The following is a 60,948-nucleotide window of genomic DNA, read 5'->3' on the forward strand; positions in this document are numbered from 1 at the left end:
TCTTGTAATGTTCTGTATGTCTGTGTCATGTCTATAGTTTTATGTCCTAATCTGACATTATGAGATTACATAATGCATTCGATCTTTAAGCAAGTACTCAAATGTTTGGCAGACTTATGGCACTTCAGGTATTATTTCTTTTTATGGACAGATAGGTCAAATCTGCAAACAATTTAATGGCCATACATCACTACCCTTGTCAAATCAATCCTCCTAGCAAATGTGCTATAGGCAGTAGGAATGTTTAGAAGCCTAATCCTTCAAGGTGCTAAACATACCAGTCCTCTTAAATTCAAGTGGAGGTGAAGGCTCTCAGCACCTCACCGGACTAGGGCACCAATTAGTCTACTTTTATAGTAATCCTGAATGCATGGACTTCCTGCACGTATATTAGGGTTCAAACTACCCTTTAGATTTACCTCACTGAAACCTGAGAAGAAGCTATGCAAGTGTGGGCTAAAATGGCTCCATATGCTTCTTGGCTCCAGCATACACTTAGGACTTCTTTTTTTCTTTCTCTCAGCTGAGAATTCTGCTCTCAGTTCTGCTGAGCTTAAGAAAAATGTGGTGTTCTCATTAACACTTTAACCCTGTTCCCAAATAAATTACCTCATGCCACCATTTAGTTTAGCAGCAGCAGGCAAATTGAAAGGATTTGAGGTGTCAAAAGGGGGCCAAACTTGACCCCAGAATCCTAGGAAAGAAGTATTTCCTTGTTTAAAGAGTGGGAGGAAAGAACAGTGCACGAAATACACACAGCCCTCGTGGAGCAAACACTTACATGATTAAATCCTCAAATAGGTTGTCTGAGGAAGGCTTGACAGGTCTGCTAGTTCCCTTTGTTAAAGCACTGATCTTTTGCATGTGTAGGTTGGCTGAAGAGCTATCAGTACAGGCAGGACATTGGTTTCTCATTTTATCTGGCTTGCCATGTAACTTAAGGAGACTTACACTTCCTTTCTGACTCATCCAAAGATTGAGCCAAGAGCCAGGTGCTGGACCTGTAAAATTTCCTAGTCATTTCTTTTATTTTGTAAAGTATCTTAGAAAGAGCAGCTTTCATTTCAGGGAATTGTAATGACTGTTATATTCCTGCTTCTCCCCAAAACTACCACTTCTATACCTCCTCCCTGAAGGTGTATCACAAGCAAGCTTTTTATTTCTGATAGAAGAATGGGCAAACAACTCCCTGCTAAAGTGACAGCCATAAATCAGTGAGACAGGATGTGCTGTAAAAGTCATAAGGCACTTTCACCCCCGTCTGTGCAGTGCACAGCCACAGGAAAGCACAGATTTCCCCAGACCCAGGAAGCACGTCCTGGGTCTGGCCCCATCTTCCCAGTGCTTAACCAACACCCTTTGGATGTGTTTCTCAGCTGAACATTTCAGGTATCTAATGCAGGGCTGAGGGGGAAGGAGCCAGGGTCATGACCACGAAGCCTGAGAGGGAATGTGTGTGCCCGGAAGGCTATGGGCGGTGCAGTATGTTCCCTCCAGCCTCATGCAGGTGCACTGAATAAATCAGCCCCAGATTGCTTGAAAGTATGCACGAAAATTTTTGTAGCCACAGGAGCATGTAGTAAGGGTGTCTGGGAATGAAAGGAGGATCAGCAGTGGCTCTGTATCATTATGAAAACTAAACAATCTCAATCAGGGAGTATATGTCAATTATAGGGAGTCTCAGATGGTCTTGGAGCACCAGCTGAAAGAGTAAGGTGATCAAAATGCAGCTCCAGAATTGGGTCTTGTTCTTCAGCCGGCATTAACAGGGATAAGATCTCTGGATACGCTGACTGCAAATGATGATTTGCTTCTGAAACTGCAGAGCCCTGCTGTGAAGAGCCCTAGAGCCATGACATAAAAAGAAAAGACTTCTTAATTGGCACAGGGAAACTAAATTCGTGTCCTAAGGCTGACAGATTAAATATGTAATTTTTTTCCAGAAGCCACTAAAATAAATGCTGTAAATAGATGATTTTAAAGATTTCTTCACTGTAACATTGTGTCCCTGCTTGCTAGGAAGGTGTTTTGTGTCCACAGAAGAGCCAAATCAATATGCACCTATTCTAGTAGTTAAGTTCATTCTATAATAACAGATTACTGGTGAAGTAGCACTTAGCTGTAGTAGCACATTGGTGCTGAGTAGTGATTTCAAAGCTTATTTTACCATTTAATGAGAATGTATTAGCACTAGCTGAATAATGAGAAAATACCTTTTGTAGCACATTCATTAAATTATATTTCAGTATCTAATTCCTCCCTGTTTATCACTTTCTTTTGAAGCTTTGTTCATTGTATTTTCTCCTTGCCATTCCAGTTTATCCCAACAGTATGAACTCCTCATATATTGATGGAGTTTATGTACAAATATGCACGCATATACACATACTATTCTTAAGCTTATTTGAATAACTTTGGCTCTTGAATAGTATCTCTTCTCGGAAGCACTGAACTCTCCGAAAGTGCACACTATAAAAACAAAGGAAGTTTCTCATTAAATGTTTCCTTATGTGTTAAATAATTCTGGGTTCTTTTAGGAAGTTCACAAGAAGGGACATTTCAAAAATGAATGTAGTGAAATTGTAGTATTTTGGTAGTGTTTCTAATACACAGATTATATATAATCTTATTTCTGTTTTTCTCATATAGATGATGGCATGGTTAAAATCACCTCACATTTGCTGCTATGGGACCATTGTTTGAATTGTTTATTGCTCTGTGAAACTTTAATCAGAACAGCTAACATTTGCTGTGACCTCGAATGATTTTTTAATCAATTAAAAATGTTTAACCATTTCTGATAATGAGTTGAGAGAAAAATACATTGGTTTGTTCCTGTTAAAAAAAAAAAGATGTTGAGAAACTTTTCCATGCACTGGTGCAGGAACGTTGTCAGGATACTTGTTCTGCCACTCAAGGCCTGTCTGTTCCTATTCTTATGAAAAATCCACCGCACTCAACAAGGCTCCCAGTGTAAGTACAATAAAATAAAAAAAAACAAAATGACACATTAAAGAAATTCAGTTTGCATAAGCTTAGAGATTCAGTAGTGTTTAGTAATGCAGTCTCTGCAGATGCCGCTAGCACTCACGGTGCCTGTGCCTTGGCAAAAGCATCATCTCCGCTAAGCGAACGAGCTTCTCCCTCACAGTGGCCGCGAGGCCTGGGCTGGCCCTGCAGGACAGCTGCTGCTTTTGCCTGTGTATAACACTGTATTGTTAAATCGATTAATAATGTGAGGTTTTCACCCTTTTCTAAATCAGTGTATGTTAGGAATTCATAAGGAAAGATATTAAATCTGAATCTTTAAACTCACTGTATAGTATTTATGATTTCATAAATATATATACCATTCTCTGATCAAACTATTGCTATTAGTTTGACCACATTGTATACATGAAATACATTGATCCACTCTTTGCCTAATGTTTTTAGACTGTTTTTAATATGTAACTCTTAACATCTGCATTATATACAAGGTATAAATGATTTGAAAGGGCTATTATTTAGTTAAGAGACTTATTTGTTACAATCATTCAGGTTTTTGTAATTTTTATTCTTAAAACTCAGGAACATGAAATCATACTGCTTATGGTTAAATCATATATAAATAGTATTCAAAATTATATCCTCAATCAGCGGATCACAGTGGTATGTGCGTAATTTTAAGTGTTTAAGTAAATACCATGGAAGTTAAATGGAATAAAAAAGTGTACTTTGAATGTTTTGCCAAATATGAATGACATACAAAGAGTCCTTCAGTCAAGTCTACTTGCAAAACCGTAAATATAAATAAAAATTACTTTAAAATTGTATATAGAGGTACTATTTCTGCAATTGTAATGATCCATAACAGCAAGACATACCCTATGGACTTGAGACAATGTTTAGAGGTTCAGATTCTCTGCACTTGTTACATGATCAGATCAGGTTATCATAACATTTTTTGGCCTTAGATGTTGCTGAGTCCTAATCTTATGATGACTGTAACTGAGAAACAATTTAGTAGATAAATGCTTTTCCACTCACAAATAACCAGAAATAACCACTTTAGATATGTATTCAGTAAAGCTGAGCCACGTGTTTAAACTTTATCTTTCCCTTTTCTTTGTATGATCTACTGGTTTAAACGTTTAAATGACTGCTAAGGGTTTAATGTAGGTTATCTTGATCACACAGAAATATGATATGATTAAGTACCCCAGTGTACTTGTCTGTATCAGCTCTAATATATCCACTTACAAAGGCTATTATCTGAACTCTAAAAGGGCAGTTTCATCTCCTGAAAACAGGATATCAATAAGGAGTTTCTTTTGTTGGATAAGTAGCCATGTTTCTTCTTGGGAAAGTGTGGAAGTGCATGTAATGCCCTAGGGAGAATTTCTAAAGAGATGCATAATGAAGAAGTTTCCCTTCTAAATTTCCAGGTAGCTGAAGCAGAGAAGGACCAACCCAGAATCACAGCCACACAGACCTGCTGGCCGGAGGGGACCATTGCCCGTCTCTAATCCAGCCTCTCATTCAGAGCTGGGCTGTTGCCATCTCCAGGTCAGGTCAGCTGTGGCTTTGTCTAGCCAAGTCTTGAAAGCCTCGAAGAATGGAGATTCAGCAGCCTCTCTGGGTAACCTGCTCTGGTGCTGCACCACCTCCAGAGAAAAAAGTTTTTCCTAATGTCCAGGCTGAATATCCCAAGCTGCCCTTTGTGGCTGTTGCCCTTTTTAAATTGTCCACTGTTACCAAGAACGGTTTGACTCCGCCATCCTTGTAACTCCCCTTCAAGTAGTTGCAGATCACTTTGTCAGATGAAACAGCCCAGCTCCATCAGCGTCTCCTTAAAGGTCTTGTGCTGCAGTCTCCTGACTGTCTGGTAGCCCTCCACTGGACCTTCTCCAGTTTCTCAGTATCTCTTGAACCCTGAGACCCAAAACAGCACAGTATTCCAGATGCCACCTCACCGCTGCCAGGTAGAGGGGGATAAAAACTTCCCTCAACTGCTGGCCCCACTCCTTTTGTAGCCCAGTACACAGTTTGCCTTATTTGTGATGAGAGCACATTGCTGGCTCATGTTAACTTTGTGTCCACCAAAACCTTGTGGTCTTTTTCAGCAGGTCTGTTAGTCATACAGTCACTTCCCAGCCTAAACTGATGCATGAAATATTGCTGTGGGATTTATGCTAGAAGTTTAGTGGGCACACCCAAAGCATTGCTGTAGAGAAATATCAGCAATGCTGGTATTACTCTAGGGTAATGTGATCAGATAGAGTGGAAGCCCCAAGGAGGTAAATGTGAGGTGGTAAAATGGTTAAGCAGTTATTTATATTAGAATTTTCTACCAACTCCCAGAGAGAAGTAACAAATCAGAAACCAAGCACCAGGCTGGCTTGTCATTTTTGTTACCTTCAGTTTGTCTTATCCAAGACTTTCACTTACTAGTGGAGGTCTCCCAAAATTGGAAAAGTTTGTCACAGCAGCAAACTTTGACACTCCACTTCAAGTGAGGTGGGACTGATGACATGTTAGAGGGTCACACTGAAGAACCTCTAAGGCTTGATCCAGCCTTATCTCTTGCCGTGCCTGGCAAGAGATTGTGTGAGCCCTGTAGTGTTGATTCTAGTTTGGAGTTAATTCAGTTTAGCTAGAAATCAGTTGTGATCCTGAAGAGCTTAGAAATGTAATATATGTTGGAAGCAGGTTTTTGCTTGCAAGTTTGTTTGAGCCTGTAAGCTTGCTACAGCTTGTGAATTTAATTTTAGCTCTGGAACTTACTCCAGTTTTGAAAGGTTACTGAAATCCTGAGAGAAGCCAGGTTTCTTACATGCACCAACAATATCATGACAATGTTTTCTTAAGAATTAAGTCAGAAAAAAGTGCCCCCCAACACTAAGGACTTGAACCAGGTTTTTCCACCTGTCAAACACATGCTGGGCCACCTGGCTGTTGTTATTTGATAGCAATTACTCCCCACCCCTTTCCTATCAGCAGCTCCAGCTTGGCTACAAGGATTTAATTAGCAAACTTTTCCCAGCCCCAGGAAGAAGGAGACACAAAGAAGTCCAGGAGCCAAAGCTGCTTGCTGCCGTGTTTTATACTGCACCACGCTTTGCTTTGTCTCTGCTACCCGCATTGTCAATAAAACAATAAGACTGTTTTAAAAGTTAGAGCAGCATTTGTTTGACTAACAGCCTGCTCCTTGCAAAGCATTTGTATTTCAGCTTATTGAACATTCATTATGTATTAGACACTCAGCCTTGTACCATTGATCCAGGCAAGGCATACCGTATCAAGCTGGCTCCTGCCTTGCCTGCATATAGCAGCTTGGGCTGTCATTTCTGAAAGTAGAGATCACAGGCCAAATCCCCCCATTTGGCCACAGAAGCAGGGCAAAATAGCAAAGCAGCTGGCTTTCCCAGGTGTTGAAATCAAGGAGATGACTCTGAGACTGAACCTACAGCCTGTTTCCTCCTCCCATTGCCTCTGGGGCTGGTGGTGGTGGGAGTGCAGCGGGTGGATGGGGCTGAGGCCAGGCCAGCCTTGCATGGACGCCGCCAGGGAGCAACGACTCACTTTGCCTTCCAGGGCAGCTCAGCGGTCACCCTTGCCTTGTCTCAGAGTGTCAGTCTGAGGTACGACTTTTCATCTTTCCTAAAAGCTTTCAGTTTTTAGGGTTTGAAATAACCTGGCAGCCCTTAAAAAGGTGTTGACCAAGGCAAAAAGTGGGCTATGCGCAGAGCTCATTTGGGTTCAGAAAATGCTTAGCTTTCCATGCAAGCAATGCAGTCCTTTCATACAAACACAGAAATATGCAAACATACAAAATTCACAAATACACAAAACAGAATCTGTAGTATGGTCGTGTATTGAGGAATGTACTGCTTTTGCTTCCACATTCAAGTAGGTAGCACAGCAAAAGCTTTCTGAAGCAGCCTACCAGTAAGAGCACAATAACAGCTCTTTTCCTGATCATTAATTCAGACATCATGCAATCAGTCAAATGAATCTGTCCTCCTTTGCAGCTCTTCTGGAGATTGCTGTCCTCTCAGCTCCAATGAAAGGGCCCCAACTCAGTAGCCTGTGTCTTTCTTTAATTAGAACCAGTGATAACCCATGGACAGGATCATTTTGCCCATGGCCATATATCATACAGGCGTAGCTCCCTGGCACCAATAGATTACTGTCTATAAGCAGAACATCTTTGATATGAAGACAGTGAGCATAGGAACACCCTTTGAGACCACAGATAAAGCTCTTTTAGATGAATTTTGCCTCCTCTCTGAGGCTGTCCCACACAGTCTGGCTGGGTTTTCGCATGATCCCCAGCTTTAATTCTGATCCCGTGTCAGATCTGAGAGTGGCATGTGGGCCTTGGAAGAACCCTTTGAAAATGCCTGTGTAGGCAGACTTATCTCAGCACTGAGTGCTCCCTCAGTAACTGCTCCAGAGCAACCTGCATTTTGAGGAGAAACAGCTTTGGCAGTCTGTCAGCTTTCCTCTGTTTGTTGCTGTTGCGTATTTTATTTCACTACCATATTACAAAATTAATATTTCCTGTGCTTTTTATGGACTTTATTTGTGCTTTGTTTTCATGTGCTTGTTTCACTTTCCTCTCTATAGAATTAATAGTATTATTATCAAGGGCTAACAAGCTTGGAATTAATCTGTTAATGTTTAATTATTACTTACAATGATTTTTTAGAGTTCATACCAGCATTATTGAATGCTATTTTACAAGCCAGAACAGAGAGGCACACCATTTGCTGGGGCACTGGGATTACTCTAAAACTGCATCAGTGAGGTTTTTCAGCAGTAGCATCAGATAGTGCTTGGTGTGAGGTTTAGTTTAAATTGCTGCTGCCCTAATCAAGGGGGCAGGTGCAACACTTGGACAGGAAGGTGAGAAAAATAATAAAAATTTTAAAGCTGAACTGAGAGCACCCACCTGGATAATTTAGTATTAAATACAGCTCAGCTCCCAACCTTTTTATTTGGCAGAAGTTGTTGGCTAGAAGGCTATACCTAGCAACTGCTATGAAAAGGAACAGAAAAAGAGCTGAAAGAAGATTACATGTTTAATATCATCTAAGCTAAATGGGAAGGAATATTTCTGCTGATTCTTTTGAAAGCTGATAGGACTTTTCCTTTGTGTGTACCCGGATCTGTCTTGTGTGCAGGAATCCTAAGCAATGCAGGTGAAATTTTAGCCTCTCTGAGGTTCATGGAAAAACTCCCATTGGCTTCAGTGATGGGGAGAGTCCGATTTTCACCTCCTCTTTACTCTCTGGTGAGGCAGACTTCAGGCAGGATAGGTGTTTCAGGTACTGAGTACCATTAGGAAGAGTTTCATCTTCCAAGCGGTGGTTTCATCTCTCTGGAGAGTGGGTGATAAGGGAGAGCTGCTGTGAAGCGCTGGCTCGCGCGCCTCGGGAAGGTTGCTCCGAGGAGCCAGGGGTGCCGAGCGCTGCGCCAGGGCACTGGCGCGGCTGCGCTGTCACGAGCAGGGCTGGCAGACAGCCCTCAGCACTGCAGGCGCTGAGCCCCGAGGGGAGAGGCTACCGCCGGCGCTGGCCGCAATGCGTACCCAGCCCCGGGGGGAGAGGGCCAGGGTCTGCCTATATTAATTTTTCGGGATATTTCCAGTCCTCCTAATTTGTGTAAGCCCTGAGGCCCTGATCCTCAGCAATGTGTAGACATCAAAATCAATAGCAGGGAAGCACCAACATGCCTTTAAAGATAGAGTTCGGGCACTGGTGTAGCCCTGGCTTCAGCAGGTTAGTAGTCTGCATTATTCCAGAGTGTGGAGAGAGCTGGAACTCTATCCTCAGGTTCAGCAGGGCTGGAAATCTCACTTTCTACCCCCTTTACCCAGAAGGAAGAATTACTTTTGTATATCCCTTTTTCCTTCTTGGCTTTTTTTTTTTTTTTTTTAATTTGAAAAGAGATGGTAGCAGCAGAGCTAAAGGGTGACTAAACATTGCATGCAAATTGTTTAATTCAAAATAGGACTTAATAACTTCCTGGCAAGTTCCAGGCAAATTGTACCTAAGAACTCCTAGAGCATTGTTTATTGTTGTCTACCTTTGAAGTTTAGTTTACACAAAGTTTTAGGGGTAGTGCCAAATAATTACATGGCAGGATACTCTGTTCTTCTTATGTGTGGTTATAATCATTACAAAAAGTCTGCCATGGGCTTGTTCAGGAACAGCTATTCTTCAATAGCTATTTTGGGTCAACTCAATGCATACTCTATTAGAGGTATTACTTCTACTGCAGAGTAATGAATCATATTTGCAGTCAGGAAGTCACTCATGTAATTGTCACTAAATATAATGAATATAGTGCTATTTAAAGGGTTTCAGGATTGTCTGATGTTATGAAGGACACATTATTTCTCTGGAGCTGAAGGGTATTCCAGCTTCTTTCAGTGGTTTGACATGGAAGAAAGTGGATCTGTAAGGATTTGTGCAATGAGACATTGTCATACTCTTAGAATTCCTGTATAAAGTACAAAAGGGTTTTCTTTGGAAAATTTACTTGTAAGTTGCCTATAAAGATCTAACAGAATTCCTCCACTTATTACAGCCTAGCTTATTAGTTTTAAAATCATTGCCTTTGATTATGTATTCTGAGTCCTGTGTTAACAGCTCTAAAACCCATATTGTATATCAGAGACTGAAAATACTCTGATTGTTGCAGGCAAATTCCCTGGTGCTTCGTTTGACAAAAAGATGGATTAGAACAAACTCCAGAGCATTATTATTACCACCTACATGAAAGATTGTTTATTTGTATTAATTACTGATTAGTGCTTTATATATCTTCAGCTCTTTCAGATGTTTTGAATGAGATGTATTGCCTTCTCTAGTTTCTGATCTGGAGGGAACCCTGACAGAAAATGAGCAACTCGACCGTAGTGCCCAAGGAAGTCATTCATGTGTTCAAACGCTGTGGTTCAGGGAACACCCTGAGTGAGAATCTTGGGGAGGTAAAAAATAAATTCACAGATAATGCTGCAGACAGATAATTATCGTCCAGTGAACAATAATGTAATGAGTAAATATATTAATTTACTTTAAATTAGAGCATAGAGGAAAAAGAAATCACTCAGATAAGATTCCTTGGATGTGCAATTGTTATGGAGCAGTCCAGAGCTTCTAGCAGTCATATCCACGAGAGGCAGGACACCATCTCGCTGGACAGCTGTCTAACGAGGGGAGGAGGTTTAGCTGAACAACTTACCCAAGCCAGGTAGTATTATTGGCACTGTCTACATATGCTAATACTCGAGGGCTTATATTAGCCTGCTGCGTGTTTAGAAATGAATGCAACAAAGTAGCTCCTGCCCCAGTGAATTTGCACACTAAATAGGACTCTCAGTGGTAGGAAGTGGCACTGAAATGTAAGTACTTTCGAATGTGCTCTGCGAAGACATATATGTAACTCATATAGTATGCCAGGGAAAAAGAGAGAAGTTATTTAAGGGACTCTCTGCTTTGGACTAGTATGCAAGTGGAGAATCTCTGAGTAATGATAGAAGATGCAGCCAAAGTCCTCCACGAGGAGGTGATGGGAAGGCGGTCGTGACCTATAGCAGGGGCCTGCAACCCAGAGCACGGGGTTAGTCCCTCCAGCATTAGACTGGCATGTAACGGGGTTGCGGGAGATGCTGGAGCTGAAGGCTTCGTGGGCAGCGTTGCCTCTCGTTGTCCAGGCAGACATTACAGGTCAGACGACAGCCCTTGGACTTGTAGCTCTTAATGCGACTGTCAGTTGTGGGAGCCTGGGACAACGATCCAGTCAGGAAATTCTTTTGGTACAAACCCTCTTGGTTTCAGTTTCACTGTCTAGTATGATCAAAGGCCTTTTTCCTGTCTGGGAAAAGGTACTTGAAGAAGGAGTAGTTGCATGAGCAGTCAGAGGAGGCTGTGTTTAAGAACCTTAAAATGTTTCTCAGCCCACGTTTAGCCTGTATAAATCTCAAAATGGAGAAATCCAAGGCAGGTTGCTAAGAATGAAAGCTGTTCTTCAGCATCTTATCTGAGACAAAGAAAGAGGCTCCCTGAGGTCCAGTAGTCTAGTTTTCATACCTTTTGTGCATAAAAATGATCACACCAGCTTGGGTGTGAAAGAGAAAGAGAGGCAGTTGTTTAAGGTATCAATTAGCATGAGACCAATATTTCATCAGGTGACTGTATAAAATTCAGTGGCGAGCCTTTCATGGCCCAGGGTTTTGTTAAAAGGGTAATTTTTAAATAGCCTGTTGTCATCAGCTGATCTGTCATTTTCCATAATTCATGAGCAATGGGGCAAGATTAGACAATAGAGTCTTGGGTGAGAATTCATTAATTTCCTCCATGTTTTTAGAAATGTCAGAGGTGTAAAGCTGAGAATAATAAAAGTCAAACTCCTTAGATATATCTACTGTGTTAGGAAGAATATTACTCTGAGCATCTCTGATAGTATACAGTGTCTTAGTGTGCATGTGTCTTTAATTGGTATGCAAGGAGTTTATCTGCTTTACTGCCTGCACTTATCAGAAAAGATATAAAATGGGATGGTGATAATGGCTGCCTTCAAAGAAAAAGATATGTTCTTTCAAGGGTGTAAGTGCAATAAATCTTTCTAGTTTAAGGGCTCACTGGAAGCAGAAAGATTCTGTTCTGCTGACAACTGAATGTAGGGAACTTTCCCAAGGGAAAACAAATCATGTTTCTCTATTCAAAATATAGTAAAAAATCACTGAAATGTGGTACTCCAGAATGCCTATTACAATATTTCCTACTGACTCCTTTACCAATTAAGACACACTTAAATACTAACATGTTTCTCAAATGGTTAATATAAACTATATGGCACTGAATACACTTAGAACACATTTTTGAATGACTCTCACAGTAATCTGTAATTCAAATTAAAAAAAAAATTTTTAAGAAAGCAGTCAACTTAAAAAAAAAAACAGGGGGGAGTGTACAAAACATATCATAGGAATTAATTTGTACCAAATAAAAGAGACAATGTTGAGTTAATTGCTATTCCAGAAACATTCTGTGTGTCTATGAAAAGCATAGTTAATACTACTGCCCACCTACAGGGTCTTGAAGCGATCTTTTGTGAGTTGAAAGAAATCAGTGTATTTACTTAAAAAAACAAAATCAAACAGAAAAACCCACCGTATTTGTCAGAATCAGATGTTGTGCTTGACTGTTATGGAGAAACAAAAAAGACAAGGGTGTTTTAAATTGATCTGTAAGTATGGTGCTTTCCAGTGCTCACTTTGTTCATGCAGTCAGCAACTGATGTTAGCATGAATTTACATAATTCCTCTTGCTTTGAATAATGACCACAAAAGTTGAGTAATGGCATCTAACAAATTTCCTAACTTTCGAGAAGCTGCCTCCTATCTAGAATTGTTTGTTTGTTCCTCATCTCTCCCTCCCCCCGCACAATCGCAGCAAGGTGCTCCACACAGCATATGACTAAACATAATACAATTTGATTTGTGTTGCACTGTTCTCCAAAGAACAAATCTGTAAAATTACAACATGTGAAGGCTTAACACAATGATATAAAATGGCAGTGGCACGGTTCATATCTTAAACTGACAGACTGATGGTGATTATTGCAAGGACAATGCCCTGCATATGTCAAACGATTTGCAAATAATTTATGTCACCTTATCCTCCATTATTGTTTTTGCAGAGGACATAAGCTGTGTCACTAATATTAAACTGTCGGTAAAAAAGCCTACCTCAGCTTTTTCCAAGCTGAGAATGCAAAGACATCTGCACCGAGACAAACATGCATATGGCCATCATTTGTCCAACATCTTACACATTGTGAAGGTTTTTTACTTGAAATGCCAACCTATGTGGCAGATGATGTATGTGTTTCTTCAGTCCTGTGATTACCAGCACAGAGCTGCTCGGCAGTGCTCTTCACCTCATCAGTTCCACAAGCTGCACTCCAAGGTGTGTGAAACATTTGCAGGAAGATGGCATCTGACATGCAGCAAGGCAAAAGCATTCTGGTGTGAATATTTGACTCCAGATTTTGTTCAAATCAGGGTCAGATTCTGACCTGGAGAAATTAGTGGGGGTAGAGATTTAGCACTGCAAAATGGCAATTTGAAAATGGGAATGAATATATTTTAAAGATGGGAAAGCAAAGGAAAGTGGTGCTGTCTCCTGGGTGACTCCCAAGGGGTTGTAGAGGAGTGAGGAAGGGGGAAGCTTTTATAAATGACCTAGGTTTTATTCTTTTGGAAATAAACACGTGACAAGGCAATCTTAGTTATTTCTATTTGTTAGATTGCATCATCTCAGTTACTGTGTTGTTTATTTTTTGATGGTTCATTTGTTACTACCACAAAATGCCTTTGAAGCATTCTTTTCAGAGGCTGTTGTGGTTAAAATAGAAGGAAAGACTGTTGTGTAGTGGATGGAGCATGGAGCTGGGAAACCAGCCTCTAGCCTCCTGGTCTACATTTTGCCCTGCTCACATTTTGGACAAATTACTTGCAACTGCTGCGGCTTGACTTATTCTTCCGTCAGACAGGTTTTTCTGTCTGACTCATCCACTTGCACAAGTTTGCCAAGCATTTTGTAATCTTTAGCTAGAAATCACTCTTTTGATAGCACATCAGTGACGTTTCAAATTGTTGTGTAGTGATGCACCAAACAACTTCTGTTGGCTTCAGTGCAAGAGATGGCTCCAATTCGTTGCGGTGAGGAGGATGATATACTAAGAAACGCACTGATCTGATCTAAGGATTGAAAGGGAACTCCACTTCTTAGTGCTACCAGTTTTTCCTCTCTTTTGAAAGCCTCATTTTTGAAAGCGTTTTGCATTTTTAACCCTCTCGGAAGTGAGGAGTCTGCTTCTTGCCCTTCCAAGCTTTTCTCAGTCTGCTCCTCTGTAAATCCCAGTTTATGACTACATTGATCATTTTTATTATTATAATACAAGAATGCCAAAGAAATTTGAGAGAACTGCTTTATCCAAGTAAGTTTTAATCTTGCTTTCCAATCTTTCCAGTGTTTAATTTTGTCAAATTTAACAGGGCAATTTGTGTGGGAGGTTTATTATTATTGCAATTGTTTGTGATTAGTGAGTTAAATCACTTAAGAGCAGATCTGGAGCATCATAGTAGGTTATAGAAACACATCTTGTTGCTGACTGGACTAATTATAGCCATAGGGAGCAGAAGGTGATAGGGTTGCAGGATGCTTCTCTCAGTCTGAACACATCCTAGACAGCATGCTGGTTTCTCTTTTAACTGGCCACAGATACTAAGGTGATTTTACCAGTGCTAGGAATCTCTCCAGGCAGAGAGGGCAGTGGGCCAAAAGGGGTGAAATCCTTTCCCAAACGTGTGTCCGCTCTATGAGCTCCCTCCTTTTCCCAGCGCAGGAAGAACCTGGTGCAGTAGCAGAGACAAGGGGGTCTCTAAATGGAGTCAGGAGGAGGGGACAGCCGGACTGGCCCCAGGAACACACGCTGACCCAAACAAAAGTGCCTCTGTGGAAAGAGCGCGCAGGAGCTCTCCAGTCTATGTCCAACGATTTCCATCAGATGACTGGTAGCAGTTTTCACAAACAGCAAAGCAGTGTTTTTAGGCTTTTGCTACAAGTATGTTTTGGCATAGAAAAAAGACCTTTGCACTCCTGCTCAAATGTAATATAAAAGTAACAGTCAAGACTAGCCTAATACTGGTGATCATTACACACACATGCATAGACCTACCTGCCTTTTCCAAAACATTATAACCTAAGAAAAAATATGTTGGAGAGAAGTTTATTTAAGTAGATAACAATGCACCCTTCCCATAATACCCCCAAACTAGTGATCTTAATTAACTGGTTCCTTAAACATGCCACAACACAGACTTAAAGCTGCAGATGAAAGAGATTTTGAAGATAGTAATATTACCTATATACTTCTTGGCTAGGAGGCATCATTGATCAAGATACTACACACTTGCGAGGGAAGGAGCCAACAGAAACTGCAAAGGAATTTTAGAGAGGAATTTACAGGAATTAAGGTGGGAACAGAAATGGACCTAAAGGGAAGTTTTTATTGACTTAACAAAAAAGGAAAGTGAACAACTCTTAATCTTCTAAAAGCCCAAGTGATAACATCTGAGACATGAAGAAACACAAGATAATCTCAGGCGACGATCCTGGGTATTGGTGACAACACTGTCGATCTCAACAGTGACAGAATGGTGTGACCAGCAAAAGATAGTTTCAGAGTTGAAAAATCTGGCCAAAATTTTATTTTGTGGGTAAAGGCAAGAGAAGAGACGTTACCATCCATGAGAGGATGACAGAGTCAACCTGAGATGTATTGCTAAGGAGACAGACTTGCTGGTGGCCAGTCTTTGGCAGGAAATGGTAGTAAAAAAGCTTAAGTCCCTGCTGAAGGAAGACAAACTCAGAAGAGGAAAATGCTCTAGAAACTTGGTTATGCCAGAATTTGACTGGACTACCCGGGGTCTAGCTAGTGGTCTTTTCAGCTCCACAGATTTTTTCAAGGCTAAGCTGCACTAGTTCCTCCCTATAGCGCCTGCAACAAAGCTAATGCAGAGACACCCTGGCTGCAGAGCTAGCTTAGGAAGATGCTCTTCCATTTGCAACAAGACCTGTTGCTCTTATTTTCTGTGAATGATTATACTTTCCATTCTTGTTTCAAATCTTACTGAAGTCATAAACCCCATAAGGCTAATGGTTTGAGCAGTGCTTGCAGGAAGAGTGACCATCACATCCCACATCCTTGAGATGTTTAGGTTTCCTTTTAAACTTATATTAAACTTCTAGATAAAAAGTCTGGACCAGAGAGCATATATGTGAGGTAAAGCTTACTAACAAAAACATCTTTATTGAGAAACTGGAAGACTTCCAGCATTAAGGCAAATAAGAGAGGCATGATTTCATGTCAGCCTCTCCTGTCAGCTCCTGATTTCAAGTCAACCTCTACCATCAACCAAGCCAGTATGCATAGTTATTTTGGCTATCACAGAGGTTAGCGGGGTAGCCAGTTTGTGTGAACAGTGGGAAGTTCTTTACCTTACCTAGTACTAAATTTAAAGTCTGCAGCAATAGATGAGAACCCTTGATGCTCTCTATGTAAAAAGCCTGTGTCTTCTTTTCAGCAAATTAATTGATTGGCACCAAAAGAGGCCTCTAAAACACTCTCTCTCTATATATATATATATTTTTTTTTCTCCTCATAAGCAAAATTGAAGACAAAGTTAATATTTGCTTTCAGTGGTGGTGCTTCTCTCCTGAGCCAATTTCCTCAACCATACTTAAGGCTGAGAGTAATTTTTTACATCTCACTTATGAACCCAGAAAACATAGTTCCTTTGGGAAGCGCTACAGTCAGGTTCTCAGCTCCCTGCAATGGTCTTGCAGAGCAGGGGAGAGCTGTGGTATGTCACCATGACATGGCAGTTTAGAGCTATAATGGCATATACAGACCTCCTTTTAATGTAATCACTTGAGTGTGGCCAATGCTGTCTGTATTTACATGGGTAAGAATTTTGGTTAGGTGGCTACAATTTTTTTTTTATCTAGTATGTGAGTTACGGCCCCAGTATGGATACAGTTGTGTGGGTATAAACATACTTCTGTTGGTGTCACTTATTTTGTTTCCTGAAGCCCTATTATTGCCTTCACACAATGGTGTTTTGCCGGACTGGTAACTGTTCCTATGGCAAAAGTTTCTAGCCTAGACAAGCCCTTGAAGGTTAAAGTAGTTTGAACGTTTCTTTGAGGCAATTACACAATGGATATTGAGTTCCCTGCCAAATGCTGCTTTTAAAAAATGATGATGATGGGGGCATGAGCCAAGCATTACAAACCTCTGAGGCAGATGACTGCACGTTAACAGTTAGTGAATGACAGAAGAGAAATCAGCCAGGAAAGTTTCAAACTACATCACAGCACAGCCTGACTTTGCTAATGCTTTTTACTTCCAACTCCCACTTTTATCTTAAGATCAGATAACGAGTAGCACTTTTTCTTTGTAACAATTCATTAATCAGAGAAATGATCCTTGCTAGTGTTTAGATGTTTTACTTAATTTGGTACTTCTGGCCTGCTGCCCCAGTAGTGCCAAAATTATTATTTCTCACCCAGCAGGTGATAAATAACAACTTCAGTCATGATTAATACCATGAATTTCTCAACCTGACTAATGCAAAAAACTTCAGACCTGCAGAACAAGTGGGTGATAATTGTTGTGAGAGCCATTGGAGCTGCACTCGGCTTGTAAAGAAAGCAAGCCACAGGAAATGAAGCGTTTGCTAGCAGCACAGCTGATCCTAAGAGGCATCATTAAGTGTGGCTCAGCAGCATTCTCCATGTGCAGGGCTGTGCTAGGCTCTTTTTTCCACAACACTGAGCTTTAAGTATGTCTGAGAAGCAGGAGATTGCCATGTTGTTGGTTTTTTTCCTCAGGGGGGTGGGTGGGAGGGAAATAAAATAAAAGGCAGAGAAACTAGCAGGTGAATATCTCATTAATGCCACTCCATACTGTAATTTTTACTATCTGATAAATGAACAGTGTTAGATCCTAGAAAAAGCCTTGCTACCACTAAAGCTCCTGTACACAATGTCCCTTTTGAAATCTCATCACAATATCATAAAATGTAGCTTCAGAGACTCCCCAGTCAAGGAGAGCCCTCTTCATAGGGGGACAGTAAAACCAGGGCCTCAGGAAAGGCTCTCAGCTGGAAACAGAAATCCAATACTGTAACACTGGTGGCTGAAATCCTGGTCCCTTTGCAATCAACAGCTGTCTTGCCATTGACAGCAGTGGTGCAGAACTGTTGCTCCATTTTCCCTGCTCTGGGTGCTGTGAAACAGGATATGCAGTACCCTCGCTTCCATGGGCAGTGCTAAATTAAGCAGGCTGAACACTAGTTCACCTCCTTGGGAGAATTTTTCTTGCTTGTTAGAAGATATAAGGGAAATGTGGTGCCATTTAATGGTCTATTAAAAAAATGAGACCCTCAAAAAACCTACATCCGAAGCAATGATACATTGGGAGAAACACAGGGTATTTCAGGCTCATAGTTGGGTTTCTGTTTTTCAGATGGGCCTCTGGTCACCTCATGCAAACAACTCTGTCCATGCTATTTATTGTTCGGACTCTTGAGGAGGGTTTCTGGGCTGACAAGGCAGTAGACCTTGCTGTGCAGATCCAGGGCAATAACAGAACAGCTGACAGTAAGTGAGCTCTTCTCTCGCTGGAAAGAACTAGATAATAACCTTTGCCTGCAGGACACAATTCTGAGCATCCAATAACAGTTGCACAGTAACACTGCCCCTTTTCATGCCCAAAGTAGCATAATATAATTATAAACAAAAAAGCTACTAAAAACTGAACTTTGTTTCAATCTGAAACAATCAATCAAATCTGTTCATATACAAGATGAGCAACAACCCTGGATCACCATCAACAGTGTGACTCCCCCTTCCGTTTATTTGTGCTGTACCCCCTGCCTACAAGCCCTTGTCACACACCAGGCCCCCGCTGGCACGCTCTTGTCTCTGAAAAATCAACCCTTCCACCACACCATGACCAATGCATTGGACATTGTGCTGGTCAGTCAAACAAGGCCTTCATAATGTTTGGCACAAGGCATTTCTGATGGAAAACACCAGGCTCCCAAAAAGGACCAGAACAGCTAACTGTGCTGAGTGGGTTTGTTTCCCTGTTGCAGACAGATAGCAGGAGCAGTCCCTTACGCACATGCGCACGCACACACACACACACACACACACACACGTGCAAAATGCCTTGGCACTGGAGGCAGCATTCTGTTTTCACAGACTTTCCCATTTGTTTTATCTCCATTAGACAAGAAAAGAATCCACTACTTTCTAACTAGCACTGAGCTCAACTTGAGCATCTCCATATGAACCCATTAATTCATGGAACAAAAAGGCAGCCAAAAAAAAAAAAAAACAACCCATGGCTAAGTATCGTATACATTATTAAGAATCAGTAAGCATCTATTCACTCAGTTATGTATCTTTTTATGGATCTGTGTGCAATGTTAGTTGAGTTACTCCTGCAGTTTTTGGTGTGGCATATTCGGTGCATACATGCTAAGCTGCAATGCAGCTGCTACTGGCATTCTTTCTGTTAGAAATCTATTTTTTTGTCTTAATTAGGGAAACCTACTTAAGAAGTTCCAGCTGTCTGCTTTCTTCACCCAAAATAGCCTCTGGGAACTTGGGATTTTTGAGCTGTAAAAGCTATGAAAGAAAATAAGTCTTATCACCCAGACATCCTACATGAGACAGTCTATAGGACTTCCTGATCTCTAGTCCTGCATCTAGTCCAGTAATTATACTTTGATCATAGCATATCTTCTAGAAAAGCAGAGAACCCAAGTGTAAAGGCAGAGATACCCAAGTATCTCATAGACTTTCACAGCCTTTGTCTACTTAGATGAGAGGGACATTCAGACTAATAGAAAGCCTCCTTTACTTTGCCTTGGATAAGGCAGGTTGACTGACTTGCACAACCTTCTTGCTATAAAGGTTGTTGGGTACTTTTTTCCCTCCATCCTTTAACCAATGTTGGGGGGGGGGGGGGTTGACCAGTGCACAGCATATCAGCAGCAGTCCAACCTTGCAGCACTGGTGTCCTTCTCTGGATTCTGGCTTTCCAGTTTTTAAGTGTGGTCTACAAGCTTTGTTCCTCAGTGCTTAGATCAGTCTGCTCTGTAGCACTAGTCTTGCTAGCAATGTAATTTTTTTTTTAAGTATGATAAGTATCCTGTATTCATGAAGCACAGAGCATGTCCTTTGTTTACATTTTTGTTTTTGACATTAGTAGCAAAGCCAAGATTTTTCTTGTAATTTTAAGTTTACATACTGTAATACTTCATTGACTAGAATGATGTGCAGTTTCAGCTATAAGCAGCCCTGTGGCAAACATGCCATATATGTAAGTATACTTTTTAGTTATGGAAGTAAAGAATGTTTTTTCTCTCCTTTGATAACTTAATTAGTAAGCCAAATGTAAAGTCACACACACAAGGAGCAAGTAGTGGGGTGGTTAAACTTTCAGGAACTATTTAATTTAGCTTCCAGATCTCAGTCTCTGCATGTCGTCTCACTTCAGTATTGGAAACTCAGTATAATTTGCCTGTCTCTGTTAAGTGCAGACAGAGTTACACAAACTTTGTTTGTAACAGATCAGTATCTTTTGCCAAATCACTTCCATAGCACTTGAGTATATTTTCCAGATGAAACATATAGCTTCCTCAGTGGGGTTGTTGTTTTTTTCCCCCCCCCTCTGAAGTTAAAAGCTTGTTAGATGTTACTGCACAGAATTTGCAATGCCTAGGTTCTCAGCTACCAACTGTTTGGCGGCGGAAGTTGTCACTAAGTAGGGATTTTATTTCAAAAAGGTATTGGTATGAAACATACACCTGTGAAATTTTCTAAGACAGAAATGGAGGACAAAGTGTAATTTTCCTCTCTTAGCAAGAGTGGTTTGATAGAAGGCCAAGAGAACCAGTTATGCATTGGTACCACGGCCAGTTTAAGACTCCAGCATTAATCCTGGACAGTAGGCATTCAGCTGCCATTTTCCAGTTGAGCTGACAACAGTATGAATAAGTAGTAGCAGTAAGTGATCCTTTATGAGCCACAAGGAGTCATGAGGTACCCTGCCAATCCAAGGTACACAGCTGCTTTCTGCTGAGTTTTGGAGAGAGAAGGAAATGGCAGCCAAAATCTCATGACCACTGCATAACCAGTTCAAGCCATTAAGCATTTTGACACTAAGAAGGACAGTTGAACATATTTCATATCAACAAAATGAAATGGTTTCAACTAATCAAACTGCTTTAGCTGGTTCCCAGTTGTGCCTGGGACTTAGAGTGTATAAAGAGTGTTTTTGCCATCAACATATTTCCCCCCCCTCCCCAGCCCCGAAAGTTTTTTAGCACTTTTGGAAAAGTGTCAAATACAACTGACAAAGCAGAACAGAGAGGTACTATTTAATGTGTTCACAGAAATACTAGTCAGATAGTGGCCTTGACTAGACAATCTCTCTTACGAAGTTCTGCATTGCTGAATTTTTGGAGCACAGCAACAATGTTTCTGTGCTTACTGCTGAATTATTGTGCCTGTATGTACCCTAGGAAAATATGGAGGCAGAAGGACCAAGGCATGCCAACCACAGACTCATACCTCAATACCTCTTTTGCTAAGGTAAGTACCCCAGCAAGCGCTTCAAAGTTCAGAAGTAATGTTAACATGCTGGAGGTGGAAACGGGTAGAAAGACACTTACAAAGCAAATCTATCTCTTAGTCAAAGAGCAAGACAAGCTGAGGAGGAAAACTGGGAAGTCATAGGGAAAGACATGTAAACCCAAAAACTAAAGGTGAACAAGAAATAAAAGCAGAGGCAGGACACAGGTAAAAAATAATGAGAGCCAAAAGCTGGTGTGACACAAAGTAAGAACCGTCTGAATAAAAGTGCATTGGTTGTGCACTGCACAGCTCCAAGACATTTGTATCACCAAATTTCTGAATGCATTTTGACTAAGGCAGGAAAACATTGATTTTTTTTTCTGAGTCCTTTCATTCCCAGCTTAGTAATTCTCACTAGTTTACCACTTAGCTGTTTTCTAAATGTCCTGTCACCAGAACCCCCTTGGTCTCTTCTAACTCACGCCCATGTTACCTGATTATCAGACATCACTTCTGATGCACCTGCTAGCAGTCCATGCAGAGGACAAGGACGAACACCTTCTCTGCCATAAAGGGTATCTTTCTGGGACATCAGTGGGAAGCTTGCACTTCTGCTGCTCATAAGCAGCCTTGCCCTCTGTGGTGACAGGGCTTCATTTTTGGCTGCCAACTTCCCATCTTCCACCAGTGCAGCAGTTACTGGAAAGATGCAAAAAAAGCCTCGAAGTGTTATTCTAATAGGAATTGTGAGAGGCCAAAAAAAAAAAAAAAAAAAAAGTTAGAGCCCTACTTTCACTCACCAGTTTATAAATACTGGTCCCTTTGTAAATATGAAGTTTTTGAAGTGCAAGTACATGAACGGCTGGGGGGCACAGGGAGGAAGAAGTATTTTCCTATGATTAGTCTTTCTATGTAGTCAAATGATTTCTTCGCTATTTCATGCAAATTGCTTTCCTTTTGTCTTTTTGCTATGAGGATCAGCAGAATTTATTTATTACATAGACATAAAATTAGGAAAAGAAAAACTTTTTAAAATATTTTATTTTTTAATACAGATACAATATTTTTCCAAGGTCACTTAATCTTAAGTGGCACACAGGCTATTAAAATGGAAGTGCCCATACAGTCATTTCAGGTTAAACGCGTATAATATATTCTACAACACAACAACTGCATTTAAAGTTTTTCTTGCTCCAGAATGATTTGGCAGCTTCAAAAGTCTAACATATCTTTCCATTTTCAAAACCAATTAACTGAACAACAAAAACAATATTCATTTCTCACATGGGATCCATCCTGATGACCATCAAACAACATGCTTATCTCAGTAAGGACCTCTTAGCAGATCTGGATGTAGCACTTGAAGAGCTGTCTTTATCATGACCTTCAAAGTACTGCTGCTCTATTCGTCTACAAAAGGCTATGAGATTACTGTAGTTTTTCACTTTTTCAGAGAGTTCATCACTGGTTAGTTGAGTAGTAAGGATTGTGAACAGATGTCCAAATACCAGAGCATCTAATTCAGTGGGTCTGTAAAAAACAGCAAGAAGAACAGATATTTTGGAAGCCAAGTCCTGATTAAAGAAAAACCCTGCTGTTCTGAATAACTTTTAGATAGCCCCATAATCTAAGAATTAGGAAGTAATCAAGCAATACTCTGAATTTACAGAAACACATTAAACTTTGTCATCAGCATATTACCATACTACTAATTCTCAGTACAGTATCTTTCTTAAAGTCATTTCTGGTAGCTTAGAAATGTCAGAACAGCACTTCTAAGAAAGGGCACAGTTACTGATCCACTGTGAGCTGTGTTCCAACCTCTGAGTTCTGTAGCAAGGTAAAATGCTTATAAGGTCTGGGGTCACTTCCCCCTGCCCCAGTTCCCTTGCAGATGTGAATAATAAACCCAACCCTTATCTTGCAAAAACAAAGAGGAAGGGGAAAAAATGCATAAAACGCCCTCCTATTCCCTCCTTGTGCTTGTCGACATTCAAGAATCACTTAAACAACAGGAAAAGGAGCTCCAGTATGAAAGCAGCTAGAACCATCTCTTTTATGAAAAAGGACTAAGCAGATATTTTAATTTTTGTTCCATAAAGGAACAGTTGTTTATCAAATGTTTTCAGTCTTACCTTATTTTAGGTACAAGCCTTCTGTATTGAAATGTCAGACCTTTGCATCTAAGCAGTCCATAGACAAACAAAAAGTACTTTTTAAAATATATTAACAACTTCACTAGTGCAAAAGGTAAACAGCAGGAGGGTTTTCTAAGAAATTTTTAGCCTTTCCATTTGGGGGCCCCTAAGAATTCTCCAGTGGAGATGTGTACCCTTGTATAACAAATTTAAATCTGTTGGCAACAGGCTGCTTTTCTTATTTACTTCCTACAGACCCCCAGAGGTCACAGTCTGAAAAACACTGGACTAAGAACACATAGTTTCTTGGTAATATTTCAGACAGTTGAAAGGCATAAAGGTTGAAAATGTACCAAGGAAACCTGGCTAAAAAACAATTAAAAACAGAAACCTCAACCTATTTTCTTTAAAAATAAATACAGAAAATTTAGAAAATATTAAATCATTATTAAACACAATGAACTAAGACGCAATTCAAACTTATTCGGTAGTGCATACTATATCTACTCAATTTATACTACCCACCTAGCCTCAACTTTGAAAAAATTAAGGGGTAAAGATAGAGAGAAAAGTAACCAAGACCATAACGCTGCCTTTTGAAGACGTTTCTCTGTCCAAGTGTAGTTATCTGAAGTCCAGACTTGAGCATTTCCCAGTCTAGTCTATATGCAGAAGACAAGAGGTACTAATGTGTGCTACACTGTCAGCGAATTTGATAGTTTCCTGGTTCCTCCTCCTTTTAAGAGCCTGAGGAATGGGTGACCTGGATAAAGACTTCCAGTAGGATATAGAATTAAGTCATCACAGAAGGACTCTTTTCAGAAATCTGACTATGCTCTTGGTTAATTGTCTCTCAGGCTTCTTTCGTACACAAAGGCATTAGCCATTTTGTCATTTTTCAGTGTTATTCCCCTATTACAGATCAATGCACAGAACCTCTAGCACTGGCTACAGAGGATACCAAAACAAGGGCATAAGAAACCTCGAGGTTTCCCATGAAGTTTAGCACACCACACCTACCAGCATTGTATACAACCCAGCAAGTAATACAAACCCAGATGTTATTTAAATCCATAATATTTAAAAAAATACTGAATTATGAGGAGCAGGAAAAAATAGCATTTTGCAATTCGAACAAACTGGTGAGAACAAAGGACATCCCATGAAAGCCAGATTTTTTTCTTTACAATGCAAATCTTAGCTTTCACTCTGTGATTGGTCGTTCGTTGAATAAAAGCTAGCATTTTACCACAGTTCATATAGTGTGCAGATGTCCTCACGCTAATTCAGTTCATTCAGAGCTGTCACTGATGTTAAGGAGGGCAAGAAAAGCTGTTTTGGTCAGAACTGCATAATGCACATTTACTGACCTGTACCCAGTGGAGAACATTACCTGAGAAATGCAAGCAAAGCTTTAAGTGTATCATTTTTATAAGAAATTAACTGTGTAAAGGTATAAGTTTGCTGCCTGTGTAAGCTGTGGTACATTCTATAAAAACAAACAGAAGTAAAACTAAATCCAAAAGAGAAAAAAACCACATATCTTACAGAAACTTTCCTTTTAATACCTACAATCACTTTTTTCTGAAATTATGTAGTATATTACATTCATATTTATATTCCAGTCACATATTTGAGTTTCCTTAACTAATCATGTAGCATTAAAGTAAAACAGGAGTGTTTCATATATACATATAATCACATTCTTGGATGTAACATTTCAATAAAGAGTTACTTACTGCTTATTGAAGAAATACGGTTGTGTTCCTAATCTCTGGGAGAGAGCCTGGCAACACTGATCTACATCTTCAAGCACCTATCAAAACACACAAGAGAGAAAGCATCCATATTGCCAGGAAACACCAACACTATGAAAATAACCTCCTTATTGTACTACTGCCAACAGCGGAAACACAGAATACACAACACTTCAACATCAAAAGCTGTTAAAGTCACAGTCAAACTTACACAGTAGGCAGGTAGCTAAGAGTTACTTAGTACAACATTTGACATATAGCAATGCTGATGAAGTGTTTTCCTTAACATTTATAACTGAGCTTAAAGGTACCAACTTCTACCTCAAAACTGCTTTGTATTTTTCTTAGACCTCAGCGGTGAAGCCACAATCCTGCACAGGGCACCTATTAACACCATGCAGGAAGTGGGGGCCATAACTTCTAATCCTTTTTCAGGACCATGGCCTAAACTAATACTAAAGGAGATACACACTCATGGGAAAACATCTCTCTCCTTATACCCTCAGATTGCATAAAATTTAAGATTTATTGCTGCTGAAGCTGGACACCTGACTGCAGATAACTAAGTACAGAATATATTTTTTAACTACTTCAGCTTCATAAGTGTTACTTCTCCAAAGCCTTAAAAAAAGAAAGAAAAAAACAAAACGGCATAAAGTAGTATGTTTTGCCTTTCACACTGACCTGTTCAAGTGACTTGCCAGCCCACCCAATGGCTTTCATCTTTCGCCTGATCTCCCATTGCTTCTGATAGGACAAAATGCGGTTAAGAGGCCACGGGTAAGGGGAGCCATACCTCAGGTGAGTAATCTTTGTTTAAAAACAGAAAGTTGCATTTTTATAACCAAAAAAACCCCAGATAATTCTATTTACAAAATAGATAATATTCACATGTATCAGACAAAGTTACACCTTTGTCAGAAAGGGAGTTGCAAAAGAGAAGGGGAGTTGTGTGATATACTGTAATTATTTGCACAGAATTTGTAGTTTGCAGCATAACTGTTTATTACCTTAGAAATATATATAAAAAACATCTACTTTGCAGTCAGCTACCTCCCGTAATGACACATAACTTCCCTAAAATGTATGTGCAAGCAAAATTAAAGTGAAAAGACTGTATCATTAATGGTATAAACCTAAATGTTTCATTTATGAGTAGGGATTTGCAATTGTGAGCAAAAGCGTTTTCTCATTAAATTTTAATTAAGATAAATGCTGCAGAACCACTCACCTCCTCTACTGTAACATCATCGCACCATTGGAGATACAACTAGGAACAGAAAGAACACTTACTAAAACTTCCCAATAAAGGAGGATAGAGAAAATCATTTCTCACTAGAATTTTCTTTTCTATATTAGATTAAGTTTCCATTTAATTCCTTCTATTAGACCTCTGAACGCAGAAAAAGAAATTAAAACTGGAAGGCAAAAGGCCAGTTGCCAGCTCTTACTTCACCAGCACCAGGAGCAAGCTGAGATGGAAGGCGCTTTCTCGTTGCCTACACGCCATGCGGGATCCGCGCGCTGGCGGCCAGCCTGTGGCTCCTGAGCCACATCCAGCTTGCAAGGGTTTCCAGCACTGTTTCTCTGTTGGGGTTGTGTCACATAACTGGTCACGGATGTGGACTGTGCAAGCTGACAGTGGGGCTGCCCAGCACAGCTATGGGATGGGGTAGGATCCCAGGAACCGCTGACATTTTCCATCCACAGAAATGGGCTACTTTTATAGCTACACGACACACTTCAAAGAGCTACAGGGAACTAACTGTATGTGTGCCTTCTGTCTATTAAACTATTTCAGCAAGCAGCCCAATGGGTCAAGAAAATTTACTTCTGCCTGCTTTTACCTCAAAAGTTGAAGACCTAATCAAAAAACATGTAGTACTTCCAATATGAGAAAAAAATCTTAAAGCTTTTTTGTCTAAAATCACTTATGCAAGTGTGTGGAACTACTATCGTTTTCTGTACCTCTGCTGTCAAGAGCATATTATTGACTAATTCCATGTAGGCTTTCATCTCAGCTTTTTGGACTTCATCCAACCCATCACTGAGAGAATGGCCCTAATGGGGGAGAAAAAAAAAAACAGACAAAACTCAAAAAAAAAAACCATACAGACATGCAAGAGAGGATATTGGAATATTCAGCAATGCCCAACCCAGGGACCTTTGAAGTCGATGAGCTTTGGTTCAGATCCTGAGCTCTCACACAGTACAATAGCAAATTAAATAGGTACTTTTTATATAAAATGTCCTTTAATATTAAACAGAAATCATCATAATATAACATAGCTAATCTGCAAGAGATGTAGACTATTTTCAGTTACAGGTGAACACAGTTTAGTGCACAGCTTCCCAGTTAGTGCAGCTCTGTATCAAGAAGTAAACACATTTACATGTGATACAGCTTTATCAAGTGCTCAGTAAACAGACATTGTTTTTAAAGATGCACCAAAAAAAAAAAAAAAAAAATCAAAAGCAAGCATAAACAACATCTGACACTTCAAGATTTAAACCAGTCAGCTCTGGATTTGAGAGTTCTATTTCTGAGACCCAAAGATAAGACACGTGCAGAGAAAAAAAAAAAAAAAAAAAAAAGGCTCAGGAACTGAAACTAGTAGGCAGAAATCCTGTACAGAATTTACTGCCAGAATTCGAGTAAATTTCATGTTGTTTCCCCCTCAAAGAACTCCCATTCCAGCATATATTTCTTTTAAAAGGGCACTAGATTTCTACATAGTTTTAAAAATTAAGTAACATTCCAGAAGAGCACACTAAATTAGCACAGGTGCTAAGCATGATTAACTTGCCATTCAGTAATTTATGAAGAAAACGTATTGTTACCTTGGCTTTTACAAACTGGACTATGGGCCCAAGTTCAGATACTACTTGATTTCCCACATGAATAAAGGGTACTTTGCCTGTAATATGAGAAATGTATTTTAGTAAGAGCATTTTATACATGCAAAAAAATAATTTCCAGTGTTTGAAACAACTAAATATTGCAGGTATACCTGAACATCATTTTTTTTTCCATAAGCATAGGTAAAGTTCTTAAATACATAGCTCACCAAGCTTAAATTTGTAAAAACAATATCGTAACAATATTTTAACAATTTGTATTTTAATAGTGGATCTTGCTTTGCTGGAAAGACTTAATTCAGCATTTCTCCAAAGTACAGCTGGGAAATGCCAGGAAAGCAGACCGAGCCCTTGGCTAGCCTTACGGCATAGCGCGTTCCCACCCTCCCTTCTACCGCGCTGCTGGGGAGAGGGCAGCTGAACGGGCAACCGCAGACGTGGCACTGCGCCCAGCACAGCAAGCAGGGAGAGGTGCAAGTGCGCGGTCAGCAAGGCCCAGTTGTCACTCACTCTCCTCTGCTCCTTCAGATACCCCCGACAGGGCCAGCTGGCTCCTGTTAGCTGCCCCCGTCTTTATCCTCTAACCATGAGCTGGCATTTTCAAGATGGGGTCAGGAATAGATATTCAATATTAGACCCATACCTTCACTTTCTGGGGTGGGGAGAGGGAAGGAGGGTAAGGAAAGGGAGCTTTTCCATCATCACGGAGGCAAAACTGGGTTAAAAGCCTAACATCAGTAAAGATAAACGTTCAGTCCGTGCAGCTGAGCCCTGAGCGTCCAGCATGGAGCAGGGCTAAAAACAGCCAGTCCTCAAAAGGAAACTGAAAATGACTGTGTCACCGATGCAGCTTAGGGCAGTGGAAAGGAAGAGGCTTCCAACTCTTTCTGCTTGGTAACTTCTTGCTCATACGCTGAATCGAGGCAAAGCTTTAGGGCAGGCAGTTACCAGAGGAAGGCCTATTACATGCGGGAAGCCGCAAGGAAGGACAGCAGTTCCCTTACGGCCCTTTTTCCCTGCTCCCGGTCCTGGCCCCGTGGGGCTGAGGGCTCCTGTGCGCAGGAGCCACCCTGCCACATCGCTCACCCGCTGCACCCTGCACCAGCTGCAGCTGACACACACCACCCCCAAGCACCCTGTCAGTTTAAGAGTAAATCTTCTGTGATTACTTGCATCATTGCAATTGCCCATAAAATGGAGACAAATGCTGGACATTTTATATTGCCGAAGAAGCCCTCATGACCACAGAGAGTGAAGGAGCCTGCCTGGTGCGGTGGGTACCGCACACGCTTACTTTCCCATCTCTCTGTGGGCAAACTCTGCCCTCTATAGAGAATGCAAAGAGCAAGATCAATACCTGCCTGACTCCAAATGTGTTATTAGTAATTCATTCAGCAAATGCAAAAGCATTCATTCCTTTTGCTGAAACACATAAAACCTACCGTTAGGTCTAGTTCAAACAGAGTTCATGCTAACAGCAGTTTCAGTCATGGTTTTTATCTTGAGATTCGCTTCTCACTGGCTTACTCAGCATAAGGGTAATAAATGAAGCGCACCATACCAACAAAAGCCTCGTCTGAATCCATACGCTGTGTATTACAAAGGAAACACAGGCCTTTCTGAGCTGCAGAATCCAATGCTTTCAGTCGTACTGTACTTCACACATACAGACAATCTTTTCGTATTCCACTTTTGACTACCTCGGAAAGGATTTTGTCGTTATGACAGCTACGAGGTAGAAAACCTTCCCACCAAATGATGAGATGCACACCTCTGTCTACTGCTGCTGTGAGACGGGGGTGGTGGGAAGGGACAAGGGAGCAACTAAAACCTTCTGTGAAGACTCATTAAAGAACCAAAACATTATAAAGAAAGGAAATTAGAAAAGTGAATAAAATTAACGAGGATTCCAGGAGTAAGGGCAAAAAGAACCACATCTGTTTTCCTACCTACACTTAAAATTGAACCAGTATAAGCTTCCTCTTTTACTCAATTTTTTTCAGCCAACGGAGATGGAAAGGGTTCAGATCCACATCAGATGCTAGTGAGTGTGAATATGGGATGTGGATTGCAAAGAGAGAGAATGCAACTATTACCAGTCTTGTTTCTAAGCGTGTAAGAAACTCCTCTGTGCCTGGATTCAGCATTCCAAAGCTACTTTTATTTATTAAGGAATAACTTACGATCTCCATATTTTGCTATGATTTTCACTGCTGCCAAGCAACTATTTTTTTTGAATAGCGTAATTCCAGATGCTTTGACTGAAACACCAGTAGCAGCAGCACAACTCATACAGTCTCCAGACATATACAGACAGGCATTTCCATGTTGCATACTACAGCCAGAGCCAGGTAATAGGCAAATAAGTATGTCCCAACACAACCAAAATTTGGGAGGGATTGCAAGGATTGCCAGAATTTTGTGCCCTGCATTCAGCAATTTTCTTTAGGGTAACTTTTTAGGCAACCAGTCACCCCCAGCAGACTGCAGACACTGTACACTGCCAATACTTTATGGGTGGTGGTGGGTTGTTGGTTTGGGGCTTTTTGGACAATCTCATGGATCAGAGAAGGACTTAAATGTGCCTGTCACCCTTAATACTAACAATTCACCCTTCATTTTTCTTGGGTATCTACACACCAGCAATCATCTCCCAGACAAGGTAACAAAAGATACTTTTTCTCCTGTTTTGTTTCACTCCAGCAATGGGAAAATATAGCATTCACTGGTCAACAGGAACGGATGCAGAATAAGGACACTTCTGGAAATAAATGTCTTTTTTATGACACAACAACTCTCAGGCATTTTAGAGAAGGTTTCCACCAGACATTTGAACTGTCTGAATGCTATATATAGCTACTGCATTCCCAGGCTTGGTTACATATTGTACTAATGTTACTTTGCAGTTGACTGTTTTAATTGTTTACAGAAGAGAAATTGCATTTGGAGAGGAGGGGGGAAGGCAACCCGCACAGAGTAGCCCTGACCGACCGTTATCAGCAAGACGAGGCGCAGTTGCCATGGTATCACAACGGAGGTATAACGTAGTAATCTAAATGAAGGCCACACTTACCAGATGGGGACATGTATTCTGCATTTGCCCTGCAAACCACACGGACTGGCAGATTGCACATTTGCAAAAAGGCCTGGAAACAAAGAGTAGCATTTAAAAAAAACATTAATACATCTGTGACAAACAAATGTGTTGTTCTCAATACATTTGGCTATATGTTAGCTAATACTTAGCACACGCTTATGAAGTATAGTTCCTTGCATACTTCTTTTAGAAAGAAAGAAGTAAAAGGAAAACAAGGTTTTCTAACTCAGACAATCCTTCACCACCCAGTCATTGACTGGAATTCTTCTAATGAAGTTTCATCTACTTTTTTTTTTTCCCCTCAAGAGAAGCAAAGAAGCAGTATCTGACAGCTACAATCACTGCTGTGGTTGTACAAGTTTAAGGCACATTTTGCCCCTCCTGAAAATCACACTGCTTGCATAACACACACCAAGCACATACAGCACCTTCCCACGTTACATTTACAATAGCTGTCAGGTTTCCTGGCAAACACTGTCACAAGTTTCGTTGTGTGATACTGTCAGAGCACAGGTCTGCTTTGGGAGGAAGTATTTATTATCTGTAATTTATGTGAATCATGGAGGGTGTAAGTGATCGATTTACTGTTACTGCCTATCTGTAAACTTAGATTCAAAGCATTCTCAGTAGGATACTGATTTTTGTCATCACCTCCCATCACCACAAAATCCTTAGTGTGTGTCTGTTTAAATAGCAAAATATCAAGAAAAGTACTTGCAATTTGGATAGAACATGGCAAATAAGCAACCTCTTAATATCTCTAGAGTCTCACAGCTGAGCTAAAATCCTATCGTCCATTTTGTCTTTGCAATTATAAAGGCCAGAATTCCAGATGCCACAATTACAACTATTTATCTACCGTGGCTTGAGGTTAAAAAGACCTACACCAAGAAGGCTACAGATCATGAAGAAAAATGCTGTTTAACTTGAGGGACGGCATGCTCACTGCATTTGTTGCAAGTGAGCAGATCAAAGCCAAAATGCTAAGCGCCTTGGGTCCCAGAGAAGGGCAAACAGCACAGTGTCCTTTTTAAACATTTTGGAAACAGCTCTCTCAGCCTGAGCCATATGTGCTCTATTTGCATTTGGTTCTCGCTGTGCAAAACCTCTGTGTGTCCATTAAAACCCAAAAAGACAAATCAACACATGTGATTCAATCTTGGTTTTGGTCCAAACTGGGACGTAAGAGATGCAGAGAGGACCCCACCTGCCCGCTCATATGGGCCCTGGGGGACTGATGCACTCATGTGCTACAGCTCCAAAGTGCTGGAGTAAAGTATGAACACAAAGCAATATATTTATTATTATTTTAATAACTGATTTAAGCCATCACTCCAGCCTGATTATAAACAACATTTTTTAATTGAAAACAAAATAAATAGCCCTCCTGAACACACAAAAGAACACACACACTTTTTTTTTTTTTTTTTTTTTTTTTTAGGAGTCTCCCACCCCCACCCCACCCTGTGAAACTTTTATTCTTATGTTTTATGGCATTAAGTGAGGATGAGGAGAAGGACAGATTACAAATTAGCCTCAGTGAGCAGAGGCCAGACCCAGGTATCATCTATTCTAGTGATTTTTTTTTTATTCCATTTCATTCAGTCTTCTCCAGGAACATAGGATGGGAGAAACACTGATCTTGGTAAGATTAGGAGAGGCAGAAATTAAAGAAGACAATATAAAGGCACTGGGGAGAGAGAAAAGCAAAGAAAATAAGCTAGATAGCACCCAGCAAAAGCCCTCTCACAGATTCCCAGAGCCTGACCTAACCATAATTACATCCAAGAAATCGATCCCCACAGCAAAAGGCAGCACTGGCCACTTTCTGCACAGGCCTCCTCCTAGCTCTGCAGATTGCAGAATCCAGCAGTAAACTGTGCTCTCTAATCTTAGACATAGAAGTAATCCAAACCTTAACTACACTGAGATTGGTCATCTCTGCACTAAATGAGAACATAAGGCATTAATTAATGCAGACATCAGCCCTATTCCTAACTTTGTAGCTTCTGTAGTAACCATCAAGCAAACAAAACAACAACAAAAACCAACCAACTCTTCTTTTCTCCCCTGCACTCTCGCATTGCTATATCCCAGACCCTAACCTGAGCTGACCCTAACTGTACCAAGGGAGAGAAAAAAAAAAAAAAAAGGCTTTGATCCCTCTCAATATCTCCTTCAACCAGTCCAGAAACTGCACAGTCCATTATTAAATTTGCATTATTAATCTTGCAACTTTAGATACCCTAATTCAAACCCAAATCCCAATTTAAAGCAAGGAAGTATGGTCATGAGTTACAACACATGGCACTGATTCCGGCTGACAAAAGCCTTCTTCAAAACTCTGGGGGCTCTGCAAAAATCCACCAGTAGCCTAGGATTTTACACCTTTTGATTTTCTAATCCTACTCCTAACTTAAAGCATTGCTTGGGAGCCAACTACATATATACATGCAGATATATACAGAGAGGGTACTGGTCATAGTCAACATCGACCAAATACTGCAAGTCTTGCACTACTCAACTACTGGTCTTTATATTCCCAAATCCTCATCTCAAGTAGAACCTCAATTACTGCCCAAGGGACCAACTATTACCCAAAGGAAATACAAGGCACCGGCCTCATTTGACACCACTCCACTTCACAAGTTCACGGACCCACCAGACTCTACCAAATCTCTAGGCTCTTGCAGTTTTAGCTTCCCAAACTCCATGTGAATAATAAGAATACCTAGATGGGTAACTCTTAAAAAGAAGTAGGAAAAGTCTGTATCATTCCCAGATTTCTTCCCATGCCTGCTGTCTCTGCAGGACTAGCAGTGATCCAGATGGTTGAAGCTACTGCTACACGCATCGTGTTTTCTGCTCAAGCTGGGGCTTTATGTGCAACTTCATTGGAAGTAGCTAAGAGACAAGAATTTGGTGACTTTGGTTCAGATTAAATACTTCCTCATAGGCCACCACTGGACATGGAATCCCACTGAAAACATGCACTAACAGAACTGGAAGATGGATTTCATTTTTTTAAAAGCTCTACCAGCAGCTACACTAGGATGCCACAGTGCTGTGCTGTAGTGGAACAATGCACATCAAACCACAGCTTCAAAAAGAATTTTACTGGGGGAGAGGGGTGGACAGACAGATGGGACAGGAAGACTGAATTCAAAGCATACTTATTAGCTTTTGAATTTCTCCTCAAAAAATATGTGAAGTTTCATTTGGGCTAGGCTTACCACAGAAATTTCCTTTGCAGTAAGGCCCTAAATTAACTTTGCAATTCTGATTTAAGCTAGAGGTGAATTTTTTAACTGCCATGTACTATTCTCATTGCTAGTTCAGAAAAAAATAAAAGTCTAAATTATACCGGAGTTAGGGCCAACACATGAATAACTGCAAAGCTTGTAAGCGCAGAAACACATTAAAGTAAAAGGAGGATTAAAGAACTATTTCTACTTTTTCATATCGGTGAGTCACAAATGAGATATTCTGGCACAAACACTTAGGTTACATGAGTTGCTTCAGAAAATATCCACTGTGTATTGGCTATTGTACATCATATTGTACATTGACTCCTACATATTTCAAGGTTTGTATAAAAACATGGTTTGTGATTGTGAAAAGTAGTTCTCTATACAGAAACTAAACCATAAATGAAATCTTTTCAGTGTAAAGAGTTCAGCCAAGTTTCCACTAAAAATCTGAATCTGACCTTTCTCTCTCTCCTTCTCCTCAATAAATATCCACAGACCAAGAAATATTAACCATTATTATATTTGGCAGGGAAATTCTACCACAATCTCTAACCTACCTCAGAGAGGAGTGAATAATATGTTGCCATTTGGGCATCCCCAAAATATAAATATGCTGGCTCCATGTGCTTTTTTAGCACTTGACAAAGAAAAGAGGAGAATGGAGGAGGAGGCTGAAGTAGAATTGAGCCCTAATATGGGAACAAATTTTAATTGAACTAAATACAAATTTTGACTAATCTGTATAATAAAGAGCTGATTCTAGTAAGCTTAGAAATAAGCCAGCCTACCCTCAGTGAAGCTAAAAACAAATGAACAAAAATTCTACTAAACCAAAAACCTAAGAATGCTTCCTCGGAATAACTGTCTCCAGTTCTAATTTGCCTTTTTTAGATGGGAGGCCAGAATTGAGCTTGAGAAACTGAAGAGTGAGTCAAGATTAAAACTGGGCAAATCCATCTGGCTCTGCACTCACCCCAACAGCCCTCACGCGAGGATCAGAAACACTGAACACGGGAGCTGCCTCTCTAGAAGCCTTACAAGGCCACCCCAGCAACCCCTTTCAGCACCTACATGCCAACACCTATCCCACACTAGTCTTTGTCTATATTTAAGAACAGCATTAATATGAGTGGCTAAACAGTAATGAAATACAAAAACAGAGAAAACGGAACAGTGAAAGAGCTGAAACCAAAATCATGTAATGCCTTATAATACACCTAAATATCCAAAAGTGGAAAACTGCTATTATGTTTTTAAAAAGTTAGAAGCCCAGGAAATTAAAAGACCAATATTCTTGAGCTGTAATTTATACCCAAAGTACAAGCTATTCAACCTTAAGTGCTCCTTACATATTCTTATGTGGGAAAATGAAGGGTAGGAGGAAGGCTCCACAACATGAGAGACATTTAATCCTTACTGATCTACACTGCTGAAGTAATCACTGCCGAGAGAAGTATGCTAGTATCCACTCCTTGATTCAGCTTAACCCACTGGTCAACTGGACAGACCTTCATGTTGACCAAAACCACGTGTCAAGTGACAAAAGGGGACAGTACTATCCCCAGCTACAAGTGCTCAGCCTAAGAAAGTGACCTTACAATTTGCATTGCTATGAGAGTATGTATTCATTCATTCATGTGACTGACAAGCTTTGGAAATTATTAGTACGAAAAACACAGATTTTCTTTACATTTCAAGCACAGTGAATGCATTTCATGTTTATGGAAATAATAGTTTCTCTTTGAAAAGAGAGGGACTAGGATTGTCACCTATGTGTTCTTATAAATGTCAGGTGCTAGAAAAATCTCAACTTTTTTCTCTGATGCATTCAACTAGATAGACCAGTTTTAGACAGTAACTGATAAATGGGCAAGAAATTTTAACAAAACAGTTGAAATTGGCACAGATTAAAGTCCAATGGAAAGAACATAGAACAGAGAAGACAAAGCAGGAATTTTTGAGAGGCTTGATCCTACTTAACATTTTACTTCAGTTATCAAGGGAGGATTTGTTCCTTTTTTGACCACTCATGTAGAATGTTAAATAACAGCACATTTGATGTGCTGATGACATCAGACTGCTACAGCTTCCAATTTTGATAAAAGATGTAGTGCAACACTGATTCCTACAGCTCAGAACATCTCATTTTCCCTTGGGTACCTCACATATATACACTGAGCAGGCAAGGGGACCCTCGCTTTTCTTGTGAGAGAAACCACCAGCAAATGGGAGTGAGCCCAGCTCCTCTGAGCCCTTTTGGAGTGAAGGGAAAGAGAGGGAAGGCTCAAACCACCCTGGTACAGTTCTGCTGGGATTTACAAAATTATCAACACCCCTTCAAGGACACGGCATCAAAAGCTGAGCAATCTAAAAGATCAAGGGCCCAGACTTACCCTAGTCCATCTGAGATCATTGTAAACATCATAAATTTGGCTGATCAACTTGAAAAGAAACTGAAAGGAGCCAAGGAATACCAAATGACACATAAGCTAGTTTATTAAGCCCTTCTAAAAGTTTACCTAAATAAAATGGGAAGCAAGACGGTAACAATAACACAACTGGAAACAAGAAAATTGAGCACAAGCATAACTGTCCTATCTTGCAAAAATGCTTGTAATTCCAAAGAAAAGCATTGAATTCCCCTCTGTTGTCTTTTCCTCTGGAAAAAAATTATTACTACCACAGAATGAGCAGGTGAATGTTGTAGGCCACAGGCTGGATCTCCTCCAACATCTAGGAGTCTCATGCAAGAAACTTACAGCAGTTGCAGGCTTCAGAATAGGAAACAAATTCTAGCTGTCTCGCAGTGAAACTGGCTTACATTACTTCAGATGAAGTTTTCCTATCCAAAGTAACTGTAAAAATGTTCACTGAAAATGCTTACTGATAATGTGAAAACAACTCTTCCAAAGAAACTCTAAACAGGGAAAGGAGAACTGAAATCTTATGGAAAGGACAGACTTCTTTTTTTAATGGTTAGCATCTATCCAAAGAGCTAACTATTAGGATCAATTAAAGGAGAGGAGGGATGAATATTCTTATTTCCCCTTGCCCAGGTTACAGAAGACCAGAGATGACTGTCCAACAGACTTTACACAGAAAAAAGAAACTTCATTCAAGTACAAGTACACAGAATTCACTGCAACTGAAGGGCATCAAGCCAAAAACGCTCAGGATTTTAAAAGGAATGAAAAATTTTATGGCTCATACTTATTAGTGCAGCATAAAACAAGGCTAGTGAAATCTCAGGTTGGGAGGAACTGAGGTTATTTCCCCTGGCATCAGCAGGAATCCCTCCTCTATTCACATGTACCACTGATTATCTGCATTTCTGTAATTTTAAATACAGGCACCTGATTTCTTGTTCAATATTGGCATTGGCCAATGACTGGAAGAGAACAAGAAGCCTGGATGACAGTCCAGTTTAATAACTTATGCTCTATATAATATCTGCAAAAATGTTTCTGCAAGTTATTTTCGCATGTTATTTTCTTTCTTTGGATGAGGTTAATGTGAGAAACAGGTGAAGTATTAAAAAGAATAAAGTACAGATTTAGCTTAATGGGGTCTGTCATCTTCTCTCCCATGCCTGCTCTCTCCCCTTCTTCCCTGTGGACTAATAATCCCAACCTTCTCATGCTCTTCCAGCTCTGTATCAGCTCCCCTATCAACTCCCCTTCTGGCACCTGGCAAGGGAAGGGAGAAACATGGAACAGTATTTGTTTTAGCAATGCTATCTCTTCTCTCCTTCCAGACTGGAAGCACAGAGTCTAGCAAAGGTGCTACTGCCTCTGTTTTCACCAGGAGGCTTTGCTGTAGACTGGGAAGGGTGGGGGGAAAGAGATCTGCTGCAGATTCATGGGGAGGAATAGAGGAGGGAAAAAAAATGCCACAAGATGAATTACATCTGTCCTTCCCTGCCCTCCCAATATTTAGCGCTGTAGACAAGAGAAGAAAGAGGGCTGGGAGCTGAGAGAGCAAAGTGAAGGAAAAGCAAGTATTAGCCTCTCGGGGCCTCTCCTGCATGCTGATCCCGCACAGGACTGCCGTTCACATTGCACTGCATCCTTCTCCCAGAGACCAGTGCAAGCCGCTCCATTTTGAAAGTCATCATGGAGCAAACCAGGCTTATATTTTTGCAGTAAGAAAACAAAGTATCAGCAGTTCACAAAAAGGGCTGATATGAAGCTTTGAAGTGACGCTTGTTACAAAATTAATCAACAATCTTATGCCCATCATTCATTTCAATCATGACAGGTGACACCTCCTGCCAGCATTACAGAGCGCACTTACTACAACACTGTGGCTTAAAAGGACAGAACCAGCTTAAGGTTTGTTTTGTTTTCTTATAGTTTGGCCAATTTCAAATTCAAGATGTTGACAGTATGTTAGATTTCAATTATCTAAAAAAGTAGTTAGAGCAATCACCTTCCTGTTGCTTTACCAGAGTTCAAAAGCACAGAGCCCAGAAACCACAGCTAATTCCAGGGCAGCTCTGCCCAGCCCTCCCTGTTCCTCCCCTTCTCACACAACTGATATTTTCATCTCTGCTGCCCTCAAAACGATGCCAGAAGGTGATGCTATTGCGTCTTACTACGATGACAAGAATGGAAAATGACTGCATCCATCTGACAGTACTTTGTGCATGAAATACAGTGGGAAGGAATAAGAAATGGTGGGGGGGAGGGGGAAGAGGCAGTTTTGTACTTATTCCTTCAGTTAATTGCTTTAGGTGTCATTTTTAGCCATGGTCTCCCTTCCTCTTCCCCCTCCCCAACTACGAATGGGCTGTTTGGACACTCAATTGGAAACATCAGGCAGCGAATCACCCCATCAGAGCTCCATATAACACTCTCCCCTTCCCCTCCAGCCCCCTCTCAGAATAACATGTATGAGCAAACACATATACTCATTAAAAATGAGTTACAACTTGATGAAAATCATATCCAGATTGCAGTATCTGAGATCAGAGGAAAGAATGAAATTACTTATGCCAAGTCTCAAATAGTTCACAACTTACATCCCCACACGAGGAACACTGCTTTTAGATGGCACACTCCGCTTCATTCAAGGGGATACACACAATTAGTTTTTTAACACGGAATGAGCCATTGCAACCCATCTCTCATTCAGCAGCACTTCTAAAAGCACTCACACAATACTGGTGTGAAGAAAGAGTGAAAGGGGGTTTCTGTTTTCATTCTTACCTAATTTCACGAGTGTCCAAAGGACAATATGTGATGACAACTAAAGAGTTATTCTCTATCTTATTGAAGGAACACATTTTAAAATTAAAAACCATGAATAAATCTACAGAATAATTCAGTTTTCATATCAAACAGTTGCAGACCCTGTAACTGAAATAGTGTGTCTAAGGTTATAAATGAAAACTGTTCAGTATCATTCTTTGAGTGACAGATTAAATTCCTAATCCAGTTATGGTAATGGCCACATTTGTAGTTTAACATAAATTAAGAGCTTAATTATATTTGTGACTATTTTAAACAAAATAACAAATTCCTTTGTACCTGTGAACATAATTTATAGCAAAGCCACGTTCATTCTCCAAAACAATCTATTTTACACTGCAGCACAACACTGCTCTAATGGTATAATGTAATTCGTGTTGTAGAATGTGGAAAGAGTAGATTCACTGGCAGCACAGAGGTTTTGAAGATAAATGAAGATGCTATTTATTCAGGGGTAATTTCATCTTAAAACTATATGAAAGATGTTTCACTCACAAACAGTACCAGTATGGCTCGGGATTTAAGCATGTTTTCAGCTACAACATAATGCTGCTAGATTGATTATGTTGATACTGTATTTCTCATCATAAAGAATTCCAGTTTTTATTCTCTTTAAAAAAAAAAAAAAAGAGAGATGTCAAATTTTCATTTCACTACTAAGCCGTTGTTCAAGGCTCAGCAACAAGTTCAAATTTCTCCTAATGTTTTGTCTAGAGAAAAAACAAACCACAATTCATACACAAAAATCACAAATCTGTAGAGAGCTATTAATCATGGGTGATTTATACATCTATTTGATTACTTGTTGAAGTAAATAAGCAGTTAGTCTGTGTAACATAATTTTGAATTGCCCAAACATCCTTCTGTCATTCAGGACTAAGAACAGACAACTCTAAATGCACTTTCCTGGAAAATATGAAAACCATTTACAAGGACATGAATTGCACAAGCGATTAATACTTATCTTAATGTAATTAGATACAGGCTCTAAACCTCATGATAGCTGTGAGAATTTCCACAGTCCTGAACATTTTAAAGAGTCCTTTAAGCAAGGCTCTATAATATTACCTGCATAAGGATTTCATAAGAATCTATAATAACAAAAGTAGTCTAACTATAGCATCATTGCTACAGAACATAGGTATGAAGGTTTACATTTTAGCCAGTGCTATTTTAGATTCTGTAATATAGGATTAGCTACAAAAAATAAGTCTTCAATGTTTATATTGACCCAAGTTCATGTTTCCTTCCAGCAGAGTGCCTGAATAATTAATATGCTTCAAAAACCAAATATGGGGATTTTGGAGACCAATCTCCCACACAGACTGTTGAGAGGCCTCACATTCCTCTTCCTGACAAGTCGGAGCAGCACACAGAGATGCTCCCACTGCCATTTGAGGCAACAGGCCTGGTAAAGTGCAGACGGATTAACCCATTGCCTCCTATGCAGCAATCCAAACTCCATCCAGCCACTAAAGAAAAAGGCGTTACTTGCCCCGTGTGCCAAACAGGAAGAGGCGGCTTGGACAGGTCCTCTGCTTCAGACTGAAGTAAACTCTCCTGGGCTAACTCTGTTTTAATACAAGTTCACAGCTCAGAGTAGATGAAAAACTCTAACCTGTTTACATAAGAACATGGCTATGTCTTTAAGAATATAAATCTCAAAAAAATTAATGTGTGTGTATAAATACATACACACACATCCCGACCTAACTTACTGTCTGCAAGATAAAGATAGGAATAATTTGGCTTCTAAAATTCACTGGGTCTGAAGCTATCTTTACAGAAACAACCTTAATTCATTTTTTTCGATTTCACAATTTTTTCTTTTATATTACCATCAGATCATGTATTACTTAAGTCTCTCTCTCTCTCTCTCTCTCTCTCTCAAACACACCCTCACACAGAGTATGGTAACAAAAAACAGTGTCTTGCAAGAAAGTATATGCAAAAACTTTGTTTACTGCAACATTGCAACAGTGTCTGAAGACACCAGTAGGAGGTGGCCTACACACCATGCAAGCATCAAGAAAGACACAGCTGTACGTTGAAGGAATTGCTGACAAAATTATATAAATAATAAATAAATAAATGGCAGTGAATACAAACAGCATTTAAATTACTAAGATTAAGCATTAACAGTTTCTATTCTCCCGTCTCTCCCACCCATGGTCTAACAATGGTAACCCATAAAATCCCCACAAAACACCTTTTTCTAAATACATAAGGTTCTCTTCCAAAATCAGAATCTGTTGAAATACAGAATAAGCAGGTAGAAATTCTAAAATTTAAGGCATTTAGGTCTGAATCGAAAACCTCAGGAATAATTCAGAAGCTAAAACCCCCCAAACCTCCCCACCTGTGTTACTAGATTTCCAAGAACAGTTCGTTAAGCCCTTTGCAATTTTTCACAGAATTAAATATTAGTATCGTTTCAAAGGAGGACCAAGATATACTGATCTAGAAAATTAAAAAGCAAGCAGTTTTTTAAAGTAAAAAGAAGTCTCTCTTTGTTTGATGGCATTATCTACATGTTAAGAGTGTTCTTACATCACCTGAGTGTAACATAATAAATCTCACTTTCTTATGCCATCATTTAATATTTTGTTACTGATTTTAATTATTAACTCAGTTTCTTCCGCTTTGAAGATGTGGAGTTGTTTAGTTATTGAAATAACTAACAACAAAAGTTGTGCATTTTATTCCTTTTTTTAGTTGTTTCTTTTAGTCTGATGAGAGTGATAAGCAAAAGCACTGGATAACACAAGCTGTACAATAAATAAGGGGAGAATGATTTTAACAATGAGTCATGTTACTAGGAGGTGTATGTATTTTCATTAACTTTAATGGGAACAAGGCTGAACATCTCAGAGGAAGAACAGAGCCTTCATTCTACATGTAACACACACTTTCCTGTAGCAAAATAATCATTACTGAAATTACTATTTTCCCTTGATTTTAATTGCTTTGCAGTGAAAGTAAAATTACACTCAGTATCAAGATTTTGCAGCTGAAGATCAAATGAGCTTCATTTTAAACCACATTGTATAATATGCTCCTTTAAGTTGACAAAGAAGGAGTGCAAGTACTAAGATGTATTAGAAATAATGCACTAGCTCATTTGAAGTTATGTTGCATTTTCAGCAAATAAAAAGAATCTGAACACAGTAAAAGACAAAGGAATTCTAAACTTAGTCTGTTTCCAGGAACGACATTGGGTGGAAAGACAGTTTAAAAAAAAATAAATTCATTCTTACCAGAATTGGCAAACAGGTTTCACGTGGTGAGGGTTTGGGGGGGTTTTGTGTGTTTGTTTGTTTTAAACTACTGAAGGCACCACTCACATGGTTATTTACCAATTCCTATAAGACTCACTCTCTCCTCTTATATAACAGGTAGCTATATGGAGCCAGAAGTCTAGACTTCATTGCTCAGTGCAAAGTCATAACTCTATTACTAAAACAACAGACACAACCACCTTCCAGTGTCGAATCTTCAGCCCTTACTACTCATTAATTCAAACAAAACACCTGCAACAGTCCCATTGCTACACCTGCACTGAGTAACTTGCACTGCTTTCTGCTCCATCTGCTCTGTTATCAAGAGGAACGTGAAATGCCAACTGTATTGCAGGGCTGTCAATTTTAAAATGGTCAACTTTTATTCTGACTACTTACTTGCTATGGTATTGGATTTTATTCTTTATTTTATATACAGTTATCTGTATATCTGTTCTCTGAGAGGTATCCAAGAGCAGTATTATAAAGAGGTGCTGTAAGGAGATTTCAGGAAAGATCTGAAAGACCAGTTACAGCACATTTACAGTCTTGATGTGAATCATATTTCTTAAAGATTTCCTGGCTGATTCCATATTTGATCAGAGGTAATCAAAAAACTGATGCATTTTCACCACGTGGAAGCTCAACAAGTCCTGAGCAAGCTATGTATTTGCTCTGGCGATATGCATGTGCCCAGAATCAGTGCTGGGGGAAAGAGAATGGCAATCTGGAAAGAAAGTCCCAGGTACCAGCTCCTACATCCCCAACTCCCATAGCTTCCTCAAGAAAGAAAAAAAAAACCAAAAAAACAGCACAAAGATAGACCACAGGCTCTCACCAAAATAAAAAGCAAATCCTAAAATGGAGGAACTCAGCAGCTTCCTTATGGAACACACACTGGTATATTTAAAGCTTTCTGACCACTAAGCTAGTAATATATAATTATAGGTCCTAGCATCATTTCAAAATGGATCAAATATACTGAGGATAGTTACTCTTTCGCAGTCACAACCATGTTATACAGATTTTTCTAAAGAGATATGATTCCTCAATACAAAATTGTTCTATAAAGTTTAAAATCAGATATCTACCAGAGCCGTATTTATAGTCATGGCTACTATCAGCTATCAGGCCAGGGAATATTGAAGAAAAACAAGCATTTTTAATATATTATAGTTAATTCATCATCTAAGTGACATCTGTAGGATAACAACAGACTGGAAACAGTAAAGCAAAATGATGCATTAGAAAAGGAAATTTTGGGGTTATGTTGTTGTTTCTTTTATTTGTTTGTTTCAAATATAAGCCACACCTATATGTGTTGTTAGATGGTAAGAAAATTCATGACAATCACAAAAAGTAAGGCTTCTGAAGTGAAAGGGAACACTGATATCAAGTGATTAACATAAGCATGTATTTGCTTTACTGTGAGGCATGTTATAAAATATGCTGCCTAAATTAATAAATACTGACCCGTTTATTTTGGTACATCAAAGATGACTCATCTTTCTAGCAAAGTATAAAGGTACCTTTTTGCTACCAAAGAACTTATTCTTAGAGGTACCTTCCAGATTGCCAGACTGGAAGGAAAAATAAGTTAGAGATCCTAGAAGTAGTTAGCGTGATCAAATAATCCTAACCCTTTTGCTGGTAATGTCAGTTATAGTCTCCAAGTGTCCCACACTGGCCAAATGACGTGGCCTTTTTGGAGAGCTCTCCAAAACTGCTCGGTAGACCTCACACAAAAAGAAAGCAGCAGAGGAACTGTGCAACTCCCTACTACAGGGAGTAGAAGCAAAGTTGCTTCAAAGAATGGGAACCTTACATACATCCTGCTCACCACCACTTTTGCCAGCCAGGCCCTCCCTACTAATAGGGAAGGCATCCCCTTGAGATCCGGGGTTACTGAACCTAACAGGTTAATGGAGTTTACACAGACTTCACAGCCACAGAGGTGCTCTGAAGTCAATTAGAGATGCAAGCTTGTCAATTATATAGACTATTTCTAAAAACCGCATTGGATCTCAACTCTGTGTACATGATGAAATTGAGAGGAAACATCAGAGAGATTTTATGCCCACAACATGAAGCAAATACTCCTTGAGTTTGGGGCAGTATTAGCTTTGAGAATGAAGTAAGCAGCAAGCATCATGCAAGGCGTTACAACAGGGAACAGCATACCAACTGCAAAAGGTGCGAAGCACGCACAGTTCCTACAATAGCAAGACAAGCAGATATTGTGCAAACACAGAGCAATATAAATATCAGTACAAGCAGCAGCACCCTAAAAATCCTATGTCCTTTAGGTTCTGGCACTTCAGTGAATTTAAAGAACATCGGATGCAGGGAAGATAACGAGCCATTGATTTTGACAGAAACAGTTCTTAAATAATTCACTTAGGTAAATACAGTTATTTTAGCTGGAAGATAATCATTCAAAAAATAAAATGGAATTAACATCTCTAGTTTAGAAAAAGATGACATTTTACCTGAACAGCAAGAGATGATGCATTATCAGAAAGCAAAATTTGTTCGTCTGTTGAAAGAAAAAACAAAAACCACAATTACAAAAAAAAATTTAGCTGCTGACCTGTAACTGTAAGTCATTCTGACTTGCGTTTCTTACAGATAAAACAGGGAGTACATATATAATTATTATGCAGCTGGACTAGAAAACTGTGAGATGAATATTAAAAAGGAAAAAAAAAAGTAACAGGAATATTTCTCCCACAAATACAATCGCATTTATCATACATTACCAACAACATACAATAAAAAAACGCTCACAACTAAAAACCAAATGGTTGAGTTTTATGCCAATTACTCTTCTCCTAATCAAAGTTAAATAAAACCGCATCTTCATAACTCCTCTGGCTAAAAAGTAAAAGCATTCAGAAACCTATAAAAACTGCTTGCAGTTAATATTGCACACTGTGTCTAGGTCTGTCACACAAAAGAAAGATGACAAGTTCACTGCAATAAAAATTCCATGCTTAGAAGACTAGGGCTGCTACCTATTAGTCTTCATTACTTTGCAGTCTTCTGACAACTGTAGCAGGCTGCTGAGCCCCAAATGGGGGCCATAATGTGATCTGATGATATATGAAGAGCTGCTAAAGGGAGCCTGAACCATCCTAGCCTATACATTTTAACAGTTCCTTTTTACTGAGAGCCCACTTTACCACAAGACTTCAAAAATCTGCTGCCTCAGCTATTGGTGCAGTAAATCTGCCAACTGTGCCTGCAACCACATCATTTTACACTGCCTACAGCAGCCAATATAATGAGTCAATAATAAACCAAGGACCTTATAGGCCATGAATAGCTGGTTTATATTGGCAGATGCAAGCGTAGCTAAAACCTCTGACCAGACAAACAACACAAAGGAATCTTTTAACAGTTTCTGTGCTTCCTTGCAGTTAATTATGTTACTGCATATTTAATGTGTTTTTAAAAACAAAGTAATTATTAATTGCAAAAAACAGAGTACCCACCCTTCAGTTGCTGATACAATGCAGCATTTTCAGGCCAAGGCTCTGCCGCTGTGAAAAAAAGAGGAATTAATTAGGCAAGACGAACAGCAACGTGTTTGCAGACGCTAACTGAACACGAACGTTACCTAGAGCAGAAACCAGAATTGCAAAGATGCTGATGCAAGATTTGACCTGCCCTAAAAATGTCCCACTGTCACTCTTTTCTCCTGGACTTTTCTCTTCCTCACAGCAAGCAGAGAGGGCCAACACAAGGGAGAAAACCAGATCCCCAAATTGAATGCTGCAACATAAGCTGAACTTCAAGTTATGTCATGGAATGGCCTTGCAACTATCAAGCAGCAAGAGCAGCTTATTCTCCTTTCATCATAAAGATATTCTTGTGCATATTCCCATCACGACTCTGGCCACTCTCAAAAACAATTATTTATAGAGTACTAAACAAAGGATTCTGGAAAGAATGGAACAAATAAACAGAGGAGAGAGGCACAAACCTCAAAACTAAGTTCAAAGAAAGCTCTGGGGAAAGGGAAAAGCTTTTTGTCTTTTAAGGTTATGTCCTTTATAAACAGCACCCACAGAGCTAGGTGCTTGGGTATGTCAGAAACCAACCCACCATGAAGACTGGGGCTACCTTTTGCCTTAAATGATGTACTGGTCAACTTTAACATTGGTATGTCAATATTCTTAAAAAAAAAAAAAAAAATTCTCAGTTGTTCAAAAAAAAAACAAAGACAACTAACATATTTCAGTCAAAAACCTTTGCATTTGATCAATCAGATATCACATGAATTTATGGGAACGTACAAATAATAATCAGTACTGATTCACTGTGAATGGTAACGTTAGAAAAACAGATCTTTCACATCATTTTGTCTGTTACATTCCTCGTTAAATTCATTTCAGAAATCTGTTGTCAAATATGAATTCAAGCTTTGCATTCAACACAGATTAGCTATTTGTAAATAAAGTTACTGCTCTAATCACATAAATGAAGTGTTGTGTTTTTTTACAGCAATTAAGTCTACAAATAAATGCGCGTGCGTCAAACAAACATGCTGCTGGCTTAGGTAAGGCCATTCATTGTATCATTACCTTCACAACTCCAAGAAAAAAAAATGCACTATTTTGTAACTAACATTCTTTTCTGATACTCATGAAGTATCAACTTTTATGGAAGTCACACAGAATTATAAAGCTTATAACACTGTACACAGTTTTGCAAAGGTCACTACCTTTAACACTAAGGCACAAAGCCTATCAAAGCTATACTAGTATGGGCATGAGAAAGCAACTAATCACATTTAAGTGTCATGAAAAAATGTTTTTATGTTTTATTGTAGCAGTTATTGGTTTTACACCCCCTCCATTAAAGTTTTGCCCTGGAGTAAAAATTCTTGAGGTGAAAGTATATTCACTTCTTTAAATAAAAAGGGACTAGATAGCATCTGTGATAACACAACACTGTTTAAAATTTCTCCAGGTCCACTGAAGTCTTGCAAGAGCAAATGGAATGAGGAAATTAAGAATGTTATTACTGTACTTTAGCAAACTGACCAGTGCTGAACTCTGAGAAAGTTATGAAAGTAACTAAGTCACAAAGGTACGTTGATCTGGTACATGGCAATCCTTCAGCTATCCAGCAAAAACATCCTTTGCACAAGCCGAAGATGGTACAGAGAATTTCATAGTGCATGGGCCCATTTCTACTGATAATTTTTGCCTGACCCTTTTCAGACTGGAATGTCAGATTTTTACCTAATTCTTGGGATTCTGGCCCAAACTGGCAGTGGCCTGTTTTTATACAGACACGTGGTTGAAATATTTCAGCCCCACAAAAATCAAATGAACTTTTCATTTTCCAGCAAAAGAGCTAAGTACATTTCAACAAATTCAAACATTAATTCCAGTCTGATCTTGGCACTACTCTACATGTAACCTTGGAAATAAATAACAGCTTCTTGGCACACAGAATCCAACACGACCCCACTACTAAGGCATGCCATACCCATGCTATAAAACAAAACACAAGTAGAATATTTTTTGTAGCCTGTTTGCCTTTATCTGCTTAAAATTTCCTTCCACATCCTACTGATCCCATACAGATATTCATGAACCATACCTGCTCAGGACTTGATAACCCTAATTTGGTTAGTCACGATATGAAGTGTCTATCTGAGAATCTCAGTATATGCAGGAGCACGTGCCAAACTTAAGGGAAGGAAGGGACATGAGTGGTTTTAAACTCTTGTATTCATTCAGTCACAGGCTAGTTGTGTACTGGGATATGGGTTTTGACAAGTAAGCAAAACCAGGGCAAACAGCTACACAAAAATCTCAGGCTGGGTTATCAATACACCTTATACTCCAAATTTCAGCAGTTCAAAGAAAATGAAAGAATAATATCCCCTGCATTTGGCACCTGACAGTCTCCAGAGGGAGATGACATTTCTGATGGTGTTGGGATGAAGTAGACACATGTTCATGAGTCCTGAACTGAGACCTTCAGTTCTTTTCACACAACTCAGACAAAAGATAATAGATTTTTTTATTACTATCCAGACTGGATTTTAAAACAATCAACTTCACTTAAGATTCACATGCTTTTACTCAAGTCCTAGATGATTTATTTTGCAGTATGCTTTCAGAACTGGATGCAGCAGACCAAGGTGTGCTGGAAGAGTAACTGTGGTAACAAAACCAGAGGCACGTGTACAAAGCCTGTACAATTCTCTGGAAATCAGGAATTAAATACCTACTCGTCATCTGTCCTGTATCTTCCAATTACTACTCACTCTCTGTTTCCTGCTTAGAGTATGAAATAACTGTTTCTGATGGAGGAAGAAGTTTAAATACACACTGCTGCATGAGATGTCCAGTCTTGAAAGGCACAGGTTGAATTCAAATATTTCCAGAGCTTCCTTCAATCAGCCATAAAGCCAAAATCCACAGCTCAGGGAGACCAGAGCCCCACTTGGGGGGACAGAGGAGGAAGACTCGCTAAAGGGATACCATATGGTTCCATAAGAGGAGAAATTGTATAACATCTTTAATGTATGGCATGACTCTCGGCTTATGAATGTAGGTGAAGACATAATTTGTAGAATAATAGGCACTAATATTACACGCTGCTTCAGTTCTGTCATATTTCCAATCCATCAAGTTGATTAATGCTATAATAACTCCTCACAAACTTATCATTTGTACACTAATGAAGTCAAATCTAGTTTATCCTTCGGCAACTATATTCTTGTGGTCTGTAGATGCTAGTTTCCTAGCTAACCAAGGCCACTATGGCACTAGGTATATAAAGAGAAAAATTAACAAATGTGACGTTGATTCAGGTTCAGAAGCTTTCAACACAGATTCATATTTATGCGTTAGATCCTACGCAACAGACATTTCAATGAATTGCTCACAGGATAAAATAACTGCCTGGAAGTATGCCTCATGGGGATAGCTTCTCCACATATCTTAAGAATAAGGAACTATTTGGTTCTTTTGTTCTGCCTCCATAACCAGAGGACCTAACCCTGTGTGGTTTTCAGTGGGTCGCTCTCTCACACTTGCAATCTTCAGTAAAGGTCATTTTTCCATCTTACTGAAACTTTTCCCATGCTTAACAAATTCAAATATTTAGTCTTTCATGTGGATTCTCTGGTGTTCAGGCCAAGCAAACCTCATACTGCTGTCTTTCCACAAGCAGAGACACTAGTACCATTTCTCCCCTAATACACTGTTTTGTTTTGTTTTCTTTGGGGGGGGGGGTTGACAGTTATAGGAAATATCTGTTTTTGGGACCAGTCCTTCCTGTTAAATTTGTCTGAAATGACAGAAGTTACTGGGAAGTAAGAATTAAGGAGACGTGAAGACACACACAGCATCACTGCATAAGCCCTGTTTTCCTAGGACTTCAGCCCTAAAAGCTGAGAATTCAACAGATGCAACATCACCACAACCAGAGAAGTTAAATGTAAAGTAGACCATCTACATAAAATCTTCTTTGGTTTTGAAAGATGACTGCAAATACATGAGAAATTCACTAAGCTCAATATGTTTGTTAGTCACAAAGTGTTTTACTTATTAGCAGTTTAGGGCAGAGAATGCAGATTTCAAAGAGTTAACAGGGTTCATAGGTGCCAAATTAGATTTTTAGAGGAGAAATCTGTGAATTGTGTGCTGTATGTTTCCAGGGGATTTTAATTACTTAGGTTTGTAACTATCTATTAAAACAAATTCCTAGATTCTTCATCTGTCATATCAAAGAATGACTTACGAAATACATTATTTTTGCTCATACATAAAGCTACCAAAAACATAATGAGACATGACAGTGATGTTAAATTCTTTGCCACTAAAAGTGTATTACAGTAGGTGCATTTTTCAGATTTGGAGGGAATTTTTTTACTGCAGCAACATTAAGGCCAGAGATATTCGATCAGAGTTTTGACTTTAACATTTCCAGATATTTTGGACTATTTCAATAACAAAAGTTTATGCACTTGAATACTTTGGGGACAGCAAGAGAGAAGAATGCACATATGCCATAAGAAAAGATACTTAAGAGCACCAGTCTTCACTACCAGCAGGGATGAGCGGCTCGCCTAAGGCCTTGCACATCTTAATTCCAACTACTGCTCTCAAACCAGGACATACTATACTTCTCAGCAGTCCCTGCAGAGAGGTGAATTACAGCTCCAAAAATGAGAGGTTGCACTAAAATTCCCACGAGAAGCCTGTGGAAGAGGAAGGCATTGCATCAAATTCCCAAGTCCCTGTGCAGTGTCTCAGCCCCGACAATTCCTTCTCCAGGCTGTTCATGCATTTTATTAGAGCACAAAACAAGGTTTCAAATCCTGCACTCAGAATAGCTGGGAAACTATTCATCCTCTCTCAGTGCAACCTGGATGGAAATGGGGGGAACAGATGTTTTCATCCGCTTTTCCCCAAGCAGCTTCAGAATGATGAAAGAGCCATAATGAAATAAATGGTTTACAGTTATGCCTTTAATCCTGTTCCTTAAAAAAAAGTAAGACTTGGACTCTGAAAATGATAAGACATGAAATACTTTGCATGTTAAATTGTGGAATATGCTAAACAACAATTTAGCAGCTTCAGAAGTTGAGTATGAATAACCAGTTTCAAGTAGTACGGTATGCGATGTGGTTCGCCTTGCTAGTCTGCCACTCACTTAGCACATCTGTTGTCAAGCTACAGCATTCTTGAATATCATGCACAGATAAATGCAAAAGACTTCTAGATCCAGGCATCGAGATGTTCCCTCCCTCAAGGGAAATGAAGTTATTAGCAGGTAAAAAAATTTTGTAGGAAAACACTCAACTTGAAATTAAGTTGTTCCCAGCTCCTAGCAATACCATAAAATGTGGGTGATGCAAGAACATTTCTGGAAGGCAGTGCAGACTGGAAATAATTTTCAGTTATAAAACTAGTCCATGCCTAAGAATCATGGTTAAAGAACTAAGACTGAATGTTCCTATATGATTTATTATTCATCAAGTATTAAAGCTATACTGTGAGCCAAACAAGAAGAAAGTCAAGATGATCTCTGACTTCAAACTCCTACAAACTAAAATTTACTGAATTTTCAGTAAATTTATTCCTTAGTATCCTCTACTTCTGTAAGTAAAGTACTCAATGGACTAACAATCTCTTTCAAGCAGTTCACTGTCTGATATCATCCAACTGAGGCTAGTAGTACCTGGCCCTGGATCATCTGATCTTTTCAGATCTTTTCAGTGCAATTTCCTGAAACAGTGAGTAGAAGTTTATGGATTGTACAGGAATAAAAGCACCTTCTCTGAATTTGCAACATTTGCATGGATCAATCTCTTTCTGTCATTTTTTAAAAAACTTTAAACTTTTTAAACTTTGATATTAAACTTGAATAAAATAGAGGAAGGCTAAAGCACCTGTATTTACCAGTTTGGTTCACATGACATTAAAGAACTGTTAAAACCACCACAAAGTAAGATATCCTCTATTAAAAGCAAAAAAAAAAAAAAAAAAAAAAGTTGACATTAATTTGAACCACTGTGTTCCAATATTCAGCTGGAGAAATTAACTTACAAATTATTCTCACAATCTCCTTTAGCATCTCCCTAGGTACAAATTTGATTAAATTATAATGAGATACATCAAAACTGTTTTCTCACAAGAGTAAATACTAAAAAGAAATCGAGTCTTGCTTTTGGGCAACATCCACACCCAGCAATATTACTTACAAATCTCCAAGCACTATGTAACAAACATCATAACAATCAGCAGGAAAATAGTTAGTTATCCTATTTGGTTTCACAAGACCAGTACTATGAGGGGGTGAGGGGGGAACTGCTGCTCACTATATTCTAGATGAAGTAACCCAAAGAAAAACCCACTGAAAGCTCTCCCACAGCCTTCAAAAGGAAAGAGGATTATTTATTATTTGATGTCAAGATGCATCAGAAGCAGATGACCACTTCATTCTCTTTTCATACTATAAACTTTAAGCTTTGGTCACACTTGCAAATAGCAATATATTCCTTAACAAGAAAATGCCAGGAATTGATGTGTTTATAAATCCTTATTACAGGAAATAACTGCAGGAACATATTTTGATTAATACAGTGAAGCTGCAACACTTTGGAACCAAAGCAATTAAAAGTATACCTCTCACACATTAACAGTGACCAGTAAAGGAAGTATGAGAAAGTTGTGAATTAGCTGCCTTAAGACCAACCAGTTCAACCTACCCACACTGAGTGCAGATCAATTTTGTGTAATTGGCCTGATTCCATAAACTAACAAGGGCCAAGGAAAAAAAAAGAAAAAAAAAAAGTAAGCATCAGCAACTCCCCGGCTCTGCTGACAAAGGACCAAAAAGTGTTTCATACTGCCTTGTCAAATGAAAACCGACTTTCACACAAGTTAAACAGTATGTGTTAAATCATGTATCAAATAATTACATCATTTGGTTAAATCCATCCCAGGCCTTCTTCTCAGAGAGACTGCAGTTCAGATAAATCATGACTGTTCAGTAATTATTGATCAAGCAGATGTGGCAACATAAAGACTCAATCTCAGGAGCAATTCTCAAACTTGAGTTTCCTGTGGCTGGAACAGTAAGAGAGGCTGCGTGTGACACACTATTGCAGCAACCATTTAGTATGACAGAATCTGCTTCTTCACCTTCCAAGAAAGCTATTAATTGCATGTATTTAAACATTTGTCCAATTCCTTTACCATCTTTGAGTTGACTGCCCAGAGCATACACATCTGTGGTTCAACCCTCCAGGGTGCTTAGCATTCTTACAGTGGCAGGAGGCCATGGGAGGGAGATTGCTCAGCACCTCAGCGCCTGCAGAATCACGCCTCACAGTTGGGAGAAGAGAAGGCCAAAAAAAATCACTAAAATCAAATTCTTAAACAAAAGTTGCTCCTAAATCAACATCTGGATTTCTTTTGAAAAGCAGAGAGAGTGCCAGCTAAATGTTCTCAAAAGATTTATTCATAAAGTCCTGAAGAGTTGGATCTATTTCACTTGTTCCTGATATTCAGCATAAATATTCCATCTCAAAGAAGTTCTGTAATTCTTAATTATAGCTTTTTATAGCTCTCTAAATCAATCACTTCCCTTTATGCTACTTAAGTCCCTTGCTCCTCTTGGCCCCGACTCAGGAAGTTAAACAGCAACCTTAGGAGCTGTCCTAAAGTGCAAGACAGTGGCAAGGTATGATACTCATGAGTACCTTAAGTGCCTTACCAGACTGGAACATTTCTTAGCCAAGTTGTCTACATTTGCATATTTTGAATCAGTCCTTTGGAAGCTCTCTGAGATGGAGATCCCCTCCTTCTCTGTAGTAGTCTGAACTCTTCTCTCCCAGGCATGTTTTGCCAGCAGTCTGGAAACCGTTTCTCCAATGTGTCCCAAAGAGCTTCCTACTTTCTCATCCACAGCACCCATACTCTGATCCATGACAGAAATCCTCTATGTCCTCCCACCAAACAGGACTTACCTGCTCCAAAAGCTGCTCCCCATGGACAGACGTCCCTGCCCACCTAGTCCTGACCCCTCCAGCCTTTCATTTTCTCCTTATCTCGCCCAAGACCCTGAGTGCAGCAGCACCAGGAGGCACAAAGCAATGACAGCAGAGACTCCACGTGCCTGAGTCTTGCAAAGGGGTGAGGAGAGCTGAGATCTCTAGACAGGAGAGCTCTGCAGGGCAGAAATGCTAACAGAGTTAGCACTGGTGCAGTTGGCCAAGCTTTCTGCCCCTAGCAAGGGGAAAGATGCCAACGCCTCCTATGTTGCTCTAGGGCTCACAGTCTTCAAGTCAGCCCAGAAAAGAGACAATGCTATTTGCAATTGCATCTCTCAGGCTCTTCCTTGCCTCTGGGAAACATTGCAAACTCCCTGCCTCAAATCTGAAAGCCTTTAAACCCTTCCTCATAATCAAATCTTCACCTTCTTCTCTGTTTCTTTTCCAAGACTTTCAATGAACACACTTCAATGGGTCCAGAATTTCTCCAATACAGCACTCAAATACAAAAATACAGGTGCAATAGGACAAAACCTCTTGGAAAGTTCTTGCTGAGGATGCAAGCATTGCACTGGCTTCAGTTTTGTTATACAGCAACTGTCCAGAATTCCCACATCTCTTTCAGCATTTCTACTTTTGAGGTTGTACCAATTCAATACACTCATTTCAGTTTACTTTTTTTTCCCCAAATGAGACTGGTATTATTTTTGGATTTTTCCTGTGTTCTTTGCAACATCATTGGTATTTTTTCCTTTGATGTTTGCAGTCTTTCTGATGCATTTCATAGGCTTTACTATTATATACAACTTCTTCCAGTTTATATTACTCATGTTCATATAACAACTATGTCTTTTTCCTAATAACTGAAGGGCAGAACTTAAAAATAATAAAAACATTTCCAGAATGCACCTGCAGTTTCTCACCCACGATGCTTTCAAAGAGACAGCTGAAAATGCCCAGAAACGCATGGGATGCCTGTTCAGCTAGAGCAAAGAAGGACAACAACCAAGTTCTTTCACTCCTTCTTGTTTTGAAGAGGAGGCGGCTCACAGGGTCAAAAACCTACAGAAGGAGACTAGATAAGTGCCTAGGGACAGTCAGCGTGTCCAGGACCAGAAAGAAAAAAGCAGCAAGAAAAAGGAGAAAAATCTGGTTCCTCTCCAAGGTCATTTTTGTACAATCTCCTGTGAGCTAGAACACAGTTAGCCTCCTGAACAGCATTCTTACCCAAATCATTTTACAGCTAATGAAAGCTTACTTCCAAATCAAATTAACAATATCAAAATACATGTTCTTTTTCATTTACTAGTTTTATCATATTTCTAAAGCAATCCAGTTTTCTTGCATGAGAAAAAAGAAGATATTACTTTAACAGAAAATATGTAACAATAAAATGGTGATTAGAGAAAGACTGCTTAATGGAGGCAGAAACAACTGAAGAAGCGTATTCTATTATGATTTGTAATTATATTGCTTCTTAAAAATAAGAAACAACACTATTTCAAAATGAAATGCATACTGTAATATCATAATTATGAAAGAAAGCTGTTTTTCCTCTGACCTAAAAAAAGATTAGATAGGCAATCTGCTCAAAGGATTGGCTGAAATCAAGCCATAAAACACATGCATCTGAGCACAAATTCACAACAGAAGCCTAAGTAAAGAGACTAAACAAGAGTTAAATGGATTCTTTTTAGCTTGATCACAGGAAAAAAAAAAGCACATGTACATGCACCACCCCTAAGAACACTGTCAGATAACATCATATAATCTGACAAATTTGGTATTTCCCAATCTCCTTTTCTTGACTGCAAGCATCTCTGCAGCAGGCTTAAATAATCTGTGCTGTAGACAATCTATCTTTAAGCAAGAATGACTGTTTTTTCATCATGCAAGCTCAAAAACTGTTAACATTTACATATGCACATTTTGATGCACAAAATGCATACTCAGTTGTTTAAATTGTATGCCTTTACTGCAGGAACAATTTATGTGGCCAGTTTTCATTCCCTATACATTTGTTCTAAGCCAAAATTGCAGCTTGTCTTAATACATAAAACATGCACATAAGAGATTTATTTTTGTTCTGACATATCACATTGGAGGTAGGACTCACTGAGAATGTAAAATATCTAAAGGCAGAAGGGCATCTGTTTTTCAAACTGCATTCATTTTCCCTAGTACTAAAAGTAGTCTAAGATCCTTGGACATAATTCAATTGCAATAAACAAAAGTAATTTTCCAGAGATCAAAGGACAAATAAGGGTATTATTTTCTCTGCTTTTTGATCACCCATCTAAAACTAATGTTTTGGAAAAAAAAAAGTAAAGAATATTGGGTAATTTACTGATCAATTAAACATCTTTTCAACAATCTTTCCTAGATGATTTGAACAGTCAGTCTCTCCCAAAACTACTAGTGTTGGAGATTAATTTTCTGGACCACTTGAAAGCTGGCATTCTAATTCTTCTTACGGAATAAACACTCATTTCCTATCCTGTTAATATGTGATTGATGCTGAGCTCCTCTAAACAAATTCTCTACCATATTATCCAATTAATATAGTCTAGAGTTCAGAAACAGATTACTTAAAACATGTGACATGACATGCTTACAATTTATGAAGCTATGGAAATATTTGTTTATTAATCTCTAGGACACAGTATCAACATCTTTGTATTTCTGAATAAGAAAGTGAATGGCTGGATGTCACTAAACCAGAGTTACCATAGAAAGTGTCTTACTGCACATAAGTGATGTGGTCATCATTTTGTATTTAATCATTAATGTGTTACAGCAGCAGCCTAAGCTCAGCATGCTCAAATGAATGCAAGCTGCACAGAGAGGGTGCTGAATTATTGCATATATGCAAGCAGGCAGGCAACTGATTAAGCCAAGACAGTGAATGTGGTATGTCTGAACTGAATGCATAAACTGCAGGAAAGGTGAAGCTAGGTAGCACTTATTAAAAAAAAAACACACACACAAGTGTCATTGTGTGGAAAAAAAAGTTGTGATCCGCCCCTCTACTAAAACCCTCCCCTATTTTAAAACATTTCTAGAAAACAAACTGCTGGGATGACTGTATTCAAATGTGTGTACAAAGAATCATGCTTTATAGCTGCTATATAGCTGCAGCAGTTAGAGTTAATTGGAACTGCCATGACAAAGTGATTGTTTTTGTGAAAGGCCCCTCTATTACAAACCAATCAAATTTCAGTTTTATTACTGATGTGAAAAAAAACTCTTGATCATTCTTACATTTCCATGCATACATAATAGGAAGACAGTATTCACTATCAGAGATATAGGGATAAGACAATATTAAAACAACAATCATTGTTAAGTGGTATTTTTTCCTTCTGATACATCATTTTTCTTCCTCAAAAATATTCTTACGTTTTGGGTCATTTATATCTTTGTGGCACCAGAATGAAATATTCTCTGTGTCTCTGTGCAATGTCTCAGGAAATCTGGAAGTGCTGTGGATATTGGCCAAGATCCTGGATAACTTAATTTTTCCAGAAAAATCTTCCAATATGAACAAATTGAGTGATTTTGCCTTTATTTAGTTTCAGTCTGTGAGTGGTACATAACACAGATGAGCTAGGAAGGCCAAGACACTCACTGGCAAAGTATTTATTATTTTCAAGTCAGATAACTGCTTTTGACACTGATTTGCTTTTGGGAAAGCAAAGGCAATGTCATAATTTTGTTTTAAAGAATGATTCAGCAGACAGGTCTGCAACAAGGATTTGTACTGTACCTTGAATCACAGTAAGTAGCCAAGTAGCATCCAACAGAAGTACAAGATTAATACAATACAAACCAACCATTTCTGCTCTGCACAAACAGAGCAGCATTGCCAGTATTTTTGCATTAGCTACCTACTCTAACTACAAAATGAGCATCACTTAACACAAGTTAATTGACTGACAGCTAAAAGATGATAGGTTATTGTTTCAAGCTTATTAAATGTGATAAGGGTCCAGAAGTATATGAGTAGCACTGACATCCCCAGAGAACCATTTTAATAGTACAAGTTATCATGAGAGTGTGAGACTAATACAAGCAGCACATGACTACCCTGAACAGGAGGCAAGAATCCCTCTAGGAGCAGGGAAGCAACACTTGAGCAAGGAAGGAGAAGAAAGAGTCAGTTGTTGCAGAACTTCGTCTTATCATTTCCAGATTTTCGAACGCATGCATTTTCCTTATACTCTTCTTAATTTGAATTTTTCATTTTTGTAGCATGCAAAGATTTGCTTGTTTTGCAGAAAGCTGCTGTTCCAAAACAACATTTTCAACAAGAAAGCAATTAGCTGCCTACATTCTCTTTATAGTTTTGAGTTTATATTTGCAATTCCATAAGAAAGTAAATATCAGCAAGCTATGACTCCAGAATTTTCATAAAGACCACAAAACAGAAGCACACAACAGTATCAACACCTACTGACATATTTCATCATACTTATGTTTAACAACATACGTCAATAAAATACACTAAAGAAATCACAAATACCAGTAAATTGCATGAAGCAATGCTGATAGAGACTATAACCTCCATATCCTGACAAGACTCTGGCCCTTGGCACGTAAGTGCAGCTTGTGCCGGTACCTATGGTTGGCATTAACGAATCCCAGTCCAAGAGTCTAGGGAAATTTTCAAGCATCTCTATGGTACCTCTGCACATCCAGATTCAAGGTCCTCTGCCCTCCCTCTACCCCACCAGTCAGATGCAAGCCAGCTCTAGAAGCTGTAAATTTATATTAGAAAATCCAACTCAGACTCCTATGTTAGAGCTTCCACTGAGTGGAAGAAGACCTGACTCGTGGGACCTGACCTCTCCTCGACACGTTTACAGCATTTATTCTTTGAGAACTTATGTGGCAAAAAGAAATCAGAAATCAAGTTAAATGAGTAAAAGGAAACCTGACTAAAGCACTAATTTTCAGTGTACAAAATACTAAGGACATTTTGAACTTCTTAGTCAGGAGTTATTGAAGAGGAGTATACTCTTCCTTGAAAGTAGACTAACAACACTTTTTGCTAATAAACTCTATAATGATATGCATCATTGCGCTTTTACAGCAAGGCTTACATCCAGTGCACATGGCCAAGCTGTAGTGAATCCCAACAGTATTAACAAGTAACGGAGCTGTCATTACATTTCTCAGCTTCACAACAGCAACACAAGAAATAAGGCACATCCCCACGGGGGCGCAGAAACAGGACGGTTTTGTATCCAACTCCCCCACAGAATGAGACTCAACCCGACAGCTGTCCTGGTAAATACGATGCACAATTTTAAACGCTTCAGAGGACACAGAAGCTGTTAAATCTAAGTAAAGAGGTACAGTGGTACAGCTAGGAGTTGCGCACTAAATAAATGAATAAACCTAATGAAACTCTACAGCTGTGTTATTCAGGTCAGGCAAGACGGTGGTAGTGGCTAAGTGTACGGAGGGCTATATTTGGGGAAGTCTGTCAGGAGCTGAACTTCGCACAAAGCTCTGGAAGCCCTGCTGCCGCGGCCGCACAGCCCGGCTTTCCCTAAATACCGCCCTGAAGCACCCAGGAGGCCTGGCTCGCTCCCACGACGCTCCCGCAAGGCCCCGCGACGACGCCGGCCTTGCCAGAGCTCCCCGAAACACGCGGGCAGCGGCACCGGGCTCCGGCCCCAGCGGCGGCTCCAACAGGGCCCCAACGCCGCGGCGCCTGCAAGCGGCCCCGCGGGGGGAGACCCGGGGGCAGAGGCCGGAGCAGCGGCGCCAGTTCTGGTTCTGGTTCCGGGCGGGCCCAGCACAGGCCGCCCGCGGCGCCGGGGCGGTTAACGGCTCCCCGCCCGCCGCCGCCACGGACACGCGGGTTTTCCCCCGCGCTCGGCCGCGCCGCTGGCCAGCGCCTCTCTGAGGAGAGGGAGAGGAGGGAAGTAGCGCCCGCGGCCGGCAGGCGCCCGGCCCGGCCCGCCCCCCCGCGCCCCTCACCGGCCAGCTGAGTCATGAAGGCCTCCGCCGCCAGCGCCATGGTCGGGCCGCGGCGCCGCGCCAGGCCCAGGGCACGAACAGGAACTGGGCGCCCGCCGCCGGGACTGCATCCGGGGCCGCCGCCGCGCCGCACCGCCCCGGCCCGCCCCCCGCCGCCGCCGGGCCCCGCCCCCCGCCGCCGCCGGGCGCCGGGCCCCGCCCCCCGCCGCCGCCGCCGGGCCCCGCCCGCGCGGCCGGGAGCGCGGCGCAGCTGCGGCCGCGCAGACGCACTGCACTACCTGACACACCGAGCATCCTGCAGCGAGCTGCACAGCGCAGCACCGGGGTTAAGTGCAAACAGTCCGAAGTGTGGAAGTGCACTGTTAGATCGGTGTTCGTTTTATCACTTGAACTCCTAGTCTGGGAAAAACATTCAGTTTTGAGATCTGTTTCGTGCTTATTCCATGTCAGAAACTGCAAAAAGTGTTTCTACGCTTGCATTTGATGGTTGCACAGGCCTCTAGCCTGTTTGCAACCGTATAGCATCCACAAGAATTTAAGACTTTATAAAACTGAGACATAGAAGGCTGAAGAACACTTTTGCATTATAACA

General features: G+C 39.9%; 1 protein-coding gene across 4 annotated transcripts; it reads right to left on the reverse strand.

Moving 5' to 3' along the window:
- Positions 1-22,235: 22,235 nt before the first annotated feature.
- MTX2 (metaxin 2) lies at positions 22,236-60,488 on the reverse strand. 4 transcript variants are annotated; one of them, XM_067299012.1, is made up of 11 exons: positions 60,357-60,487; positions 46,336-46,383; positions 45,331-45,377; positions 31,040-31,112; positions 27,949-28,025; positions 27,076-27,168; positions 26,339-26,377; positions 25,792-25,854; positions 25,090-25,166; positions 23,348-23,395; positions 22,236-22,742 (listed from the first exon to the last, which is right to left on the reverse strand). In XM_067299012.1, the coding sequence occupies exons 1-11, from the start codon at positions 60,394-60,396 to the stop codon at positions 22,532-22,534; spliced, it is 816 nt and encodes a 271-aa protein (XP_067155113.1). In that variant the 5' UTR covers positions 60,397-60,487; the 3' UTR covers positions 22,236-22,531. The 4 variants fall into 4 exon arrangements, with proteins under 4 accessions (XP_067155113.1, XP_067155111.1, XP_067155114.1 ...); XM_067299010.1 differs by having other exon boundaries at positions 25,792-25,917; positions 60,357-60,485; XM_067299013.1 differs by lacking the exon at positions 25,792-25,854 and having other exon boundaries at positions 60,357-60,488.
- Positions 60,489-60,948: the final 460 nt, after the last annotated feature.

Source organism: Apteryx mantelli, chromosome 6 (genome assembly GCF_036417845.1).
Source record: "Apteryx mantelli isolate bAptMan1 chromosome 6, bAptMan1.hap1, whole genome shotgun sequence".
NCBI classification, from domain to species: domain Eukaryota; kingdom Metazoa; phylum Chordata; class Aves; order Apterygiformes; family Apterygidae; genus Apteryx; species Apteryx mantelli.

Bases quoted from the DNA above. Each gene is read 5' to 3' on its own strand.
- MTX2 (XM_067299010.1), bottom strand. From the start codon at position 60,396: ATGGCGCTGGCGGCGGAGGCCTTCATGACTCAGCTGGCCG. The intron at 46,384-60,356 runs GTGAGGGGCGCG...TTTTTTTCACAG, and splicing joins CTTCATGACTCAGCTGGCCG to CGGCAGAGCCTTGGCCTGAA. The intron at 31,113-45,330 runs GTAAAATGTCAT...CTTTGTTTCCAG, and splicing joins CATCATCTCTTGCTGTTCAG to GCCTTTTTGCAAATGTGCAA.